General features: G+C 26.6%; 3 protein-coding genes across 5 annotated transcripts; 1 reads left to right on the top strand and 2 right to left on the bottom strand.

Annotated features, from left to right (window-relative positions):
• Positions 1 to 14,445: 14,445 nt before the first annotated feature.
• On the bottom strand, positions 14,446 to 19,528 carry LOC129969072 (uncharacterized). The gene is made up of 3 exons (XM_056083480.1): positions 19,259 to 19,528; positions 15,297 to 15,391; positions 14,446 to 14,645 (listed from the first exon to the last, which is right to left on the bottom strand). Exons 1-3 carry the CDS (start codon positions 19,401 to 19,403, stop codon positions 14,496 to 14,498), a joined length of 390 nt encoding a protein of 129 aa, XP_055939455.1. The 5' UTR covers positions 19,404 to 19,528; the 3' UTR covers positions 14,446 to 14,495.
• A 204-nt stretch (positions 19,529 to 19,732) lies between these two features.
• On the top strand, positions 19,733 to 31,270 carry LOC129968935 (small RNA 2'-O-methyltransferase-like). Of its 3 annotated transcripts, none has more exons than XM_056083295.1 (7): positions 19,733 to 19,891; positions 20,810 to 20,931; positions 21,276 to 21,415; positions 24,183 to 24,430; positions 24,611 to 24,793; positions 29,106 to 29,289; positions 30,653 to 31,270. In XM_056083295.1, the coding sequence occupies exons 3-7, from the start codon at positions 21,293 to 21,295 to the stop codon at positions 30,707 to 30,709; spliced, it is 795 nt and encodes a 264-aa protein (XP_055939270.1). In that variant the 5' UTR covers positions 19,733 to 19,891; positions 20,810 to 20,931; positions 21,276 to 21,292; the 3' UTR covers positions 30,710 to 31,270. The 3 variants fall into 3 exon arrangements, with proteins under 3 accessions (XP_055939270.1, XP_055939272.1, XP_055939271.1); XM_056083296.1 differs by having other exon boundaries at positions 19,757 to 19,922; XM_056083297.1 differs by lacking the exon at positions 20,810 to 20,931 and having other exon boundaries at positions 19,755 to 19,891.
• On the bottom strand, positions 30,824 to 60,367 carry LOC129968934 (aspartate--tRNA ligase, mitochondrial-like). Its single transcript, XM_056083293.1, has 17 exons — positions 60,114 to 60,367; positions 58,456 to 58,619; positions 53,324 to 53,422; positions 49,458 to 49,556; positions 48,217 to 48,340; positions 47,763 to 47,809; positions 46,817 to 46,888; positions 45,488 to 45,592; positions 44,987 to 45,166; positions 43,735 to 43,842; positions 43,024 to 43,077; positions 41,850 to 42,002; positions 40,536 to 40,668; positions 39,452 to 39,531; positions 33,780 to 33,890; positions 33,518 to 33,593; positions 30,824 to 31,123 (listed from the first exon to the last, which is right to left on the bottom strand). The coding sequence occupies exons 1-17, from the start codon at positions 60,184 to 60,186 to the stop codon at positions 30,927 to 30,929; spliced, it is 1,875 nt and encodes a 624-aa protein (XP_055939268.1). The 5' UTR covers positions 60,187 to 60,367; the 3' UTR covers positions 30,824 to 30,926.
• Between the last annotated feature and the right edge of the window lie 11,722 nt (positions 60,368 to 72,089).

Raw genomic sequence — 72,089 nt, forward strand, 5'->3', positions numbered from 1 at the left:
CTCCATTATTCATAGAGTTACTATGAATCATTCCAAATCATATATTTCAAAACAATATTATAAATTTAAAATATTTCTATATTTTATCGGAATTTTAAGAGTCAAGTTCCCGCACATGCGCAGAATCTATTAATATTCTTAGCATTGTGCTTTTAAAACCAGATTTACACAATACTTAAAACTTATTGCCGAGTATTAATGAGAATCTTTGACCATTCAGAAGCTCTCGAGGTACGAGTCTTGGTGGCGAGATCGGCAGGGTGTGTCATTGTATTTTGCTGGTCTTCTGTTCGAATCTCGAGATCGACAAATAATTTATAAATTTTCATTTTTTTTAAATAAATTTTATCTATATTTCTCTATTATTCATAGAGTTACTATGAATCATTCCAAATCATATATTTCAAAACAATATTATAAATTTAAAATATTTCTATATTTTATCGGAATTTTAAGAGTCAAGTTCCCGCACATGCGCAGAATCTATTAATATTCTTAGCATTGTGCTTTTAAAACCAGATTTACACAATACTTGAAACTTATTGCCGAGTCGTAATAAGAGTCTTTGACCATTCATAAGCTCTCGAGGTACGAGTCTTGTTGGCGAGATCGGTAGGGTGTGTCATTTTATTTTGCTGGTCTTCTGTTCGAATCTCGAGATCGACAAATAATTTATAATTTTTCTTTTTTTTAAATAAATTTTATCTATATTTCTCCATTATTCATAGAGTTACTATGAATCATTCCTAATTGTATATTTCAAAACAATATTATAAATTTAAAATATTTCTATATTTTATCGGAATTTTAAGAGTCAAGTTCCCGCACATGCGCAGAATCTATTAATATTCTTAGCATTGTTCTTTTAAAACCAGATTTACACAATACTTAAAACTTATTGCCGAGTCTTAATGAGAATCTTTGACCATTCAGAAGCTCTCGAGGTACGAGTCTTGGTGGCGAGATCGGCAGGGTGTGTCATTGTATTTTGCTGGTCTTCTGTTCGAATCTCGATATCGACAAATAATTTATAATTTTTCTTTTTTTTTATATAAATTTTATCTATATTTCTCCATTATTCATAGAGTTACTATGAATCATTCCAAATCATATATTTCAAAACAATATTATAAATTTAAAATATTTCTATATTTTATCGGAATTTTAAGAGTCAAGTTCCCGTACATGCGCAGAATCTATTATTATTCTTAGCATTGTGCTTTTAAAACCAGATTTACACAATACTTGAAACTTATTGCCGAGTCGTAATAAGACTCTTTGACCATTCAGAAGCTCTCGAGGTACGAGTCTTGTTGGCGAGATCGGTAGGGTGTGTCATTTTATTTTGCTGGTCTTCTGTTCGAATCTCGAGATCGACAAATAATTTATAATTTTTCTTTTTTTTAAATAAATTTTATCTATATTTCTCCATTATTCATAGAGTTACTATGAATCATTCCAAATCATATATTTAAAAACCATATTTTAAATTTAAAATATTTCTATAATTTATCGGAATTTTAAGAGTCAAGTTCCCGCACATGCGCAGAATCTATTATTATTCTTAGCATTGTGCTTTTAAAACCAGATTTACACAATACTTAAAACTTATTGCCGAGTCTTAATGAAAATCTTTGACCCTTCAGAAGCTCTCGAGGTACGAGTCTTTGTGGCGAGATCGGCAGGGTGTGTCATTGTATTTTGCTGGTCTTCTGTTCGAATCTCGAGATCAACAAATAATTTATAAATTTTCTTTTTTTTAAAATAAATTTTATCTATATTTCTCTATTATTCATAGAGTTACTATGAATCATTCCAAATCATATATTTCAAAACAATATTATAAATTTAAAATATTTCTATATTTTATCGGAATTTTAAGAGTCAAGTTCGCGCAAATGCTCAGAATCTATTAATATTCTTAGCATTCTGCTTTTAAAACCAGATTTACACAATACTTAAAACTTATTGCCGAGTCTTAATGAGAATCTTTTACCATTCAGAAGCTCTCGAGGTACGAGTCTTGGTGGCGAGATCGGCAGGGTGTGTCATTGTATTTTGCTGGTCTTCTGTTCGAATCTAGAGATCGACAAATAATTTATAAATTTTCATTTTTTTTAAAATAAATTTTATCTATATTTATCTATTATTCATAGAGTTACTATGAATCATTCCAAATCATATATTTCAAAACAATATTATAAATTTAAAATATTTCTACATTTTATCGGAATTTTAAGAGTCAAGTTCCCGCACATGCGCAGAATCTATTAATATTCTTAGCATTGTGCTTTTAAAACCAGATTTACACAATACTTAAAACTTATTGCCGAGTCTTAATGAGAATCTTTGACCCTTCAGAAGCTCTCGAGGTACGAGTCTTGGTGGCGAGATCGGCAGGGTGTGTCATTGTATTTTGCTGGTCTTCTGTTCGAATCTCGAGATCGACAAATAATTTATAATTTTTCTTTTTTTAAATAAATTTTATCTATATTTCTCCATTATTCATAGAGTTACTATGAATCATTCCAAATCATATATTTCAAAACAATATTATAAATTTAAAATATTTCTATAATTTATCGGAATTTTAAGAGTCAAGTTCCCGCACATGCGCAGAATCTATTAATATTCTTAGCATTGTGCTTTTAAAACCAGATTTACACAATACTTAAAACTTATTGCCGAGTCTTAATGAGAATTTTTGACCTTTCAGTAGCTCTCGAGGTACGAGTCTTGGTGGCGAGATCGGCAGGGTGTGTCATTGTATTTTGCTGGTCTTCTGTTCGAATCTCGAGATCGAAAAATAATTTATAAATTTTCTTTTTTTTTAAATAAATTTTATCTATATTTCTCCATTATTCATAGAGTTACTATGAATCATTCCAAATTGTATATTACAAAACAATATTATAAATTTAAAATATTTCTATATTTTATCGGAATTTTAAGAGTCAAGTTCGCGCACATGCGCAGAATCTATTAATATTCTTAGATTTGTGCTTTTAAAACCAGATTTACACAATACTTAAAACTTATTGCCGAATCTTAATGAGAATCTTTGACCATTCAGAAGCTCTCGCGGTAAGAGTCTTGGTGGCTAGATCGGCAGGGTGTGTCATTGTATTTTGCTGGTCTTCTGTTCGAATCTCGAGATCGACAAATAATTTATAAATTTTCATTTTTTTTAAATAAATTTTATCTATATTTCTCTATTATTCATAGAGTTACTATGAATCATTCCAAATCATATATTTCAAAACAATATTATAAATTTAAAATATTTCTATATTTTATCGGAATTTTAAGAGTCAAGTTCGCGCAAATGCTCAGAATCTATTAATATTCTTAGCATTGTGCTTTTAAAACCAGATTTACACAATACTTAAAACTTATTGCCGAGTCTTAATGAGAATCTTTGACCATTCAGAAGCTCTCGAGATACGAGTCTTGGTGGCGAGATCGGCAGGGTGTGTCATTGTATTTTGCTGGTCTTCTGTTCGAATCTCGATATCGACAAATAATTTATAATTTTTCTTTTTTTTTATATAAATTTTATCTATATTTCTCCATTATTCATAGAGTTACTATAAATCATTCCAAATCATATATTTCAAAACAATATTATAAATTTAAAATATTTCTATATTTTATCGGAATTTTAAGAGTCAAGTTCCCGTACATGCGCAGAATCTATTAATATTCTTAGCATTGTGCTTTTAAAACCAGATTTACACAATACTTGAAACTTATTGCCGAGTCGTAATAAGAGTCTTTGACCATTCATAAGCTCTCGAGGTACGAGTCTTGTTGGCGAGATCGGTAGGGTGTGTCATTTTATTTTGCTGGTCTTCTGTTCGAATCTCGAGATCGACAAATAATTTATAATTTTTCTTTTTTTTAAATAAATTTTATCTATATTTCTCCATTATTCATAGAGTTACTATGAATCATTCCAAATCATATATTTAAAAACCATATTTTAAATTTAAAATATTTCTATAATTTATCGGAATTTTAAGAGTCAAGTTCCCGCACATGCGCAGAATCTATTAATATTCTTAGATTTGTGCTTTTAAAACCAGATTTACACAATAGTTAAAACTTATTGCCGAGTCTTAATGAGAATCTTTGACCATTCAGAAGCTCTCGCGGTACGAGTCTTGGTGGCTAGATCGGCAGGGTGTGTCATTGTATTTTGCTGGTCTTCTGTTCGAATCTCGAGATAGACAAATAATTTATAATTTTTCTTTATTTTAAATAAATTTTATCTATATTTCTCCATTATTCATAGAGTTACTATGAATCATTCCAAATTGTATATTTCAAAACAATATTATAAATTTAAAATATTTCTATATTTTATCAGAATTTTAAGAGTCAAGTTCCCGCACATGCGCAGAATCTATTATTATTCTTAGCATTGTGCTTTTAAAACCAGATTTACACAATACTTAAAACTTATTGCCGAGTCTTAATGAAAATCTTTGACCCTTCAGAAGCTCTCGAGGTACGAGTCTTTGTGGCGAGATCGGCAGGGTGTGTCATTGTATTTAGCTGGTCTTCTGTTCGAATCTCGAGATCAACAAATAATTTATAAATTTTCTTTTTTTTTAAATAAATTTTATCTATATTTCTCTATTATTCATAGAGTTACTATGAATCATTCCAAATCATATATTTCAAAACAATATTATAAATTTAAAATATTTCTATATTTTATCGGAATTTTAAGAGTCAAGTTCGCGCAAATGCTCAGAATCTATTAATATTCTTAGCATTCTGCATTTAAAACCAGATTTACACAATACTTAAAACTTATTGCCGAGTCTTAATGAGAATCTTTTACCATTCAGAAGCTCTCGAGGTACGAGTCTTGGTGGCGAGATCGGCAGGGTGTGTCATTGTATTTTGCTGGTCTTCTGTTCGAATCTCGATATCGACAAATAATTCATAATTTTTCTTTTTTATATATAAATTTTATCTATATTTCTCCATTATTCATAGAGTTACTATGAATCATTCCAAATCATATATTTCAAAACAATATTATAAATTTAAAATATTTCTATATTTTATCGGAATTTTAAGAGTCAAGTTCCCGTACATGCGCAGAATCTATTAATATTCTTAGCATTGTGCTTTTAAAACCAGATTTACACAATACTTGAAACTTATTGCCGAGTCGTAATAAGAGTCTTTGATCATTCATAAGCTCTCGAGGTACGAGTCTTGTTGGCGAGATCGGTAGGGTGTGTCATTTTATTTTGCTGGTCTTCTGTTCGAATCTCGAGATCGACAAATAATTTATAATTTTTCTTTTTTTTAAATAAATTTTATCTATATTTCTCCATTATTCATAGAGTTACTATGAATCATTCCAAATTGTATATTTCAAAACAATATTATAAATTTAAAATATTTCTATATTTTATCGGAATTTTAAGAGTCAAGTTCCCGCACATGCGCAGAATCTATTAATATTCTTAGCATTGTTCTTTTAAAACCAGATTTACACAATACTTAAAACTTATTGCCGAGTCTTAATGAGAATCTTTGACCATTCAGAAGCTCTCGAGGTACGAGTCTTGGTGGCGAGATCGGCAGGGTGTGTCATTGTATTTTGCTGGTCTTCTGTTCGAATCTCGATATCGACAAATAATTTATAATTTTTCTTTTTTTTTTATATAAATTTTATCTATATTTCTCCATTATTCATAGAGTTACTATGAATCATTCCAAATCATATATTTCAAAACAATATTATAAATTTAAAATATTTCTATATTTTATCGGAATTTTAAGAGTCAAGTTCGCTCAAATGCTCAGAATCTATTAATATTCTTAGCATTGTGCTTTTAAAACCTTGTATTTGGCTGGTCTTCTGTTCGAATCTCGAGATCGACAAATAATTTATAATTTTTCTTTTTTTTAAATAAATTTTATCTTTATTTCTCCATTATTCATAGAGTTACTATGAATCATTCCAAATCATATATTTCAAAACAATATTATAAATTTAAAATATTTCTATATTTTATCGGAATTTTAAGAGTCAAGTTCGCGCAAATGCTCAGAATCTATTAATATTCTTAGCATTGTGCTTTTAAAACCAGATTTACACAATACTTAAGACGCCAAAACTCAGTTTAATTTTGAAGTAATCAAAAATTTAAATAAATCGTTTTGAGGTGCACATTCATGCCATCCAATGTTAAATTTGGTAATTATAGTCAATTGTTTGAAATTTTGTTGCTGTAGATTAAACAGCCTGGCCTACAGAGCGTCACCGCACACTCACCTTCATTATTGATAGAGACGAATTAGGTTGTTTTGCCAGATTCTGAAATAGTTCGGAAAAGAATCGTCATTTTATCCATCTAATTGTTGATTTCCCGGCACTAAATTTGTAAATTTTTATAATCTGTTATGCTTATTTGATTATGATAATTCTCTGACTAAAACTTGGTTAATGGTTAAAGTAATGTTTATAAAACATAAGCAAATTAGATTGCTTTGTAATATTCATAATAAACCCTGTAATTCAAAGAGCTTTTACATTTTGCATAGACTTTAGATAAATATATTTAAATAAAACGATTAAAATAGCTATTATAGAATATTTATATATTACACATTAAAACAAGCCAGTGCATATTGCACTGGCAGGATTGAAAGGAAGAAAAAAATGGGATGGAATATTAGCTTGCAGGAGCTCCGAGAGAAGAAAGTACTTAATGATAAAAACGCGTGTCTAAAAATTAAATAGAAGAGTTCAAATTCAAGATTTAATTGTTTTTGAATAAAATACATTGGTTTTTAACTCTAAATATACACATATAAATGCATACATGAGGATTCAAATACTTGAGTTGTACCTTTTTCAAATGCGCATTTATTTTTCATTTTGAAACATTACATAAAAGAAAAAGTTTCTACATATATTAAAAAAATATTTTCACTAACCATCTTTAAAAAAAATATCGTTATATCTTTCTTGCATTCTATATTGTTCGTGCGAGTAAACATCTGCAAGTGATACGAGCTTATTTGCCTCAAACTCGAAACACTTCTGAATTTCTGCTCATTGTTGCAATGATTATTCAAAACTTCAAACAAGTGAAAATACTGAATATTTCTTTAAAATAATTCTGGATTCCTAAGAAGTTTTTTTTGTACATATAAAAACATTTGAATTTAGTTTCTACATTCATTTTACACAGCTACCATTATTATGAGAGAGTACATTCATCCATTCATTTACCATTGGTATACCATTCAGGGGCAATCGACACAAAGTTAAATGCAACGTTTGACTCTGATTACGATGAAAGACACACAAGTGTGAAGCATCTCGAATTAGTACAATAAAACTGAATAGTTCCATCTTAGGAATAAGAGCCAAGAAAAAGAATTCATGGGAAATTATTATATTAAGTTCCTCTCTTAAAAACGATGGATGTTCTAATTTATTTATTTTTTTAGTGTACCGCTATTAAAGATAAATGATTTTTTCTCCTTCCTTTTCTGAATTGGAAGGATTTTATAGGATTTATTATTTTTTTTTTTCCTGTTTTCTCTTGTCAACAATATCTTATGCATCAATTCTTTTCGGATAATTATATACTGTAAAAGCATCATTCTTTTTCCAAAAAATAAAATTAAAAAAAACTAATAAAAAATTTATAAATTTTTATATTTAGTTATTTCAATTCCTTAAATATTATTTTGCATATGTTATCATTATCCAATATTAGCCACTTATAAATTACAATAGCTCTGTTCATTTACTCATTTTTATTGTAATTCAATTATTAAAAAAAGACCCAGAAGATTAAGAATTTTGTTACTTTTGAACCAAATGTAAAATAGTTAAAAATGTATTTCTCACTAAAATCTTATTAAATATTTTCTTGCTCATGTTGCAACAAATTTAGATGATTCATTGTCATAATCTGTATTTCGATCTATAATCTAGAAGGACATATAACCATACATTTTCTAGGATTAGATCTCAATGCAATTAAATCTGGAGGTTCATAAAAATGGATTGAAATATTTACAATCTTTGGATGGTCAGTAAAAAAAACCTGAGAATTTTCGTATACAAATATCCTAGATATTTTTTTTAACTTGAGAAAAAAATTAGGTTCAGTATCTGAATAAAAAAAGAAAATTAAAAGTGTGAAGAATTTAACTAAGATAAATAATACTTAATTGGATTTAATTAATTGTAAATTAATTATGAATTATTTGGAAGCTAAATTAGAAAGAATGTGCTTGCCCCCACCCCAATCTCTGTCAGCAAACCTATGCAATCCGACAAACTTCTCCTGAAAGGATTTCATTCAAAATTTGTTATAAATCTACAAATTTGGTCGTACGTTCATATACTAAACTTTATGCATCTAGCTCAAAGAGTTTTTGAGTTACTATGTTCACAGACAGACATAATATGAAAAATGTGTTTATATGAACGGGGGAATTTCTTAAAATACCAAGTTCGAGTTTTTTGATAACTACAGTGCTTTCCCTATACTTTGTGCAAGATAAAGTAAGAAAATTAATAACGTATAATTAATACACAAGAAACTCCACAACACTGTTTCGATGTCTTTAAGATATTGTATAACATTCAGATTCAGAGGGGAGGAGGTACCAGCTCAGGTGTCGTCCGTCATCTGGCAGCGGTTCAAAATTGCAGGCTCCGTCCCAAATAGTCCTATTGTTGCTTTAAAATGGGGTGTTAATATAATTAACTCAGAATGTCATCAAATAAACCTTTATATCTGCTTATTCGAAAATAATTCTTCGCGATATATATATTTAAAAAAAAATATAACTGCTTTATTTCGAAAATTCCTTTTCAACCCAAGGTCCATGGCGCCAGGTCATGTCTTTTAATCGCGCTTTAAAATGCAGTCGCATCAACAAAACTTTCACCTTTATGTATAAATTGTTTTTAATTTCATTAATGCCCCTTTTTAAGCAACAGACGGTTATTTTAGGACGAACATCATCAATTTGAAACTAGATCAGATGTCGACAGTGATGCCAGCAGAAAGACGCTTACAATAGGTAACAAGCTGCGATACTAATAATCGATTAGTATCTAAGAGTCTCTTTTGAAGTAATTCCAAATCATGTTGCAGATCATTTAACACGAGTGTTCGATTCATTTGTGCAAAGAAAGTAATAGGTAGCCGGAGTATACAAATTTTTTCACCCCAAGTCGTCATCAGTAATTTAGTAAATTGCGTCAAAAGCACAGTATTTTTTTAACCTCTTTATGAGGATTCATTTCACAAAAAAGATACAAATGCACGGATGCTTTGTCCTGGTGGCACCTGGAACCTTCTTTCTCCCTCCCTAAGCATTATGCTATTGGTTCTGTTTAATCACCCCGCTATGAGGTCGGTAGAATGAGTCAAGAAGATAAAAAAGTATAGTAATGCCACAGGCGTAGATCCAATCTCCAAATTATTCTAAATGAGAAGAAAGTCCTTCTCTCTCTCTCTTTTTAAAAAATCAAAATACTATATGTTAAATACTGTTTGAATTTCTATCTGGACGACATCTAAATGTTAAGGTTGTATTAACTTCAATGATAGAGCACCATTTTCAAGTATAGTACATACATATAAAATCTTCATATTTAGATTTTTTTTTTTTCAATTGGAGTAACTTAAACATTTTCGAGACGAATATTTAAACTTCTTTTGAATTTAAAATTCTTGTATGAAGAGGAAGCAGTTAAAAAAAAATATTTTTTTTATAAATAATTAGTTTTTTAAAAAGAATTACATAAAAGAAAATATTGAATTTTACAGACATGCTTTAACCCTTAACTGGGGACGTACGGTCTGTGAGACCGCTAGCGATGGATTTTCTGTCACCCCTATTCTATTTTTAGTTCAATTGAATGGATTGACCCTTTAGCTTCCAGTTTTATGACCTCGAATACACGTGCACTTTTTCAACGGATTTCAGCAGATGATTTTTAAAATAATTCAGTTATTTCTTCGAGCTCGGTCTCTTAAGACCGCATCTCCCTGTTAGTGTCCCAGTGATAAACAAGGCTTAGCGGATGGCGCTAAAACTTGGGCCCCGAGATATCATCCAGTTTACTGATCCTATTATGAAGCAGTGCTCCAGACACTTTTAAATGAAGCAGAAAGGGATTTTAGTGATAAGGAAAATTGTACAGAAGAGTTTTTCGATGAAAGTTCGCATTCAACTGATTTTGATATGTATGTTCAAACATAATTAATTTTTCTAGTGATAATGTATTTTAAAAAATTTATAAAATATATTAATATACCAAGAGATATATATACAGAATTTATAGGTTGATTTTTATACTGTATATTTAAAACCTGTATATTTAACTGTATATATTACTGTATAATATAAACCTGTATATATTACTAACCTGTATATTTAAAATTTCCTAGAAAACTGTGCTATGAAAGTCACACAAGCCGATAAAAAAAGGGCCAATTTTACCCATTGTCATTTTATTTTTTATTTTTCATATAATTGTTGAATTTTACATTATATTGTTTTCTCTATACCTTCATATGCTGTAAAAATAAATATGATTTAAAAAGTAAAATACTTTTTCAAGAATATTATTTATTGTAACATGTCATTTGAGAAGAAAATGTATGTTCCAACGCATTTGCTTTTTTTCAATGACAATATATTTCGGAAAATTTCTAAAGCATGTCTATATATCAAGAAAATTATCTGCAAAATATATTGGCAGTTTTTCATACTAATACATTCATTAGAAAATTTAATTTGAGTGAAATGAAATGCGGTCTCGTAGACCGCACCTCCCCAGTTAAGTCCTAAAATTTCACCTCCCCAGTTAAGGGTTAAGAAAGATTATTCGATATTAAAATTTTCGGAAAGATTAGTCATGTAATCTTTATAACCGAAAAGCGGAAAAAGACATCACAAGTGAGGTCCAGCATAGAACAGTATTGCTTCAGAGAATTAAGCATTCGGACTAAGTGTCAAAAGGAGGAGAGCTGTATGAAAAGACCTGGTTAATAAATAATTTTAATGAGAGTTACTTGATTCAATCCTTTTTCCAATGAAAATTTTTATTTTATCAATGGAATTACTGACAGATTAAAATTACTGATAATGCTAAACTAAATGGCAGAGCTTGCATCTCCAATACCTACAAAAATAAAATTCACTGATGATGACTAAATTACCTTTTAAGCTTTAGATCTCATCAAACTTGGAAATTCGAAATGCAATTTCATCACTAAAATGCTTACATAAATATATTATGTAAAGCAAATTAAATTCACGATCAACCTGCGATCAAAACCAAATAATAGAACTTAACAGCACCATCAAGGTCGCCACTTGAATCTGGAAAAAAAATTCCCTGTTCGCATATTCACGATACGAGAAAATGTGCGAACAGTACTCATGTGCTAGTTATAATAGAATACGGTTTTAAGGAGTGTAAAAATCAAATTAAAGAAGCAACAATTTATTAGTATTATTATTAAAGGAACCCAACATTATTCAAAATAATAGCATATTATATGAAGGCTTATATTTACATACAGAAAAAAAAAACAATTTATCTTTATTTATTATCTAGAATTTAGGAAGACACAAATTGTATATTAAGGGGGGAGTGATATATTACCTCTTTAATTGTAAGTCAGACAGAATTAAGGATTCAGGTGAAATAAAACACAAAAACATTTTTGTTATTCACGATACGAATTATTTCATAATCAATTAACTAAAAAAATTACAAAGTAAGATTTTTTATTATTATTATCTTTTATTCATTTTTGAAAATTCAAGTATTTGGACATCAATTTAAGCAGACTTTTCAATCATTAGTTTCATGGAGCTAATGGACCTAATCCATAACACATAAGGTAACATTTCTGATGGCTTAACATACATATTTTAGCTATTTTACTTTCAGTGAAACATAAGTGAAAATATTTCCGATATATTGTCGAATGTATTAAAAGACAAATGTAACGCAATAGGTTTAAATGCCCATAAAAATTCAGCTTTAAATTATTGTTCTTGAATTAAAAAGCTCGAAATCGGTTTATTTTCAGACATTAAATTTGACGTTTACAATTTTAACATGGTATTTTTTCCTGTGTTCCTTTAATACACTAAGTCCAACATCAATGAATACTGTTTTTAACTGGCATGCAGTCTTGTATGCTTTTTTGGCTTTACTAGTAAGTGCCTATTTTCATATCTCATTTAAGCTTTTCATCTTCTTACAAAGCGAGCAGTATGCAACAAATTGATTTCATGGAAGCCCTTGAATCCATTCAGCAAAATCAAGACTGATTTTTTTTTATTCGTCCAATTCGTATTACATACAAATCTTGAGCAGCTCATTGACTTAAAAAAAATATTCTCTAATTCTACTTTGAATAAGCACACAGTTTCTCAAATAATAAACAAACTATTAAATAAACTCAAGTATTTTTTCTTTCTTCTCAAAAATAAAATAATATTGCATCTGAAATCTTTTTAGAACTAAACATAGAAAGTTTAAATTGCATGTTTAAACCCTACATTCCATTCTTTAAGTGCATCTGAATGAGAAGTCGCATATTTATGGTTTCTCTCATATATGGCTGCAACTGTAAAGAAGAATCTGATATAATATGGTTAGTTGCACATGTGTCTTTGATGGAAACAGAAGCCAGGAAACAAGCTACACTATATTAGAGATTTCTCTAAACAAATTTCAGCACATGATTATCTAATTTCTGGTGGTAAAATAAATATGTAGATCAGATATTTACACTTGAATGTATAGGGACAGAATGTAGGTCATGATGCAGTTTTCTCACGAACATGAGAACAATTTACAGGTCACAAACAAGTCGATTATACGTCATTAGCATTACATCGTTGCACTGCATGATATACAGTGAGTACCAAATACACCATGTTATAAAGGGTGGTCCACTAACACCACCTGCCAACAAAAATTATACCACTGCATTCTGAATTTGTTTGAGGGAATCCATGACATGACACTATTTGTTTTGTAACTTCTGCTTTTCTCAATAACACTATACTGCTTTATATTAAATTTCTCCTAATACGCATAGCCATCTATAAGAGAAATTTCAAATTTCTTCAGTGCAAAATATTATCACTAAAATAATTACCTTATTTTAATTTGGGAATACTTTATACTATATTGCTGGTGTATAATGGTTAGATCAGCTAGCAATGAGAAAAGACAATTTTTACATGAAAGAAGGGTTGACAATTCCAAGGAGTGGTCAGGCAATCATCACAAATCTCAATTCCTTAAGATATAAAATGATGAGAAAAGAGATAAATCATCCCTCTTTCTTTTTAAAACTACCAACTGGAAGTGATTTTAGTGTTTGTTCATCTAAATTCTAAAGGTTATATTGGAGCAGATATCAAGAAAGCCCAATAATTCTTTATTCAATAAAAACTAATAATAAAATATATACATCGTGCAATAGGATAAAAACAAAAGAAAAAAGGATTAAAATCTAGGTTTGTTCAAAATAAATTTTTAAGTTGCTGAGAAATATTGAGAATATTTATTCTCAATACAAGCACAAGAATTTTTGCAATTTTATATTATGTAAAGTTCTTAATTAAAAGCTTAAAATACAAAAATCTTTAGGATTATAATAAGTATATTTTATAAAAAATACGTTCAATAAGGAAACTAAAAAAAAACAAAAAAAACATTAAAATATTTCAGTTCAAAAAAATTTTATTTAAAGAGTTTATGCAGATTCTTTCAGCACTAGATTTACAAATTTCAAGAAGGAGTTAGTACATTTAGATTAATTGGAATCACATAGTAATGATGTATCAAAAATGTTTACCAGATGTAGTAGATAAAGTTTCATAGACTTGGGATTATGATTTATTTTGACAATAATCCAGCAGGTTCTTAGATTTGCATCTCTAGAGAAGGTCTAGAGATGCAAATCTTGAATGTAAACTTTGTATGGCAGTTCAAATACCTTCTTTTGATCTTTTTAATCAATTAATATTTGTTTACTACTGACCGTGTAATTTTTGTTGTGTTAATAAATTGTATATACACTTCAGAGGAATCCTTTCATTTCTTGTGTGTACTAACACATGCACTTGTCATTCCTCACCTAGTATTGTTAAGTGATACTACTTCATTTAGACATACCCTAAAAGTTTATAAATTTAGTGCTGGTATGCTCAGTAAATATAATAAATAAATATAATAATAATAAAATATATGTAATAAATATAACATACCACCAAATATATATAAAATATTATAAAACAAAAAATATTTCAATATTAATGTATAGTAATTTCAGAAAAGTAAAAAACATCTTCATGAAATGATAAGGGGGGGGTGACATTTCTGTTTTTCAATGAAAAACCAACAACAACAAAATTTAAATTATTTATTTAAAATATAAAAAAAATCAGTTTTCTTGCTATGTTTCTGATCGTTTTTTAAACTCCTCTTCTACTTTAGTTATATCTGACAAAAGATTTTCTTCCAGAATTTTAAGATTATTCTTGTTTTTTTCTAATTCACTTAAATGCTTTTCCAAATGATTCATTTTTTCCATAAAACTGGCAACCTGTTAAAAAAAAAAGCAAAAAACATAGTTCACCATGAAAATTCATATATGTGATTAAAAAAAATAATAATGATTTTAGAAAGAAGCAAATAGACTCTTGACAATACAGTTCTGGTTTTAAATATATATATATATAGGATATCACAAAAAACTGTTTACAAACTTCAAGGTAAGGCATGAAGATAAAAGTAAATCACTTTTAGAATAGAGAATAAGGGCAGAAACTAATTAAGGATATGATACATAGGTTGCATTGTCAATGAATTAAGTAATAGAAATAAACACATCAAATAATATATGCACCATTGTTTTCTAGGATTACAATTTAAAATGATACAATAACACAATGACCTGAATAGCAACACTCCAAATTACATTCCATGGCAGATACATTAGAAATAGGAAGCAGTATCAAAAACAAAACTTTGGAATATTTAAAGAAATGTCCAAATGATTTGCTGGACAAACTTGTACATGCCTTGCTTGTTTTCATACATGGAATTCTAACTTCTACCATATAACGAATTATTTAAAAAAAAATACTGAAATGGAATCAGAATCCTTAATAAAACTTAAAATATAAAATTGATGGCAATAATATTAATATTTGGCATCAGCAATAGTCAATAAACTACAAAGTACAATAAATACCTTTATATATGCTTGATGAGGATCAAGGAATTCTGTTTGATCTTTCAAACCAGAATCATTAAGATCTTCAGGCAAATCATTGATGTCATGGGCATCTGACAGGGGGGAATAATAATATTAATTAAAATAGGTTACATAAATAAATGAATCTAAATCAGAAAGAAATATCAATAATGTTTTATACAAAATGCTCTTAATTAAATCATATTGTTTTTCATTACAGTATGACTTCAAAAAAATTAAAGAGCTGTTTTAATTTCAATACATACTAACATTCATTAGTGGATTCAACCCAATATGACACAATTTAATATTAACAAAGTCCAAATGAACAGAAAAATACAATCATATCAAATGAAATTTAATTACAATTCATATATAATATGTCAACTATATATAATTGTCACTAATGCATAAATCCTGAATATATATCCCCTGTATTTAGGAAGGATAAGAATGACTTCCTTGTAGAAACTTGGATTTCTAGTTCTTATTTCCTGCTGTGTCCTTATTTCTTTTTCACAGCTGAATCATAGAGTTCCCAGTCTTTTTAGCATGATAATATTTATAGGCTGGCATACTATTTGAAAATGCAATATGCATGAAACTATGTGCAAGAATAAAAATCATGCTAAATGCTTAATCTAATGAACTGTTAGTCCAGTGAACAAGGCAGATCACTGGGCCTAGATCTACTAAATTTGGTATGTAGTTAATTTGTGGATAGTAGGTGCTTACTAAGAAAGTTTTTAACATTTCAATGAGATTTTTAATTTAAAACTTGTTAAAAATGTTAATGTTTTCTTCAATAGTTTCAAGAATATACATGCACAAAAACCTTTTTATACTATTTTAAAATTTTAAATGAAAGCTTTTCAATGATGTGTGTTTTGAAAATTATTTTCATATAACTTTTCCTCTAATTTTATTACATTAATATTTTTAAATGTTTTAAAAACAGTACTTTTTATTGATTTAATTATTAAATTTATACTCATGCATGATGTGTCAATTTAAATAATATTTTTGTATATGTAATATTAGTCTATATAACTAAAAAAGAAAAAACAATAATATTAAACTTTATATTAACCCTTTGCAGTGCACCTACCTTTAAATTTTAAATTCACACAAAAAAAATTTGTACATAATCTATTTAAGCCTATAGGAGTACACTGGTTAAATTTCATGTAGATTGTACTTATCATTTTGATTTTGGGAACACTGAGCCTCTAAAGTTCTGGAAAGTGCACCTAAGTGGGCATAGCAGTAAAATGCAAAAATAAGTAAAATCTCTAGAATTTGAATAACAAAAGCACTATGTTATGTTGGTATTTCAGAAAAATCTAGTTCAAAATAAATAGCAGGAAACTTTGTACAGGTCTAAGTAAAGATTGCAAATGCTGCAAATAACAAAAAAGAAAGAAAACCCCCAAAACTTCACACTCATAGTAAGTGTTGCTCATTTCCAAAAATTCTGACCCTCCCAAACACTATTCTTAGAATGGAGCTCATTTATCACAAAAAAGAGGAGAACAGGAAATGAAGACACAGCTGTTCTCTTTATGGCATAATATCCTGTCACGTAACACGATTGGTGCAATGTTCCAGCTGATAGAACACCTAGTTTTATTCAATAATTATGCCTATGTTTTCTCAGTGAAAAATTTTAAAATACAAAGAACAAAATAAAATTTTAATTATTTTTCTAACAACTATTTTTTACAAGAAAAAAAATAATACAATTCTTTGAAATAAATAGGATTTTACATAGTATGCTATATCTGAAAATTGTGGATTAGCTTGCTTTAAATTGTTATCTATTTTTAAAAATGAAGGACAAAAGTGATTCTTAAACATACTTTTTTTATTATTTATGGTTGAATTTAATGATTTTAGAAGCAAGTGAAATTAGGTGTTCCATGTTCTAAAACATATTTTTTTTCCCCATTTATAGTTAAATGTAACGATTTTAGAAATGTGCAAAATTAGGTGTTCCATATATTGGAACACTGCACCACGAAGGGTTAAAGATGAAACCATTGGAGATGCAATTTTAACAGTGGTTTCATTATCATTCATCAGTATTTTAAGATTTATATCATTGGGCAGAGGAGTTGATGTCCATGAAAAGGTATAAAAACATCTAGTAAAGGTTATAAAGCAGCAATGGATGGGAAAAATGGGAAGTGTATGCTCTACATCTAATGTGAAGATGCAATGAGTGATTCAGATAAAGTAGCTAAATCAATAAAGGTTTGCTACCTTGATATAAAAGTAATTAGGTAATTTACTTGTACAAAAATGGAGAAATATGATGAGAAGATGGTTAGTGCAACATCATTAAAATCTAAAGAGATGCTGCAATGCTTATTGAGATCACTGAACATGTAGAAGATGGAAAAATGATCTATTCACATTACTGGAAGGGCAATGATAAGGAACAACTTGAAGTTGATTATATTAACTTCTCTATAAACTATTAGTACCACTTCCTGAAAACAACAGCAAATGTTCACACCCAAAATTGAAAAAGAATGAGGGGTGCAGCCAAGTGGCATAATAAGAAACATTGGGCCACAACATGTCAAATATCTTCAAAGTTTATGAGGAGTAAGTACACAATTCATGTATTGCTATATCATGCCAATATCACTAAACGCCATTATACACAATACAATCATCGTGGTGATATTCTCAATTGTTTGGTGATTGAATCTAGGTTCCAATACTTACTGTAATTTATTTGAAAAATTTCCCTAAAAAATTTATTAGCTAGTTTAAGAGTTTCTGGATCACTTATTATCAGGGTCATATAATTGCATTTTCTGTTAAATCATTAAGAATAAATTTAAGAGGAAAATAAAGATACCTAAATGAAGTTTACAGCATTATCTAGCTGTTATGTTTTAGTATAAAGATTCAACACTTTTTTAGAATTTAAGGGCTAAACATATAGAAGTCGCATAAGGAAATATCAAGATATATGAAGGTGATTTGTGGATTTTCTCAAGGCACTTTTGAGCAGGCTGTTGAGGGCTTAGGGTTTTTTAGCTTTGTTGAGGGCCTTCTGGGCCACATACTGCCTGGAGCTCAGCGATAAGTATATAAATTTGTGCCATCAGATAAAGAAGATAAAAGAAATTTAAAAAAAATTATATCTTATTGGAAAATATTCATAGATATATTATCTCCCAAAAATATTAAAAATTACCACATGCCAATCCAAACGAAAATCAGAAAAATCTTTTGATCTCTTCTGCTTCCCTTGGCTTTATTTCTTAAATCATTCCAGTTCAAAATTTAAGTGATAAAAACTCTACTTATTTATAACAGATTACTTGAATTTTCTGTTGTTATAAACAATATATTCAGATTAAAATAGTTAATTTTTAGAGATGGATATAAAATAATTTTGTTAGTACTATGGAATTAGTTTTTATTACTAAATAGGAATAAACAGGAATTAAATATTATTACTGCAAATACTATTAAAATGCAAAAATTTAGCAACCTTTGAAAGCTGAAATGTGAGCTTAATCAAAATTATTTTGTTTTTAAATTTTTTTAGCAGTGTTGTGTTTCTAATTTGCAAATATATGATTAAAAAAGATCAGACTAGTCAATAAATTTCCAAATAAAATAATTTGAAATTTAAAACACAGATAGCAAAGCAGAAAGATCCTAGAAACGTGTAACAAATTTCATAAAAGTCCTATACCATTAAAAACATTATTTCATTCTACTAAAATGGGGGGCACTTCCAATAATGTAGATGAGCCACCTAAGAGAAAAAAAATTCTAACCAAATCTATCAAAACTCGCCACATATAACAAGAAAATAAAGAAAAATATAAACATTAAAAGATTCGGTGACTTATAGTCTTAAAAAGATTACAACTTGGCGCCATATTCGCTGGCATGTACCCAATTAATAAACTACCTTACAGCTTTTATCGTACCTAAAATAAATAATTTATCTTTTGGATCTATTTTAAATACTACATCATCTGGTGTCGCTTGAGTTAGATCATCAATGATTTCATCTTTACTTGGAATAGGTGGTCTGGCAGGAAGAGTAGTTTTTCTTTTAAACATATTTATCATTAAAATTGTAAAAAAAAAAGCTATAGTTATATGTATTCAAAAACTCTTTTCACATTTACAACATAATCTACTCGCCATAAGAATTAAATTAGTTTGCCCATCATAATAACAACAACAATCAAACAATTCTTTTCATTTCATTTCAAAATGCTTCAATTCAGGCTTGCCCTCTATGCATATATATATTTTTTAATAAATCGTTTGTTAAAGTTAAGATTTAATAGGTGGATAAAGTAAAGTAATTAGCTTTTATCAATTCGCTCATATTTTTAAACTCTCTGAGAGATACATATTTTCAAGTAAAATAGTGAAAACGAATAGAATCATTATCTTGCGTAATCTACAGAGAAGTGAATTACTTGTTTCGCAAGTTCGCTTATTTGAACAATTTATTTTTCTAGTAGATCTAAATAAATCAGATCAAAATTATATTTATATACGGCCATGTGCTAACATTTATGTTCCATAAGTACCACTACTCAGTGAAGGTATTGTTAATTTTATTCAGACATATTTTAGGTTTGTAACATTGTTCAATTATATCATCTTTTCGGTATTTAATATTTTACATCTAATGGGTCAGTCGAAGGTTTAAATTATTTTCTTAAGTGGAAAGTTGGTATTATGTTTAGATAAAGCATTAGATATGTTAACAAGAATAAAACGTGCGTCCATAATGTTTGAATTTACAATTTTTATTCTGAGTAGCAAAAAATGAGCAAAATTGTGTGTATCCAATATACAGATTATCGTACAATTTCAATGCTTTATCAACTTTTAATGTAATCTCGTGAAAATGAATACCCTTTCCCTTTCAAATGATAATTATATGTGTAATGCAAGTTATGCATTTAATATTTTTAAAGGAAAGCAAGTTTCTTCCAAAACTTTTATTTTAATATTTGATAATAAATATAGAATATAATTATAATTCATGGTTACTAAACTTTTGTAAGTATAAAATTCTAAATAGTGATTTTTTTTAGTACCACATAATGTAATATTCATGCTCATGCATTTATGCTATTTGAAACCACATTGTTTCTATCAAGTTATACATTGAAAGCTCTTAATTGCAGTTGTTCTTTTGTTTATGTTTTAAAGAAAAGAAAATTCATGTTTCAAATTCAAATTGCTTGTCTTATTCAATTTGCTTCTAATGCTAATTTATGTTTGGAAATTGTTAAAACTCTCTATTAGAAAATAGCTGCAAGTAGTACTTAAATAGCATTTTTTTTATAATGTATGAATACTTACTGTATTATTATGAATATCAGCACAAGAGATTAATATTTATTAACAAAAAGTTATTTTTTGTTTCATTTTTGCTTTTTTTATGCATTTTAAAAGCTTGTATTCAATCCTAACATATTTTTGTTTCTATGTTTCGCCTTTTGTTTTTCAAGTGAGTATATCTTCAAAAATGAAAACTATTTGAAGAGTCAAAGGATCAAATAGGATTTCTAGTTCAAGTAAACTGCTTTTACATCATGATGACTTAATTTCAGATTTATAAATTTTTATTTTGGTAAGTGACATTTAATCTAATGCTTTTTTTAAAAAAAGCAAACAAAATTAAATATTTTTATTTATCATTTTTTAACTATGCATCACCTTTTCTTTGCAATCGTTTTATATGTTTTAATATTCATTTGATGCTTAATTCAGAATAGTGATTTAATAATTATTATAAAAAGAATCATTTATAAAAGTCAATATTTTTAAAGAATTTCTCTTTTCTTCTACAATCTTAAACTAATAAAAATTTTCTAACTCTGTAAGTAAAACATTAACAAAGAAAACAAACATACTTTTAAACAAAAATAGAAAAAAAAGTGCCTTCTTTCCCTTTATTGTATAATCATTTTATAGGTTATTAATTTAGAAGTATGTCTGAAAATAAGAAAGAAGAGGTTTTAGAAAGGAGTGGCCCAGTATTCAATCCTCCTGTGTACATTCAACGATACACAACAGTTCGAGACATTTTGTTCAAACTTCCTGGAATTGAAAAGGTTGTAACATCCATCCTATTTTGCTAATTTTAATTTTGCTTTATAAATGCAGAATGCATTTACTGAATTTTCATATATGGAAAACAAATGCCTCCATTTTAGCTTTTTTTAAAATAAAAAATAAAATTCTATAACTGGGAGTGATTGTGCTTCAGCTATATCCAGAATTCTATATTTATTGCATTCTAAAATTCCAGATTTACTACATTTTAAAATTCAAAATTTATAAATTTATTGTATTCTGAAGTCTTGAACTTCTTGATTTGTTAGATGAAAGTACATTACCTTTATCAAATTTTTCATTAAAATTTTATTGCAAGAACAATTTTGTTACAAATGATTTCTTGCAATATGGTCAAAACAGCAAAAAGTGCATGGTTACTTACGTTTGTGAGCTTAAGTGATAGTTTTTCATAGAATTCAATGGCATTACATTAGAGTAATTGTCTTTTTATAGAATTAAGAGAAAATATTATAATAAAAAAAATTTGGTAACTCTACACAGACCAAATGAAATATATATATATATAACCAATCTAAAGTAAGAAATATTTTGAAAATGAAACGAAATAGTTTCGGAATCGCAACTAAAAATTATTTTTTTTATTCAAACTAAAACCAAAAAAGGAGCAGGAAAAAACATCATAGTATTTAGAGAGCGCAAATGCAGCTACTTCTAAAACACAGATGAATCAAGACAAAAATAATAAAAATCAAGTTAATAGAAAAATCAAATTAAACCAAATAAAAAAATAATCCGGCCTGAAGACTTTTTCAAGGGTTACCCTAAAAAAAAGGGTTTTTTTTTTTCTGTGAAGGAATGCAGATTAGATTATTAGACTGTCTAGTCTGCATTCCTTCACAGAAAAATTCCCTTATTTTTAATCCTTGCCTGAGGGTGACCATTGAAAAAGTCTTCAGGCTGGATTATTTTTTTTATTTGGTTTAATTTGATTTTCCTATTAACTTGATTTTTATTACTTATATAATCAAAATTTATCTGTTTGTGAACATGATAACTTCTAATGCAACAAGCTTAAAATGATGAAATTTATCATACTTATATTTTAAATAATAAGAAGAATCAATAAACCAGAATTGCTTGGATCCAACCATTGGACTGATTTAGAAAACTTTCACATGAAAGTTCCGAGCTCTAGATATGTTATCGAGGGTGGTATGCCCAAGGTTTTTTCTTCTGAAGAAATAAACATTGTTCCACTCTAGATTGTATTTAAGGAAAATCTAAGTGAGAGTTCTTTCAACTCCTGAATCGATTTCAAAAATTTTGATTTCATATGGAAGCCTATGATTTTTAGATATGTCTTCAATGATCACTTACCCTCCTGCGTTCTCAGTTTTCAAGAGAAAAAAAAAAAAAAAAAACGCTGTCGCATTATATATGGTTTAGGAAGAAAATCTGTGACTGAGCTCACCATGTACTGATTTCAAAAATTTTATTTTTGTATGAAAGTTTATGACCTCAAAATATCTTATCAGTAGTCAACTGCCATTTTTCCTCATCTGATCAAAAGATATTTTAAAAAAATAAAGCAGCCCTTCAGCTTTGACAACTGAATCGATTTTATCATTTTCAATGCCAACTTTTTAACAATTTTGCTATTTTGAAATATGGCTAATTTATCAGATTGCTCTATCATTATTGTACAATTTTTACTTTAATTTTTGTAATATATGCTTTTATTGTTGTAAGATGTAAATCATCAAAATTGATTAGCATGACTAAATCAATCTCATTAACATTAACTGTCTTCAATGAGAGCATATCAATTATATTAATATAATTATGTTAACTTTGATAAGATACATGTTATCAAAACAAAAGAAAGTTTAAATTATAATTGCATAATAATAATAGAGTATTTTGATTGCTGTTTAAGTATACTTTGAAAGTAGCGAAATTACTTGGAGATGAAAATTGATGACTTCATTTCAGTTATTGAGATTGGAGCCTCTGCCAAAATATTATTTTGTGATATGTCCTGGAAATGAAGATAAAAAAGATATATGATCTTTGATTATATATCTTGGAGTAGTTTTGCCTAGAGACAGAATACATTTAAGATAAAGTACTGACCTTCATTTCCATATTTGTAGTCTTATATTTATCTTAATTTGTCCTCTACTATATATTTCTTTAAGTGATTCTGGAAAAATCGTATGCTATTGATTTCTTTCTTTTATAAATATTTTGAAGTGAATACAAAAATCAAGTGAGCTGTAGTTTGGATATTTTTTTCTGAATGTTGATTATTTAATTTATACTTTTTGTATGTTGTTTTGGGACGCAGTTTTTTGGGATTTTACTTTTTTATCTTTTGGTCAATCACTTCCTTGATGGTTGAGGGAAAGCTAGTCATCGAAGCTAACTAGCATTATTTAATAACCTAAATTGCAAATATATTAAATTATGAATCAAATCATTCAAAAGATTCTTCTACCATTTTTGTCTATTCAAGGATTTATGAATGCAGTAACTCATAAAAGAATAAATTATATAAATGAAATTTGGCATATAGTCTTGGCATCCTGTTTTTAAAACTTTCCAAGTTTTTTTTCTACTAAGCTAAAGGGAAGAGGTCCGAATACAATATAATTTAGCTTCACTGTGCTAAAAAATTAAAAAAAACTTGTTACATTGTTTAACTATATGAAAAAATTCAGGGGAAGAATACTATGCCTAGTTAGTTCAAACAAAGATTTTTCTTTTTCCATCCTTTAAAAATATGCTAATTATTTTTTGCAGGTTGTAGATTTTGGATGTGCTGAAGGTAAATTTATTAAGTACTTAAAGAAATTGCCATTTGCTACAGAAATTTCATGTGTAGATTTACACGAGCCATCATTAGAAAGTGCTGTGCATGCTTCAAGACCCAATGCATGGGATTTTATATTCAAACGTCATCAACCTTTAAAAATTAAAATATTCAAAGGAAGTGCCCTAGAAAATGATTCTCGACTACAAGGATATAATGCTGTCACATGCATAGAGTTGTAAGTTTTCAATTTTTTTACATGTATAAATAATAATTTTAAAACTTCATTTTCATTTTCCTGATATTAATTTTTTTCTGAAATTAAATAAATTTGTCAGTTTTGATTCTATTTTGTTTCTTTTTATATATTTTAGCACTTTAAGCAAAATAATTCTGATGTTTTTCCTTTTAATTTTAGAATTGAACACCTTGAACCAAAATATTTGGAACCTTTAACTGCTAATATTTTTGGATTCATTCGTCCAAAAATAGCCATTTTTACCACTCCAAACTGTGAATTCAATGTTCTTTTTCCTAATCTGGAGGGATTTCGGCACTGGGATCACAAATTTGAATGGGATAGAAAACAATTTGAGGAATGGTAAGATATAAAGTAAATTTTAAAAAAGCATTTATTCTCATGTAGTGTTTGTTAGTTATTTTATCCATATTAACTAGGCCATGTCTTCTGTTCTCCAAAATTGATTTAAAAAAATTGATTAATTTTCCAAAAGTTGTAAAAGATGACAAAAATCAACTATTTTTCTTTACATTTTAATATTTCTCTCTATATTTAATGTAGCATTAGCTATTAAATACTCCTTTTATTAATAGTTAAATTGGTTTATTAGTTCTAGCTACACATTTTCTCTAAAGTTAATTTTAAAAAATGCAAAATTAATTCAATATGTAATTTTTAATTCATCACCATAATCTTCAAAATTTATCTTGTCAATGAGTTACAACAATTTAATATATCTACATGTTTTAAGGTTATTTAGGACTATAAAAATATCAATTTTCTTTATTGTGTTTGTTTATGGTAATACATTGCAAAACGAATATTATGTCTTAATAAAGAATAAGTGGCAAGTAAATGTTGAATTCCATTTTTCAATTAAGAAGAAATGTCAGGATACAAATTAACCATTAATTTTGTAGAAATTGTATATTAAACACTTTAAGTTAGAAATAACTCTTGTTAATTGTCCTATATGTGATTTTCCATATTGATATTTCCTGTCTAAATAACTTAGCAGTTATTTTTAATGCAGGGAATTAAAATTCATTATTATTTCTTATTTATCAAAAAAAAAATTTTTATATGGGAATACAGAAAAGAAATTTATTTCAATTTCATAATTTTATGACTACTGATGTATGCATTAAGTTGTGTTGAGGCTTCAGGCAGTTGTCTGGTTAACTGACCTTTGAGACATTTGTTTTTGATATAAATTTGACTCTTCACTTTATTGCTTGAGTGAAATTGTAAACTATTCTGTAGTAAGTAAGTTCTGTAAACTGTAGTTTAATTAAGCTTTCAAGAAGATAATAAAATATTTTAATGGCTTTAAACACTGATTGAGGCTTTGTGAAGTATTTTCTGGTTTTAATATTTAATAATTGGAACATGGACAACTTCAAAACAATCTTTTTTTTTTTTTTTCATGTTAGTGTTATCCGAGTTCTTATTTTTACTGTTGACTTTTTAAGATCTGGTAATTAGCCAGGGTTGCAGTAGCTAACTTTTTTTCAGTGTATTTTGGCAATTTAATAGCATCTGAATTATTAAAAAGATACATTTGATTCTTACTGAGTGTCACATGGATGACATCAGGTTTATGTCCAAAATACCCAAATTCTTTCATAACTCAGATTTTCCAAATATGTTCTGATTTTTTTTTTTTTTTTTTGTTGTTGTTGTTGTTGTTAAATAATTTATAACTTGTTCCTTTCATTTAACAGATATGCATTATTTCTCTTTCCATTTGTAGAAAAAATCTTTCTTAAAAAAGGAAATTTTTCAAATTTTAGTGAAGCTAATGTATTTGCCCATGTCTGCACAACATACAGACTAACTATTCCCAAATGTGTTCTTCATTTATCATAATATTCATCTTTGCATCTTCTTGAATACTTCAACTCAAAAGTTAACAAATCAGTATTTTCAGTTCTTGTTTTTGATATCTAACAACTGTTTGATAGTATTTAATTTCTTGGCTTAGCAACATCAAAGCTTTTTTTTTTGCACCATGTAGAATCAAAATCTCAAATTTTATTTGATGAAGATGATTCTTTAGAGGTAAATTTTTCAGCATGTAAACAGAATTTAATGCCTCTTTGAGGATGCATTTCTTTTCCTAATAAATTATTCTTACTAAAATTCTAATAAATTTAATAAACATATTCATCATAAATATATTTATTCTGATAAACTGAATAAAAATTAAATTATGAGGAAGATGATTCTGGAAATTCCAAAGTTAAATCTTTAAAATAAGATTAAATCTATTTGAAATTAGTTCATTTAATGCATACCTCATTAATGTTATAATGATATGTTTGTTCAAGATACAATTAAGTAAAGTTTAAGTAAGGCTTTGTCCCAAAGTTTACTAAACAACTGCTGTCTTAATCATGGAGAGGAATCTTACTAAAGATATATTTAGTTTTCATTTTTAACAGTGCGTGTAATGTCATGAAAAAAGCCTAAAAATGCTTAATGTTCCCAAGAAGTAGAAAGTAAACTTTTTGAGGGTTGCTGATATGTATTAAGCTAATACTTAATAACTTTTCCCCACTCCCTCTTCAGCAATATGCTTTGTTGTTTATTAAAATATTGGGAAGTTTATCCCGAAGGAACAGTATAAAATATGCTCTATGTCATATTTCTTGTGACTCGGGAAAATGTTCGGATTTCAGCGGAATTCCAAGAGGATGAAGAATTTTTGTTATGCCTTTATAAATGCAACATTTAACCTTTTTATGTGTTAAAGAAAAATATGCAGATTGGTCTAACGAGCAACAAATAAGAATATAGCAGGATGAATTTGATGTGCCAAAGAGATATATGAAACATACTCTAAAAACACTTACAGTGAAACCACTTTAATCTGTTATACATTCGATCATTGTTCTTATGTTATCATTACATTTTGGAACAGTCTCTTGAACAACCTATGTAAATGAATTTTACTGTTCTATATTGAACTGCAGTTCATAATGACAATTATGTTAGTCAATTGCGTAAAATCTAGTCTGATGAAATTTTAATTTGAAGGCATAGGTTTTCAATTATCCTCATTTCTTTTAACTTTTTTTTAAATGCCCCTCTCTGTTTGAAAAGTTTTATTTGTTGCACCAATCTCGACAAATTTTAGTTTTTATATTTATAAAAAAAAAATACTGCTAGATACGGTACTTGAAATATTTTGAAAACTTTTATTCATTAGTTTTCAGATTCTATTATTTTTATAAAGATTTTTGGAGCTTTGCTTTTTTCTCTTTTTGTAACTCTTTCAGAATTTTTTTTTTCCCAATGAAATCTCTGTACATATAGAGGTTTGTTCTGATTGTCAGAGCAACATGCAGTATAAACCATTGAAGCAAGAAACATGGAATTTGGCAGAAAGTTTTCTTGAGTATTAAAGGCCTACTAAGAACAGATTTCTCAAAATTTTAATTAGAAGTTTAATTGAAAACTAAAAACAGAATTTTAACACATTTCTGCCATTATTATCACACACAAATTTTCACGGCATTTTATTATTTGATATTATGACAGAAGCTAAAACATATTTAAAGACTGATATCCAAATGCAGTGCAGAAAGTAAAATTACTTAAAAAAATGTTTAACACTATTGCATTTGAAGTTCATAGGTAAGAAAGTTTTTCAAAAAAAATATTAAAAAAAGTAAAATTAATTGAATATTGGGCAGCTTTACTGCATATATATATAAATTAGATAAAATTGCTGAATAATTTAGCAAAATATAAATTTACTTTAAAAAAATTTTTCTTTAATTATTTTCTTTAGTAAAATTTTTGAATGTGTTTATAAATAGTATGAGTTTTAAATTAACTAACAACTTTGAACTGAAAATATTTGAATCATTCAAATTGTAAGCTTTTTATTACTATCATTGATAAGGTAGAGGAAAAAGAAATTAATGATTAATGTTTTTTTTTTTAATTAGAACCTTCTGTGGTTAGGCAATAGCTCAATCTAATCAAAAATGTCACAGATTAAAACGTTCTTTTTTTAGAATGTGAAAATCAGTCAGTTATGGTATTTTTGAGATTAATAAGATATTTTCAGCTTCTTCATGTATGCTGAATGTTTTATATGACTGCTGAATGTTTGTGATATCTAAAATAAAGTTTAAATTTTGTAAGAAGAAAGTTTTATTTTACTTTTTAAAAATTTTCTTAGTTATACTGATCCGACCAATATTCAGTTTAATTTAATATTGAGATAGTTTTCTGAATATGAACAAAACCTACAAATTTTTAATCAGATTTTTACTATTGCTCTAGAAAGCTTGGGTCAAATTTCTAAAGCCAAAGGCCATTTCTGTATGAATAATGTTACTTTTCCTCATATAAGCTTCAATTATTAAGAATAAAAATGTTTTTTAATTTGACTATTTGGAAGATGTTTTGATAATGAGTGGAAATGGTGATAAACAGTTTCCTTTTGTGGTCTTTTTTCTTTGCACCTTAGTAATATCTGATAAGATTTTGAAAATTTTTCAGTTCAAAATTGTGTAAAATTCAGACACTGCGTCATTATTATTTTTTATTTTTTGAAATTATATCAGATAGGTTTTTTTTTTTTTTTCGGAATGAGATTGAAATTTATTGAAAACTTTGCGAGATTCATTTGTTTATAAATTGCATGGATATTTTCTAGGTGCAACAGTATATTAGATAACTTTCCTGATTATACTGTGAAGATTCAAGGAGTAGGTGATCCACCACCAGAATCCTCTCATCTGGGTCCTTTATCACAATTGGCTGTTTTTACATTGAAAACATCACCTTCGAAACAGCCATACACAATTAATTCAAATTCAGCAACAGAAACATATAATTTGGTAAGTATTTATAATTATACTTTGATGTTATATAGATATATAGTAGTAAACCTGACATATTTCCGAGGACTAACGGAGCTTCATGTTTAGCTATCTCATACATGAATCAGAAGTTGTAATAAGATTATGAAATATAGACAGTATTTTTATTGTATATCTAAGCTGCCCCCCTCCCCCAAATAAAACATAGTAAAGAAATGTAAATGAATTGTTGTTGCCTGTATTACAAATAAATACTGTTAATATAATAAATAAATTATGCTAATTTAAGTATAATTTTAAAAATCTGAATTAATTCTGCTGAGTCTGAATGTAATTTTTAAAATTTCAAATAATAAACTATTTAGAATCCTCTTTGGAACAAGAAAGACTATCTAATCTAATATTGTTTTCCAGAGAAAATAAATTAGATTGCAAATAAAATTGCTGAAATTAAAATGATGAAAATATTAATTGTTTTCTTTTATTTTGATATGAATGATTTATTTATTTATGAGAAGCCTACTACTACCATGAAAGCATAATTGTGTTCCTAATTACAAAATGTGCCCTATGATAAAAAAAAAAATCGGAAAGTGCAAAATTTATCATTCAATATATTTAGAAATATTAAATATAAAAAAAAGGAAATTTTCCTATTTCTCACAACATATGTTTTCATTGAAATTAAAATATTAGTAATAGTACCAAATAAATACATAAAAAAATGACAGCAAAAGAATTTTAAAAATAATTAAGAACCAATTTTTTCCCATATATTTTGTATCATTCTTTAAAAACAATTGGCAGTTTATAAGTAAATGAAGAAAATTATTTAAAATACCTATAATATTTTTTTTTCAGTAAGAGTGGCAACATGGAGGATAAATAGTTTTCATTAATTAAAAAAAATAATTTAATTGTTGCAGAATCTTTACAAAGAATTTTTTGCTTAATAATAATTGGGTACAAAATTTGAAAAAAAATATATATATATATATATTTCAAGTGTAAAGAAAAATAGTATTTTCAAATTTTAACTTGTGAGTTCATTAAATTAATACTTTTAAAAAGTTTTAAAACAGTTTTCTTTGTTACACTATTATTTATTTTGAATAATATTTATATCTGTTTATTTAACTTCCTTTGTAAGGATGAAATTTTATAATCAATTTTTCGCTTATTCTTAATACACTAACGTTTTGTATTCTCTATGAGAATTTTTAAGATTTACAGATCCTTATATGAGTTGCAATGTATTTAAAAAAAAAAAAAAAAGATTTCCAAGGTTCAGTAATAATTATTACGAATTTTGAAATATGTAGAACATTTTAGAAGCTGTTTAAATTACTTTATTAATGTTTAGATTTTTTTTTTTCTTTAGATTGATGAGCATCTTTATCCTGGACGTTCACAAGGTGATTGTGATGAAGTGAATTAAATTACTCTTATAAAAACATGGGAGCAATTTTCTGTACTTTTATAATATTTTATATGTAAGATAAGATATTTACATTATTTATTTTGTGTATATTGATAATTAAAGAGCTAGTCATTAGATTTAGATTCAACGACATGTTCTATAGAACATACACACTTTTGCCTTTATTATTAAAGATGAATGAAAATAATATATATTGGGTAAAAAAAATTTTTTCTTATTTTATAATTGAAGACTGTTCGGTTTTCTCATTATCTGGAAGAACAGGTTCAATATGATACAGCTTTTTATCCTCAGCCGATATAGGACATGGAGCTCCAGACATGAGATCTTTTCCATCCAGTGATTTGGGAAAAGCTATCACTTCTGTTATAGATCGACAGCCACACATTAAAGACAGCAATCTGTCTATTCCTACAAAAAAATATGTTAAATAGATTATCATTTTTAGATAAATTATGGCATTATATTAAATCATTTATATAAATAAAAGATGAAATAACTGATGCTCACTTCCTACTCTATCTATACCAATAATAAAGACATTCTTTTTATACCAAACATAGTTGTATTTTCTGGTTTCTTAACACAGGCCAATACTTCATTAATGTTTGCAAAATATACAGTATAACACATATCAAATACAAAAACATCCAAGAATTTAACAAATATTATATGATTTAATATAAATCATGCATACATTTTGTTTAATAGTTCTTTGATAAATGACTACATTAATTAGAAAAGGGAGAAACAGTCATTTATCAATATCCTTCCAGTTATGTGAGCAGATTATATCAACTAATGTTGTTATTCTCTGTTCAACTGGCAAAGTAAATTATTTCTCAATTTAGATTAGAGAAATCAATAACCTATGCAAATAAGAAATATTGAATTTTATGTTCTTATTTTCTTCAGTTGTACCTGGTGTAAAACAGACGGAAATGAAAATAAAGATGCACTAAAAAAAGACAGTACAATGAAAATTTTCATGAATCTTGACTTTCTAATTTGGCACATCTCCAAAATGAGCGATGAATTTCTTATATTTTGTATCTGTGAAACAATCAACGAATAAAAGTGTTTTGATTGCTGTCAAATTAAAGATAAATGCTTAAATAATGATCTAAAAAGGCTAATGGAAAAAGAATGTCAGATGTTGAAATTGCAGTTTCAATTTTTAAAATTTTTCAGAAATCATGACTTATAATTTATTGAAAATTGAGAAATATTATCAGATATACAAACTTTTTTTTAGAATGACAGTTGTTTGCTTTCCTTGACACAGAACAGATTTTTTTTTCACTCACTACAATCATAAAAATGATACTAAAAGCAAATATATGCAAAAAGTCATCTAAAAATAAAAAGGTTTGAATCCTAGAGTCACTATTGTAACTATTCATGTGTCAAATTTTTCTGGATAACCATAGATATACATGAATACTTCCTTTCATTAGAAAAGATAGGATTTTTTACTTGAAATTTCTCAAATCCTAAGTATAATTAAACTGAATGCCAATTGTATTCCTTATTCGAATCCATTATGTTATATATCATTTTGGGATGAAAATATTTTCATAATTATTTCTTTCATTACTATAATAAAATAATAGTCACAAATTCCTAACTAAATTCTTCTTTATATTTCAGTTCTCTTGAGCACAAATTAAAATGTAATAGCTATCAAATGAATACATGATGTAAATATTAAGCGAAATATTACATATATTTTTAATTTTAAAAATATTATAAAATATGAAATCCCTCTATTGTTTTGCAATTTTCCCTTTAACTGAAATCAGATTATCTATCAGTTGTTTGAAAACTATATTTTCTATAAGTTATAATATTGCACTATGAAAATTATTAATATTTAATTAAGCATTTTGAGTGACAACTTGGAAGCAAACAAATAAAAAGTATCTATAATATTTTTATTTACTAGGTATGGCAAAAATAAAAAGTAAAATTATCTCTTCTATATATAACAGCATAGCTTTTAAATAGTTAAAAAAAAAAGACTATAGCAAAATTGCTGTAAGTAAAATGTCAAGAAAATATTTTCAATAATTTGGATTTCTACAGCATGCTAGCTACTGTATGAATTTAAAATTTTCATTTATGATTGTAAGTAATCAAAGTTTATTATCGAAATGTTTCATTATGGAAAGGAAATCAACTGTTTGTGATATCAAATATGCAAATCTTCTGAAGCTATATCTAACTTCAGACTTTCAAATTTACTTAATCCTTAGGTAAGATTTGTAAATAAAAATGAAATAAGCATCATAAAATATTTATCTCTTTCAAAACCTCAAATTCATAAATTTATTGCTTGCATAGGTTATAACTGAGAATAGCTTATCATCACATTTTAAATGAATGCTAAATTTAAACATCACTAACTTCTTTCAATAATATGCATTAAAAATAGTAATATATACATTTTATAATTTTCATACAATAGACTTTCTCTAATGCAACACATATGGGACTGGATACCTGCTGGATTATAAGAAGTGTCTAGTTTATAAGGAATCATATAGACATCACTGAATTATATCACATTTTTCTGAGTGCAGGAAATGAGCCAAAAATATGTTAAGGAGAAAAAAACTATGAAAAGTGTCGAGTAGGAACATCTTAAATTGACAAAATTATACACTGAAAGATCGAAGGTTTCAAGTTTTATCAGGAAAAATTAGCTCATCAATAAATAAGATGTTCTAACAAATACTAGTGAAAATGTTCAGGGTCAGATTAAAAAGAGTATTATATTTAAAAATAAATATAAATCTTATTTACCTAGAGCTATGCCGCCATGTGGTGGACACCCACTACTTAAGGCATCTAACAAATGTTGCAGTTCACTTGAATCTTCCTACAAAAAAAGTGTTATCTAATTTTTAAATATACTTTGCTTGGGTATTCTGCAGTTTATCTGAATTTCATTTACTAGCAATAAAACATACATTCATTTCAAGAATTTAAATCATAGCTGATCAAACTGCTGAAAATAATTTAATAAATAATAATAAACTTCATTTATACAAAATTCAAGCATTACCTTCAGTACTTCTTCTAAGACATATTTTTGAAGATTTGCATCATGTATGCGAATAGAGCCTCCACCTATTTCCTGGCCATTCAAAACTAAATCGTAATGTTGACTTCTAGCCTATTCAGAGATGACAATACAAGCATACTTCACTGTTTGATAGGTTATAAGATGTTTCAAAAAACAAGTTTTCAGTAAAAATTAATGATAAACTTTTCAATACCCGATATAATGAATTTCTAAAAAGGCTCATATTTAAATCTATTGTCCTAAAATTACATTTTGATATGTTTTCTAATCAAATTAAATGCAATCTTGAGTTATCTTCAACTTTTAGCTATATATGTATATATATAATTAAAGTATACACACTTAAGCATATGCAAAACAATTTTTCATACACACATGTAAAAGTTGAGTTATAGGTTAAAGTAAACAATCCTTCAAACATATCTGTTAACTAATCAATGATTTTAGGAACTTGATTAAGTAGTTTAGAATGTAAATTAAAAATTATACTTTCAATTTTTGTTGATTAATTATCAATTTTTTTGCCAAAATTTACAGTCCAATTTGCAAAAGTCTATTTAATTATTTTTAAATATTAATCTAAAAACTGTTTGATTTTATCTAGAAAATGGATCTCATCTCTTTCAAGTGCTGTTTAAGCATGGATGGCTGCAGACTTTGCAGTTTAATATGCAACATGTTCAAAATCTGTAAAAATCTTAGAAAATTATTTTAACATAAAATTTTATTTTTTAACAGAATCTTAAAGGAGGGTATTCTTCTTATTATATCATAAGTTTCCTTTGGTGAATGCTGATTCACCGAGGATATTGGCTATATTGAATTCCAGTGAAATCATTTGGATATATTTTCAAGTTCATGACTCTACCCAACTGTTAGGTATTAAAGCTATGCCATTCTAATTGTCTTACATATGTTCTCTACATTGTGTATATGAACTTCTCTAATGAAAATTAATCGAAAGCTATCATAGCATTATTAAAAAAAGAATCTTCAGTTTTCAATGATGGAAGAAACCATGCAATTAAATATTAGAATAAAAAAGAAAATATTTTGTATTTCAGGGAAATAATCTAATGCATTTTTAGAAATCAGACAAAAAGTACTTTCCAAAAATTATTAAAATTTAGAAAAAAAAATTGCACATTTATTAATTTGATTTCATGAAAAAGACCTTCAAAAAACAAACAGTATAACATTTATTTTTGTGCAAACAGGTTTTGGGAAGTTATCACTTTATAATGACAATATGCAGCTTAATTTTTTATTAACTAAAATTATAGTTCAAATTTAAAAAAATCACCCCAAATTTCCATTTTCCAATATACATCTGTGCTAAATTTGGTAACTGTAGGTCATATGGTCAGGTATGCATAGTGCAAATACACAATTAAATGTAGTTATAGACTTCTCCAAGCTTGAAAAAAGCCCCATGGATAGAAATGAAAGCTAATATTCAAAGCAAACATATCTAAGTCAACAAACTTCATCAAATACTCTGCAATTGAATGTCAAAAACTATGTCAGCTTGACATGCTTACTTTCGCTCTACTATTTAAATTATTACTTGATAAATCTACAGAATATGAGTCAAACATATTAACAACGTTGACCAACTAGATTCTGTCTATTTACAAAGAAATAAGTCAACAGAATTTTAAAAAGTTTTAAGAACACAGTGCAAGAATTTTAATACTTCTGGCTTTCTACTTTCAAGCAGTATACATCAGAAACAATTATAGCTAGTACTCTGCATATTAAGCTTTTGAGAAAATGCACATCAGAAAAAAAACTACCGGACCTTTCCACTTATGAATCTAATTTGGCTATTCAATGACAACTAATACATTTTCATTTGGTTCCAAAGGAACCAACTATTGCAGAACATTTGTGAGAAACATAATAAACATCTATTCTTTTACTGTAAACAAAAATATTTGCTAAGTTACTATTTTCAAATATTCAAAAACTGAAGAGATGCAGGACGGCATGAAAAATAATCAAGAAAAAACGATGACTTTATGATTTAATCTGATACAGACATTAATGAAAATTATATAGAAAGTAAATTAGTAATTTGTACAAATATAATTTATTGTAACAATAAAATTTATTTCATATTAGAAGGTCTTATTTCTATCATCTATAAATTTTTCTTGGATATTTCAATTTTTCATTGGATAGTAATTAATAATTTATAAAATTATTGTTTATTAATAATAATTCATTAACAGCAGTTAAAAATAAATTTAATTTCAATACAAATTTATTAACACGACCAAAATCACTTACTACTTATTCTTTGACTTGGTCATCAATTATTTAAACAAATGCACTAAAAACAATCTAAAAAGTCTACACAAATTCCTTGAATATATAAATAAAATATATAAAAATAACCTTTGATAAAATCATAGATGAAATTGAAAATAATGAAATGGAATTCAGCAAGAGTCCATTTTTCAATGTCAAAATAGTTTAGCAATTTTAAGCAGTAATAAAAGCACTGCTCTGCAAAAATAATAAGAAAGTATTTTTTATCAAATTTTTAATGAATGATATCAAACTGCACAGGTTAACCAAATTGTTGTGCTAATCATTTGATGAAAGAAAGGGGCAAGATTCATTGTGAATTCTTTGATTAAATCGCATGTAATTTGATGTTGCTAGAATTCCAATGTATGGAAACCTATAAAAATAATTGTTTTTCTACATTTAGCCTACTAATCAAATGATCTGGTTATTGAAGGCTGGATGTAAATAAATCCGAAAAATCACATTACTTATTGCGACTAGTATCAGTCAGCAAAAAAAATTCTAAAATTCTGAATAACTGTTACAGTAGATTGATACTTTTGAATCCGAAAATCCAAAAAAATAACAGAGGGGTGGGGGAGAAAAGAAAGAACTTGTCATGGCAATAATAAGCAAAAATATCTATGTTATGATTTAAAATGGTGTAGATAACTTGTAATGATGTAAACAAATTATTATCAATCATTTTACTCATTCATAAATTTATTTCTTTACTTTTAAACTCTGTGAGGCAGCTATAAGATGTGACAAAAAGACGTGAAAAATAAATTTATCACTTTTGTTGGATTTCCATTGCTCTCTTAAGCTTTCTCTAATTTATGATATTTTATCATTCTATTAGAAAGTTGCATCTTTTATTCATTTATCTAATACTTCCCCACAATTTTGACTGACAAAATTTAGCTACATTTGAATATACACTAGTGGTCAAAAGTAATGCAAATTTGTGAAATTTCACATTTTTTCCAGAATAAGCTCCCCCAAATTAATATTTTTTTCATTTAAAGTAATATTTTTTATCTCAATATGTTAAATTAGTCAAAAGGCAGAACAGAATTAAGTTATTGAACAAAAAAATTATTTAATTTCAAAAAGAATAGAATACAATCAAAATGTACAGGTTATCAGTATTGGAATTCATTTTAGTTCCCTGGAATAAAATGAAGTAAAAAAAAAAAAATTTCAAGTTCTTTTGATCAGAAAAGATAATAAATAAGTTCAAGTTAACTGAAAAGCATTTAATTTTTGGTTGAGCAGTCTCTGGTTTCGATCACAACACCCACTCTGTTAGGCATGGAATCCACAAGGTTTTGCAACACTTTTTTCAGTATTACATGGTACCAAACTTTAATTATTGCTTCCTGAAGTTCGTGTTTGTTCTGGGATGATTCTCAGTTATTTCCTTTCCCATTATATTCCTAGTGCAATAATGAAATTTGGTGAAATCTTATATAAATTAGATGCCCAATTTTGAAAAAGCAAAGAAAAGAGAGAGAGAGAGAATGTTGACTGAGAATTTTCAAGATACAGATTCATCTGCAGCAAAACAAATAGAAAAAGTGACAAAGAGTATTCTTGACTGCTTTCAAATTAAAATCAATAAGAGTTCCTTTTTTTTTTTTTGTTAAATGAAACAGATTGGAAATTTAGATGATTCGTACAGTTAAGATTTAAAGGACTTAGAACTTCATGAAGAAATTATTATGATGTTGGATGTCAGAAAAAATACAAACACTGAAGAGCTTCTTCAGTTCATTGTCAACTATAGAGATAAAAATATATTTCCAAATCACCAAACTGCTCTGCAGATACTTTTGATGATGGCAAGATTAACTGCAAAAAAATCTTTTAGCAAAGTAAAATATATTTTCTCAGCTCAAAGATTTAACGGGATTAAAATGACTGTGACTTAGTTCTTTTGATTATAGAGAAAAAAAATGACTTCACTGAAATTATAAAATTTGTCACAATAATAAAAATGGAGGTGAATTTATTAAAATTTCCAACCTCTAAGGCAGCAAAACTTTTTGGAAGTAATGTCTTTTTTTTATATATATATAAATAATTTTTAATAAAATTATAATGGAGTGCAATTTGACATGCCATAGACAAATTGATAATGAGTTAATTTTAACTCATTATTGAATTAACACTTTCTTTTTGTGTAATAGCATATCTTCTAATTTCATCATGATTTTTAACCCTATCATAGGGTTAATTATATAATATATTATATAATTATATTATATTATTATATATTCTATTACTATATTATCATTGTTATATAATAATATAATATATATTATATAATATAATATATAATTATATATTATATAATATTATTAAACTTTACTTATCGTAAATTTTAACAGGTAAATTTAATGATATGCATTAAATAATTCTGCATATTTCATTACAATATATATTGATTTAGTTATCAAAGCTTTTGAATGACTTTTTTATGAGTTAACAAATGATTTATTTCAATATTCAGAGTTTCTGTACAATTTCTAAGAGCAAAGAAGTAAGGTTTTCATTATTATCTATATGAATATATTTCAATGCATTAAAAGATTTGCACATATTTTATTATTTTTTTCAAGTTTGATATAAATAGTATGTGCTTTTCATTTCTTTTATGTGTTAAACATTCTACACAAACCACTTATTTAAGTTATCAAAATTAGAATGGATAAAATTTTCTGTGTAAATTAAGTAAAATTAAAAATAAATAAATAAAAATAAAAAAAACTTTCAAACTAATTTTATAAAATTCATTTTTTCAGTATTTATGCGTGTGTGTGTGATATATTCTTATGATACATTTCATATTTAAGACAGTATGTATCTATTGATCATCGTGGAATTATTTGTAATGTGCAAATTGTATCAATTCAAAAATGCTTCATATATTATTATTTTAGAATAACTGCACTTTCATTCTCTACATTCCTAAGTAAAAAAGATCAGGGGAAAAAAAAATGAAAAAATCATGAGGCATAAGAGAGGGGTGCAGTTTTGATATTTGCCTTGGGTGATATGCCTTTTGTGTAGATACGCCACTGTTAGTTTCTTACCACATTTTTATATGTCCACTTTTTTGCCTTTTAGACAATTGAATTCTATATTAAGGAAGCTTGAACTCAATTAGTTTTAATTTACTTTAAGAAAATTAGAAAGTTTTCAAAGTTACTCTATAGAATGAAAATTTAAATAAATTGACTGGCGGTTAAATTAAGTAGCAAAATATTACAATAATACATTGCTATCAAGAATAAAGAATGCAAAACATGTCAAATAAACGTGAAAATAAATCAATACTGAAGCTCACTTACCTTAAGGGGAGTGGTATATACTAATTCAATATCATCAGGATGAGGTGCAGTAAATGGATGGTGAGCTGATTCTAATGTACCTGATTAAAAATATAAATACATTTAGTCACAAAAATATATATATAAAATAATAATACTAATGATATCTTTTGACCAAAAAAAAAATCTAGTTCACAACATAACTGCATTCAAAATAATTATTTCCATAACAGCAGAATTAAAACTTTATTCCAAAATGTAAATAATTTTATAAATGAGGTCAACTCATTTACAAAATTGTACATGTATTTTTCATTAAAAAAATGTGCCTGCAAGCTTAACATAGGAAAAATTGGGATATTTTAAAAAAATTTTTTGCAAAAACTAAAAATTAATCATTTGTTAGACACCCTTTGACCTCAATTACATCTTTCATTAGCTGCTCAATTGAACATAATTGTTGGATTGACTCTCATCCAAAAAATCACAGTATTCTAAAACCATTAAATTTTTTCTGCATGCTTTTTCAATTTTTTTTTTTTTTTTTTTTTTTTTTGCCACTAACATTTTTATGAATAGTTTTCTTTGCACATTTGGGCCAAAATGTTCTGCTCTCCATAATTCAATGAAACCTTGCTTAACGAGCATAGTGGAGCATTCTTGAATCTTACTAATAGAAATCTATGTAAAATAGAGAAATATGTTCCACTTCAATATATATATGTAATGAAATTTTAAAATTAATTTAATCCTAATTAATTTCCAAAGTTTTATTTTAATTCAGCCCATATTAACTTCATTATAAAATATTCTCTCCTTGCCTGATTGAATTCCTTTTTATTTAATTAATGCAAAAGAAGATCTGGAAAATTGCTGACAACTACAAGTTCCCACACTCCAAGTGAAAGGATAAAAATGTATTGATCTAACACATTCTTTTAAAAGATCCTTATAATTCCCTTACCCCAATCGACATATTTATCAAACAGCTTAGCTACCCATCCAATTTATGGCAAAATTCATTATATTATTTAGTGAAAATGTAATTTTCTTATGCAATTATATTTATAAAAATAATTATCCTTTAACAACATATAAAACTTACCATTATCATCTTGTAGGAAAAGGGGAAAGTCTGTAACCCATACAAAGGATAAAACATCAGATTGCATAATATCTGCACCTTTCAATAACAGATATTCAGCACTTTTGACTCTTGCTTTTCCTAAAAAGGTCAGCTAAAAAAGAAAAAGAAAATGAAAAATGCAAAATAATGGGAAATGTTTTATATGCAAAAAATATGGTTATCAAATTTAAAATTCAATATATTTTTCATAGTTTAATCTCTGTGCTTACTAAAATAATTATGACTCATCTGAGCAATGAGGTTATATGGCAAATTTGAATGACTAGTACTCTGCAAATAATAATGTAAGCATAATGAAACATACATAAAAGTGAAAGTGTCACATACTCAAAATCCTCAAATAGAGGTTACATTCTGTCAATGGCAATGGAACTATTAACCAATTATTGTTCCTTTCAGTATACTGAGACGACCATTTTTCAATGATTCTATGTCATTAAGGAGAGAAACACGGAATTTCTGGAATTCATCATTCTTTGATCTTGATTTTTGCCCTATTAGATATTTTTTCGTTCAATTCTTTTTATCATTTGTATATTAATATTTTGTCATTTGTGACTGTATTATTTTAATTCAGCTTGTGAATAATCCCAGTTTATTTTATTGTTAAATGCAAACGTCCCCTCCTTTTAGCTTTCCTCTCACTCCAATTTCGACAAATTAAACTCATCCTAAAATATGCTCCAAGACTGACAAAAAATATTTTCAATAATTAAAATTAATGTCATTTTTTAATTCTTACTGTGGAGAGCAATTATATGCAATTAAGTTTAAAAAGAATTATCAACAGAAATATATTTAATTTTCATTGCAATTTATTTCAGTCAGAGCAAACAAATATATCTTGTATTTCAAAATTAACATTAGGGTTTAAAATGCTTATTATACTTCATAAATGATTTCTTTTTAATTTCCTAAAGTTGTTCTCTTAGATCTTAAAGATGCTTTTTTATTTTATGTATTAATTAGAAATGGCATTATCAGACTTTATAAGCACCAAACTTAATAAACTTTACTTAGCTTTAATATCCTAACAAACAAATCGAAACAACTAGTACTTTTAAAAGGAGTAAAAGTACCTTATTGCTAAAATAGATTTTTTTTTCTTAGAATTACAACATACAGTTGCAAATAAAAATGAAAATTTTAAAAGTAATGGTAAAAATAGAAGGATAATATATTCTGTAGTGCATACTATTCTTAGCAATTCCTTTCTCTCCATATAAAGAAATATTTTTCTTACTTTTGAAATATCATTAATTAAATGCTTACAATATGCTTTCTTTTTCCAGCTGCTAGAAGTATCAAATCACCAGGTACACAAGACAGTTTGCTACTGATTCTTTGTTGAACTTCAATACTTAAGTGTTTTGAGATAGCTGAAGACCAAGAAAGATCTTCTTTCACAGATATATCTGAAAATGGCTAAAATTTTATTATTTCACTGATTGGAATGAATAGAAGATTATATAGTAAATCAACCAATAAAAATATAGATAAAAATTTCATCTTTCACTAACTGGCATGAAATATATTTATCCTTTAAAAATAAATAGAATATTTAAATAAGACTGAAAATAACACAGAAAAAAAGACATTTTTATTTTTATTTAAAACCAACCACTTTTGGCAACTAGCTCATTTACTCATCATAATAATTGTATAATTGAATTAAGTCAAGAAAATTTAGTTATTTGTTAAATAAATAGTTTTAACTGCTGAAGAAGAATAAGGAATGAATTAAAGACAAAAAAAAAAAAATGCATAAAACTGAACTAAATTTTGATACACAAGTAATAAGAAAATGCACAGAATGTTAAGCAACTAATGTAATTACATCTTTGTCCAGTACAATGACTTTCTACTATATAGGAAAAATAGCTAATATTTCTTAATTTGGTCACATATAATTTTAATTTAAACTGCAACTATCATACATTAAAATCTATAAATAAAAATCTCAGAAAAAAATTATCTGGCTATAAGTGGAAAATATGGTCAACATCATAGTTAAAAAGTAAATCAATTAAAATAACATAGCAAATCTATCTAAAGAGTAAATTTATTTCACATAATGAAAAAAGAGTAAAATAGATAGAAGAATTTGGAGAAGCAATGAAAATGCACTGTAATTTAAAGAGATTAATCAAAATAAATTTCTATATTTTTTAACAGAAAAGAAATATGCTCTAAAAGAGTTGATGAAACAAGTAAATTGGGTAAACTTTTATTACAATAATATATTTTTGAAAGTTATTGTCAAAAAAAAAGGGGGGGGGCAATACCAAATTAAACAACTATGTATGAGTTTCTTTCCTACACATACTTTCATTATTAATAAATAGACAAGAGAAAGAAGATCAAATGAAATATAAGAACAATAATAAGTACAACAGATTCATAAAATTTTTTACATGCATTAATTCAATAAATTGAATATTCTTACCAATGAATCAGCAAGCATGTGGATTTCCTTCTTTTCACGACTTTTAATAAATTTCTGTAAAAAGTAATGAATTCCATTATATTATCCAAATTGCAAGGAAAGAAGGTTCATTATATTCAGAAATATTACTAAAATTTTAATTCATTAATTAATTTCATCGGAATTAACTTTCACAAAGAAATTCTATAAGAAAATGAATAAAAATATAACTATCCAAATAATTATGTGGCTATACTTAAACAAAACTTTCAAATTTGCTTGTAAATTAACAAAATTTATATTGATAATTACAATAAGAAAATTTTAAAACACATTCATTCCTAAATTCACAAAACATGAATCCAAAAAATTTCTGATATGAATGAATATATAAAAATTAAAATTTTGAAAGAAACTGTATTATGTATTTGTACTTCTAGTAGTTAAAAAAAAAAACTGTTATATAAAATAATTTACAAAAATACAAATATTTTCATGCAAAATTTTAATAAATTAATAATATGTTGAAGAATTGCAACTAGCTACTAAATGACTGTCACTAAAGTAAAAGGAACGTAGTGCTATATTATTATTCAGATTTATAGTATTTAGATAACAGAATTTATTTATTTTTAATTTTCTAAATCACTACTTTACAAAAAATAAAAATATATTTGGTCGACTAAGATGATACTGTTAAAAAATATAAAATAAATCAAAATATCTACATACAGTTCCATTGGGTACCACTAAACAAGAAGCCATGAACTCTGGATCATGTTTAGATTCTGAAGCTATTTTCAATTCAGAATTCTTCAATTCATCTGTTACATCTTTCAACTGAAAAAAAAAAAAAAATAAATAAATGCATCTTATTTGAATAAATATTCATATCATAATGATAGTCCCATTTACTCAAATTATTTGGATGTATTCTCATATATTAATACAAAATGGCAATTTAGTACTTTGTAGCATAATGAAAAAAAAATGACTTAATTTTAACTATGGTACATCCAAAGTTGGAAATCACTCTAATTTATCTAATTCATTTCATTTTTCAATTTTTGTATTTACATACTTGCAAATAGACTATCAATCCCTCAATGAAAAATGTGACAAATTTCATCCATTTAGCTCATTGTATTTTTGTGTTCCATTACAATCAGATGGACTCTCGGATCAAATTCTTGCCAATGGTTTTCATTCAAAATTTGATAGAAATCTATAATTTTGGTGTAAATACCTCATACATATATATTTTTTAATTTTGCATCAGAAGTAATTCTAAAAGCAGTTGATTTAAAAAACTGCAGGAGATATAAATTGTGGAAATTCATCCAAGTCTTGAGCTTAAATCTTTATACAGTTGCTATATTTTATTTTTGTGTTCAATATGCACAAAAAAAGTTTTTAAAAATTAGTTAAATAGAATATTAAGAATATATTCATGATATTTTTTCGTCTGTTTCTTTACAACCGATTTTCCAGTTTGAGAAGACATTTTTTTTTTTGGTAGCACTTATTTTGCAATTGATCAGATTACATTTTTAAACTTTATACATCCAAATAATACTATTGTCAACAATACTATTGCGATGGACATAACAATCAACTATGTTGTGGCAAAGCATATATTATCATGTGCACTTATAAATTCGTTCAAGAACTTACCAATGAATGTTTTATTCAGACTTCAGAACAATGATCATGTATAAAATTACTTGCTACAGAATACTGAACTTTTGAAAAGGGTGATTGATAACTTTTGAAATGATAACTTATGCTAATAATAATAATAAAAAGAAGATATATTCAACCTGTCAATTTTAAAGTCTTTAAAAGACCAAGAAAAATTATTTTTCAGAGAGAAACAATGACTGCACACATAAAAAAAGGGAGGGGGTGTAACGGAATCCTTTATAAGAAAATGGAACAATTACATATAAACATTTATGTTGCTCTTTTTAACTAGCAATATTACCTTCATATCATAGCGAAGATCTGGTTTATCAGTTCCATAATAATGCATAGCTTCTTCATACTTTATGCTCTTAAAAGGTATTTGAACCTCACCTTTTTCAACTGGCCAACTGTATTTTATAAGCTGTTCTATTAAATTTTGAATATCTTTTGCAGATGTATAAGATAACTCTATGTCTACCTGAAAAAATTATTAATGAAATAAAATCCATAAGCATAGTTATCTACATAAGTTTTTAAATGCAGTTCAATAAATAAAATTTGTAAGTTATGCAGTAGTAATTCAATATGAGTAAGGTCATTAAATATTCACGTGTTAAATAATAAAAATTGTTCAGCATTTAATATGAATCAAAAGAAATAAGAATAAAAAGTAAGATACATGAAAATTCTGAAGAAATTCCAGAAATTTAGAAATTATAAGAAAATTATATATTAATGTTTCATGAATTCATTAATGGATATATCAATACAATATGTAAAGTAGTGGACTAAAACTTACTTGAGTAAACTCAGGTTGCCTATCAGCTTTTGTGCCTTCATTTCTGTAACAGCGGGCAATTTGGAAATACCTATCAAACAATCCAATCATCAGCAACTGTTTAAACTAAAAATTAAAGAAAAATTTTATTTGAAGAAAATAAATGTAACTCTCTTAATATAACAGCAATACATTTAAAAAATAATTATGCATGGAAATTGATAGCATGAAAAAAGTATATATTTTTAGTCAATAAATCAAAACCTATATTTATAAAATAGAATGTTTGCTTGTTTGATACCCTTTGATCCACACCCCTTGATGGAATCAAACAAATTTTTGCACATATGTTCATTAGTACCTATAAAGATTAACTACATTATTGATTATTTTTAAGACCTTTAAAAAAGAATTAAATGGGTTAGAAGAATTTAAAATTTTTCTTCTATAACTTTAGAAAATATTATTGCATAAAAAATATTTGTACACTGTCTCATAATTTTTAAATTAGCCTTTCAGTGGAATAAATGTCATTTTTTATCACAATTTTAACTAATTTCAAAATTTTTATGCATTGACACTATTTAAGGTAAGATTGAAAGTTCTAAAACATCTTACAGAATCGAATATAAGAATGCAGAGAGTGAAAAAAGTAAAATTATATACATTTTATTCTTTTATTTTATATATAAACATTATCAGAGCCTCATATATTATAAAATAAACTAAGTTCTAAAAAATAACACTCAGCCATTTCTGAAAGCCAGTTGTTGAAAAAAAAAAAACCCTTATTAATTTTAAAATAATTTATAGCATAGACAGCACGTAACTGTATAGCCAAAAAGGCAAAATTAAATTTTGGATTTCTACATTAAACTGAGATTTTTTTTTAAAAAGATGCCACTTTAAAAGCTACCACTGTTTGCAGAAGCACAATTTCCTTCAAAGACAATCTTTAAAAACTGTTAATAATAATATTCAATTAAAATAAATCTATATGCACCAATTTTATTCTAAAAGGGGTATTCTCAATTAGTTTAAAGACCTATCAAAAGCAAGAGTTCTTTGCATCATAAAATTCAATGAAATATTGCAACTATAAGCTGCAACAGTCTGAAATTACCATAAAAGAAATGTTGTAAATTATTCTTGGTTTTTTGGAACATTTATTTATTTATTTGGCTTTTTAGAATAAATGTCTTTTATACTTTGATCAAGAATTCAAAAAGGTAAAAAGCATCATTAAATGAAAATCTTCCCATTTACATTTTATATAAATGAACTCACTATTATGTAATCGATTTCCTGGATATAAACTGAAGTCTTACATTATAGTCTAAAAAGAATTACCTGTTGTGGACTCTGGACTAAAGAATAGAATTTCCCTGGAAATTTAGTAGGCACAATGAATTCTTTTGCTCCCTAAATTAAAAATATTATGAATAATAAATAAATTAAATTAACAAGGTTTGTTGTAATCATGTTAATAAAATAAAATAGCACAGAAAAATAAATCTTATTTTACTTTTCAAATACAAAAAAAAAAAAAAAAAAAAAAAAAAACATCTTTAATAGATGATGATTTAATAATTTAAGGTGTATAAAAAAAAACCAAAATTTTATAAATTGCAAAATGTTAAAAACAAAGTAATTAAAAATCAATTAACTAAAAAATGAATACAAGTCAATTTTCTATAAGATAAATTAGTTAGTTTGGTATTTTTTGCCGCAAGGGCCATTTTTGGCCATGCTGCGCCATTCTATAAGATGAAACATACATGCATAATTTGCTCAATACACAATAACGGCATTATGGAGTTAAATTCTTTTAGAAAAAAATGTCATAATGATTTAAAGATTTCAAACTACAAATAAACAATATGATTTCTAATGCAACAATTATTTGATTATTATTACTATATCCATTAAAATTATTTATTATTATATACTTTTTGTTACAACCGTTAAATATTGAATCTGCATTCTGATTTTCAGATGCAATTCTTCTTGATGCTCTAAACTTTCTTTTGAAACCATGTCAGCTTTGTATATTAGTTAACTTCTAAGACTTAAAATTGTTCAATTTACAGTATTATGATATTTATACAAATCATATAGCTATGCTTTATATATACAGACTAGAAAATAATGCAAATGCTTATTGGTAAAATTTGTAACTGTTTTCATTAATTAATTGAAACATAAATTGATGCTAGAAAGTATTATAAGTTTTTTCTTACAAACTTTTAAAACTTTCCAGAGTACTGATTTAAACAAAGGAATTAAGAGTTCTTACCCCTGGTGTTCTCTTGAAGAGAGTAGGTGTTTCAATATCAACAAAACCTATAAAAATAAACTTAATAATTACAATTTTTTAAAACAGCTTTTATCAAAGCAAAAAGACAGATTTTTTTTAAAAAAATTTAAATTATTTTCTATTGTTTAGTCTTTAATTTATAATTCATCATTAAATGAAATCTTGTAATAAAACAAGTGCCAGGTGGTGCCATTTGCATAAAATTGGAATTTAATTAAATTAATCATTTAATTGATATTAAGTTCCAAAAAGGTTAAAATAACACATTGTTATTGAAAGAATGAAAGATTTTAAAACTCTCACATCAGAGAATGAATGAAAAATCAATTATAAAATATTACTTTTACCAAGATAAAATAAGTTTTTTAAAAAGTTGATAAAAATGGAATAATATTCACACAAAGGATTTTAAGCAAAACTATTCATTATTTACCATGTTGATTGTGAAGAAACTCTCTCATTTTCATTAGTACACTGGAACGTATTCTTAAATTTTCTTGAAGTTTAGAAGAACGTAAACTTAAATATCTGTATTTGTAGTTAGTTGTTTCATTGATCTATTAAAAACAGCATTTCATTTTAAGAATATAAAAAATAAATACCATACATTCTATTAAAAGAAAGAAATGAGAAAAAAATTTGGTTTAATTAAATAAAAGTATACATTTCAGAAATGAAATTATTTTTCAATTTTTTTTTTCAACTTTAATTCACAAATATTGTAAAGCTTAATAAATGTTTCATTATAAACAAATAATTATTTCTTATTAATTAAACACAAACAAAGAAAAGATAGTTTCATTTTAAGCATTAACATTTCAATGGAAAGAAAATTTAAGATTACTGAAGAAAATCATATTTTAAATCATTTTAATTATTTGTTTCCAAATTGCTAATATTTAATAAAATCTTCTACCACTGTCTAAAAATATTAAGAATAATCGATAGAAAAAAAATAGCATTTAGCAGTCATTTTATAAATTATAGTCAATTTTTATAATTTAATTTTTTTAGAATGTTAAAAATCTGAATTTATATTCAATCAGACATTCTGAAATATTCTAAAATATATATATTCTGAAATTTTAAATTAAAGCTGGATATGATAAAAAGATTTTGTTTATTATAAAATTTTGTACAAAGATTTTTACTATATTAAAAATATTTTATAACATGCACAGACATTTGTATACATAATAAAAACATGTATCAATTCACATGTATATTGCAAAAGCTAATTTTAAATATATTTTTACTTCCTCATATGTTATGCTTACACTATACAGCTATTCACAGATGATTTAATATGTTCAATCTTTGTCATGTTATGGGTGCTTCAAATTTTGTTCACAAATATTGGAAGATATTAATGAATGTTTTATGAGAATTAAATAAATAATTAATTTTTAAAAATTAAAGTTACAAAAATGTTTCCATTTATGATAACGTTAGGCAATTCAATCACAATTTGCTAATAAATCCAGTACCAAATATTACATACAAAAATTAGTATTCACACTTTTCTATTTTTTGATTAAAATTGCATTCATATAGATTGATATGTTATTTAAATGCAAAGGTCTTCTTTATAGCATTTAATATATATGAATAATGAAAACAGTAAACCAGTATAATAATAAAAACTATATGGATAAATATACAAGTTTCACATACCTTTTCCTGATCTTTAGAAGTGATTGGCAGTCTTGGAATGCTGGCATTAAGAAGTTTAATGTCTTTGGCTTCTACCTCAATTTCTCCTGTTGGCAGTCGCTAAATAGATTTAAAGAAATTTTGAATTTAAAGGAAATTGACAATATAGGACATAAGAATTACACAAGAATTGTTAAAATTTTATATGAATTTAATCTTAATTTATGGGATAAATAAATTATTTATCTCAAGGAACTAATTCAAGATATATTGATCAGCTATCTAATTCATACCAAGGGTTGATTGTGACAATAATGCGGAAATTTTAATCCTTTTCATGGAAAAAATCTATCAAATTTAAAATAAATTAAAATATTATTGGTAACATTTTTCCAATTTTTTTTTTTTTTTTTTTTTTTTTTTAGTTTCTCAACTATTATTAAGATAACTGCTTTTAGCTCATTTTTATAGTGGTGAAGGTGCACTAATAATAATATTGCATTATTTCCGTATTTATTTACTACTAATTTTCTATAAATTGCTATAAATATTGCTATTACAGCTACTTTTACTATCAACAGCTGAAAAATAATTCTCACAATTATTGATGTTGCTTTACTTTGTTAACAAATTTTATAAAATCAGCATGACAATTAGATTCAGACAATCACTTTTCATGCAACTTTCAAAAATATTAACTTAAAATATAAAAACAGACAAATATTGGATATGAGGAATTGCTATTAGAAAGAATAAAGATGAGGGAATACAAAGGAGGTAGACTACTAATCTGTTTTTCAATTATTTGTTCTAAAATTTTTTGCCAGTAATACATTGGAAGGATTTTTTTTTAAAAAAACTGTACCTTCAGTTTTGTTTAATGATATTAAATATTCCTGAACAGTATCTAAGCTATATTTTTATCACAATATGGCCATATGACTAATCTCTGAATGATTATTTGCTCTAAAGCAAAAATTAAGAAAAATTATGCATTTTAAAATTCAGAATTTCTAACTTCCAAAAAGTATAAAAAAATTAAATTAAATTTAAAAAATTAGGATTTTTAAATATATTTGGAGAACTATTTCCTTAGTCAGAGTATGATTTAGTAATGTGTGTTTTGCATTTAAAAGTGTATTTTTACATATTTCATACATTATAGAAAAAAAAATCTATTATCACTTCAAAAAAATTATCATGGAATAGAAAATCTACCAATTTTAAATAATCCAGAATATAAATAGGATATGTAGATACATGTTATAAATTCAATTTATCTGCATCTTGAAAATTAACTCTTTTTAAAACTCTTCAATTTTTTTAAAAGTTAAAGTAGTTCTAACTTTATTTAAAGTCAAGCAAACTCTTACATTTCATAAGCTCTAACTCCTTTCAGAGTCTATAATTTCAAGAGTATAAAACTTAAAATACGAATTTCAAGCTTATACATTCATAATGCCCATCAACTTTTTCATGCTCACCATTGAATATGTAATTATTCATGTTGCATTTTCTAAAATCTAATCAGAGTTTGTAATACCAAAGAATTACTTTAAACCAAAGAATTTCTGAATTTAAATAATTGATTTTAAGAATAAAAAGAATCATCATACTTGCATCAATGAATATGCAAAGATAACAATAAACCTATACCTATATTTTGGATTTCATAACAAATGCAAATTATTTAAGCAGTGTCTACATTCTATCACTACATTCCATTCCATCTCTAATAACATACATAAAGATTTGCTAACAAAAATATAATTGCTTTAAATTTAAAAACAATTAATTTGTATTTTATTACATAACATCCACAAAGTTACTAAACATTATGACTTCTTAAATATAATGATAAGAAAGATTATTTAAAATTGTGCAGAAGTAAGTCCTAAACATTTTTCCTTCATAAATGAAAGTTCAGTTGAACCATCAATATATTTTGAAGGTAAGTGCTATGAAGATTATTTCAATTTTTTATTCTTTGGAAGAGAAATTTCAGGTTGATGTCACGCTAGAAAATTAATAATTCTTATGTGTATGTAGATGATTTGGGGACTATAATAATAATGTTAATGTTTTGTGTGCCTTCTACAACAATAATTTCTTAGTTCAGACACAACAAAGAAAATGAAATTTTATCTGTACCTTGAAGATTTAAATCAGTAAGTATTGGATATATATATTAAAAGGTATCTGAAAAAGAAAAAAAAAGTTCATAGATTATAAAGAATTTTTGCAACATATTTAGCCATATGAATTATTCATAAATCTTTAATAAAAGGATTTAAAGAAAATGTTCTGAAAAGCTTATGCATTTTTGTCTAATAAGATAAATGAAAATTCACAATTTATCACAGCTTCTACACTATAATTGTTTTATTGTAGTTATGTTATGCAAGAAAAAATGGGCATGCCTGAATAAAAATAATTTTCTCAACCTATTTTCTCTTAATTTCTGAAAAACTATATTTCCTGAAAAAGTAGTATTGTGAGAATGCCTAGATATGTTCATCAAATCCGTAATTTAAAAAAAGTCACATGCCAGATGGGTGAACTTTAAAGAAAATCTCTGGAAAGGAGGCCTACTGGTAGGATTGAAAATAAAAACCAAAAGCAAAAGAGATGAGTGACATCACAATGTCCATTTATTTCAGCTGGAGGCAGTGAAAAAGAGCACCTTTTGGAAATAACAACGAAGAGCAACAATGGAATTCTGATAGAAGAAAAAATCTTTCTGCCTCCCCCAGCCCTTCTCCTAGTGATGCAGAATCTGTAGCAGGAAGAGCAGACTGTCCAATGTTTTTTTTTTTTTTTTTTTTTTTTTTTTTTTTGATAGAAGGATGGAGGCATAGAGTTTGAAACAAGAAAAGTGACCCAGCAGCCATTAAGGTTTGAAGCATTGCTTAAGCAGAATTTAAAGAATATTTGTGGTGAAAAAGCTTTCTTACAGAGATCAACTCCGCTTCATATAGAGTGATTAATAACAGGAATGGAAGAATGATGTCTTGATTATCTCATGGTAATATAGTGTTAAAGATACATTTACATTTACCAATTTAAATATTAGAGAAAGGATATAGACATTTCATGATTTTTGAGCACAGGGAGGTTGCACCTTTATTTTGTCCCTTTAATAATCTAGAATGATTTACAATTTAATAGAGGTGATAACCCCCACTTGCATGGGTTGTGAGCTTTAGAGTTAAGAAAGTTTAAAAAACTATATGATCAAACTAAATATGTAGCTTTCTTCTGCATGATAACACAATATCAGTGATATATTACATTTTGTTACAATATCACTAATAAAATGAGTATCTGAACAATATATTTGTTGCTAAACAACATTTAAGAAAGATAATGTCTATATTTCATATGAATGGAAATTCTGTACTTGAGAAAATCAAAAATTCAGAAATATGGCCATATATGGAATGCAATTACTCCCATACACATTAATATATGTTCCCCACCCACCATTTTTTAAAAACTATTCCAGGCCACAAAAATGTATTCAAGAAATTTAAAATATTAAAAGCTATCTCACATCTTGTGCACTCTGTGTCACTTTTCTTGTGCATGAGGTGCTGAAGAAAATGTTGCTTTTTCATGAAAACTAAGAAATGTTAGAAAAACACTATGTACAGAATTTAATACAGAGCTTATATTGGGAAACTGTTACTTCATAATATTTAAAAAAAAAAAAAAGAATATCTCCAAATTTGTTTTACAACTGTACACTAAAAAGCTATTTTAAATATCAAAGATAAAAAAATATAAAATTCTTTTAAGATTGTAACAACTAACCAAAATATATACCAAAATGATTATACAAAATGCATACATAGATAAAATTACAAAATCCATGAAAGTATATTTACTTTATTAAAATCTTTTGGAGGTCGTTTTTTGACTATTCCTTTCACTTGAATTACAGATTCCAAAGGCAATGATTTCACAAACTTTTTGGACAAATTCTCCTAAACAGAAAAGAAACATTTTATTAGACATTTAAATCAATTTAGAAATATATATATATAATATTAATAATTGCAATCGAGGCAATATGTGTTGATCAAAAAAAAAATTAACTGATATGTATGGCAATAAGAAAGCAAGAAAGAGATATTGTTTTTAGTTTTGATAACAAATATAAAAAAGAAGTGGAAGCAAAAGCTACAAGCATTTCAAATTTTTCAGTTAGCACAGCAAACCGGATGCAGCTCCCCCCCCCCATGACTTTGTCCACATAATGTCTAGGCAAGCTTATATATATAAATGGAAATGCAAGTGATTTCAATTAAATTCCTATTTCTTAACACAAATTTTTATCTTTCACTTTTTTATATAGCACATGGCAATTATAGGTATATGGCAATGACAACTTTCTGTGAAAATATGTCTTAAAATAATTTTATAAGAAATAAATATATAAGCAACAGACCACATATAAGACATGCTTTTTTTCACGTCTTTAATGGTTTAGCCAATGTTGTTATTTATTGTGATGATGATAGCATTATAATCAGGAATATCAGACGTTATAATTTCTCTCTTGAAGAGTTATCATTAACTTTTATGTATTTGTGTAATATTGCTTGTATCAGTATTACTAGAATTATAATTAATTTTCTTACTTTTCAGAAATAACTTAAATGTTTTACTGGTGCTGAACTTATCACTGAAAGTCACCATCTCATTGTCACTTGTGAAAAACTGAAAACATTAAAATAGCCACTATCTTAATATAGAATTTAAAAAAAAAAAAACACAAGCATATTCTTTTCATTCATGACAAATCTGAAGAAAATCAAATAGTGCATTTGATTATGATTGCATAATAAGTGAATTTATAAACAAATAAATGAAAAAGCAAGCAAATGATTGAAACAAGACTTCACATTACTCAGTGAAAAATTTCTCAAAGTATATAAATTTCAGAATTGCAGATATTTAAATTGAAAATAAAAGTTTTCTGAAATTGAACAGCATAGCTGAAAGGGGGGGGGGAATCCATGTTTAGGATCTTAGTAGTAAGAAAAAAGAAGCAATTAAGCAAGTTCAAGAAGCTTAATAAAACTAATTTCTGAACATTACTATAGACCAGAGATTTATGACTTTTAGCTTTTCTAATGCATAAATACAAACTTTTCAAGTCAGTAAATAAAAAACACATAGCAAAATAAATATTAAATTTTAATAAAAGGAAAAAGTTCCAAACAATATTCCATAACTGCGTGTGCTTCACATTTTTCTAATTATATTCTTTTTTTTAAAGTGGCAAAAATTTATTCTTATATCAAAAAATAAACTGATAAAAAAAATTCTTAAAAAATAAAATCAAGTAGTTATTGATATTGTTATGTGATAGTTGCATTAAATGCTAAGAAATTCAGATTTCTATCTCCTACTTTTTAGAAAGGCTTTTTTTTACAAGTTGACAGTTTCAAGTTTGAATTTTATTCAAGAATTAATAATACAATAAGCAAAACAATATGAGATTACCATCTTGTTTGAAAATGAAATTAATTTTATATTAACTGAATCATGATGCACTTTCTCCAAAAAATTCATTAGAAATTTCATTAAAAATATTTTTATAATAATATAAAAAAAATATTTTTCTTATTTTTTATGAAATATGTATTTTATTATTCATACAGAATATTATTTAAAATGACAACATACTATTTGGCAAAAGGAGACGACATATTCAAATTTCATTATTTTTTCACTTTAAATAATTAGATTTTAAAATCAAAATTATAGCTTTTCTAACATTTATAATAAGTAACTGAATTAAGAATTCTAAAAATAAACTATTTTAATATCACAAATTAAAAAAAACACACCATAAATTAAAAAAAAAACATTTTTAAAACTGTATATTTCATAAGTAAAATTAATGCTTGTAACTCAAGCATTATTTGAAGGGTATTTAAAAATGGTACTACCTAACAAATAAAAAAGACTGCCAATCTCCTGTTATAAATTATGGCTCTTGAATTGAACAGGGAAAGATATAGTGACACCAACATACAAAAAACTGGCAATAAAGAAATACTCTGTAGGTTTTTTCAATTCACATTCTTAAGCATTTTTTTAAATGAGGACAGATTTTAAAAAATCATTTTGATTTATAGATACCATTAAATTGTAATAAAGAATTAAATTTTATTAAATTTTCTTTTGATTACCATTGATTAAGACTTTTTTTTCTCATAATTTTTCAATTCAACAGAGTGGTAACATTTTTTACAGAGATAGGAATATCAAACTTTTTCTCACTTAAAAAAGGATTCATATGTACAAAAAGTTTGAGAAGTCCTGTAAGAAGAAATTTAATTTTTTTTTAAGGGTCATGCTATCCGGGAGAGAGGACTAGCTCCCGTATTAGAATGTTGAATCTATTTGTTGAGGCAAAAATATATTTTGTGGGAGAAACTTTTTAGCAATTTTTGAATATTGGCAATTTTTCTTTATTTCACCAGAATTATAATGAGATTTACTGTGCACAAATGGATAGCTAAATCCTGGACACTTTTATGCATAAAAGGCTTCAACAGTTTTGAAAATAGAAGATATTATTACTTTCATTCAATAATACTGCAGCAAATCCCAAGATTAAAAAGCTGAGCAGAAGATTAAGCAGCATATTTTTGCTAGGAAGCAAGACACATCTAAATCAAAAAACATTGTTACAAATGCAACAACACATTTCTTCAGTTACTGATACATTTTACAAAATGAAAAGATTGATAATGCATTCTACCAAAATCCATACATCCATAGGAATGAATTTACAGCACATAGAAAATTGTTAAAATTTATATGCACAATTCAAAATAGTTTTCAAAGCCTCATGATCTAAGAACAGAGTAGCAAATTAAAGAAATTAGATTTGTATCATAAAGGAGAAAAGTTTGATTAATTGCATCCAAAGAAAAATAAATTAACTGTATTAATGTCATTAGGACCTATTATCATTATGAGGGAGTTCATCAAATTTCTCAATAAAACATAACAAGTTTGCCTTTTTGTGGTTATGTCTATTATTTAATATCAGATATATTTATTACAATTTCATGCCCACAAAATTCGCTACTTAATAATGTTAATAATTTAACAAAACTTGCTACATAATTTAATACCATATGCCATTTGGAATGCTCATAAAACTTCTCTATCTACAAGCAAATATATAAATTATATGCTTTTCTCAAATATATATAGTACATTCTTTAATATTCTTACACGTAAAACTCCAGTGAGAAATGTAACAAGAAAGAATCTTATTTAAAAAAATTTGCTGAGATATACCATTAGTGTATGTTACCTTAATTGAACTCAAAGATCAATAATTTGATCATCAGATCTTATTCCCTTATTTTGTTAGAGTTTGAGTTAAATATAAAATAGTTTAATTAAAGATACAAAATTACATGATTTGATGCTAACTTGATCAGTGATTAAAAGAATTACTTATTTTGAAATGTAGTAAATATAACAATTTTCACAAAAAAAAAAAAATGAATTAGATTATAATTAAAAATCTAATAAAAATTTCAGAACATAATCATTACATTTCTACTCTCAAACAGCAGATAATACCCTTCCATCAGGTAGACTGCAATCTCCTACCGGGTAGATTCTAATAGATATTTATCAAGCTCCCTTTCCTTCATTAAATTTACAAAAGAGAATTCTTTTTAGACTTACAAGCTAGCTCTTTGCTTTTATAGCATCTAACATGATCCGAAGTTTTCTAGAAAAATCTGTAGATCATGGTTCCTAATAGATAAATCATCATAATATTTACCAAAACCTACTTTTATTCAATACAGATGGGAAACAATGACCTACCATCCATTAAAAATATTAGTAAATTTCTCTTGTTTACTATGAAACCAACAGTATAGCAAAATGATATTACAGATTCATATCAATGCTTATAAAGGATTCAACCACTGATAAAGAGTTTGGTCTATTATATTATTTAATACAAAAAAAATTGTACACTAAAAAATATTATAGCTGAATATCAAGCGGTATTTCATCTTATCTAGTGTGCACTGTAACTGTCTATAATTTTCTTCATTCTCTTGATGAAGAAAACATTATAAGCTGCTTCATTTATTTGGAAATAAAAATAGGACCAATTCAACCCAAGTGTTTTGTTCTCTTTTCCTTTTCTTTCACACATTTGTGTTCAGTCAACATGATAAGGCTGCTCTTTCCCTCAGCTGATGTTCTAACTGTTTCAATTTGTTCAGAGTTTCTAGTGCTAAGTTTTTATTTAATCCTCTTCATTAAAATTACATGTTACTTCTAATTTGAACCAATGAAATATTATATGTAACCACCTTCAATCAATTCAATAATTTAAAGAAAAATATGAAGCAAAAGTATTTTCAAGGAAACTTGTGTACAGTAGATTTCTGATTATCTGCGCCTGCCGCACAAAGTTTTTTGTACAAGTGTAAAGCAAAGAAAATAAAAATGTTCCCAAAACTGAACGAAACGTTAAATTTGCTAACATTGTGCTTATTTATGGCAAAAATATCCCAGGTCTTCTCGGAACCTTCCCCTCTGATGAGTAATACGTATTACATATGTATTAATTTTTCTGTGTATCCTTGACGCCTCTCGTAAGTAAAAAGCACTTTTCTGTTTTCATTAACAAAATGCATTTTAGGTTAGTTTTGAGTGATATACGAAAATATTAAGCGTTAGTTAAACATTTCCTGCTGTTTATTTTACGTTTTATTGTACATAAAACGATTTTTCAAAGTTGGAATGACTGTTTTCTCTTTTGCTATACCCGTTTTTAGCTTTTTTTGTATTATCCGCGATTTTTGTTATCCGCGGCGGCCGCGCCAACCAATTCCGCGGATAATTGGGAGTGTACTATATATCAGTTTTGTATAATTTAAAAATCACTCATCCATCCATATTTTGAGGCAAATAAAAATTATATTTAGTTTTTTAAACAATAAATAAACAATATACTCACAATTTCATTAAAAATGATTTGGGTAAAACCATATTTATCTCGTAGAATGATAAACTTATCACATCTTTCAAAAGTCGTCCATCCACATAATGTCACTTCTTCTCCAACATGACTTGCATTCAACTCACCGCATGTGTGAGTTCGATTTGTAAAATTATTTACACCTGGAACAAAAATAAAGAATTGAAAATGAATACTAATTTTCTTATTCTTTCACAACATTTTTATATCACTTCCATAAAATTGACTAGCAAAGTCAAAAAGAATTTCTTACTTTATTTTATTGCATTAAATTTTTTGGCTGAAATTCTTATACATTTATAAATGGATTAGAAGGAGGGTATTAAAGTAGGCAAATATAGGGAAAACAAGCGGTTCCCTTTTTAAGAGGAAATTGGTCTCAGATATACTTAATATTATGATTAATGTAAATTATCTTCACATTGATTTTTTAAAATAATTTTGATACATTTACTTTAATATGAAAGGAATAAATAAAAAAGGAGTACATTGAAAAAACTTTGCCAAAAACATCTATGCAATAATATTTGATATATATGATTAGAGATATCACAAGTTAGAGACTGAAAGATTATTATGAAATGGGAATACAATATTAAAGTAATATAAGTACATAATTAATTATGTACATTACATAAATTGTACATAATTAATTATGTACTTAATTATAAAGTAATATAAATACAAAAATAAAAAAATTTAAAATAATAATTTAACTCTTACAATATTAATTTCAGCGAATGACTACATAGATAAGGGTATAGTAAAATTCAAACCGACAACTTTCTATTCTAAGTACAAGTATAACTTCTGTCAGAAATTTTATTATACTTCTTAAGAATTAACTGAACCTGAAAACTGTATAATTTAAAATATACTAATAAGCATACAATTTCAATACTCTATAAAATTTTGCAGTTGAAAAAGTTGTATCAGAAGCATAAAATTCTAACAATTATTAATAGCATTGTTAAAATTATAGATATAATTACAAATTGTATTATTGCAGTAAAAAGTTAAAAAATCTGTTTAATTTAATAATAAAAACAATAAAGTTAACAATTTTTAAGTTACATATGAAAACTAATAATTAAACAAGTAAAAATTTAAAGCAAAATAAAAAAAAAAAATTACCATTTTTATGAACTATTACAAGGATTTGCATAAGTTTCAATTTTTCAGAAATGAGTAGTTAGTAGCAAAATATAGTGAGCACCGACTAACACTTAATGACTTTAAATTAAAATTATTCATACTGCAAAAAAAAAAAATATTCTAGTAATGAAAAATAATATTAAATTATGAATTATAATTCCATTATGTATTTTACAAAAGAATAAAGAATAATACAGATAAAAAAAAGTAATGAGTACTAGTATTGAATCAAGCATTATTTTATTCCTAAATTTTATTTAATGCTATACTTCTGTGAAAAGCATCGATATCATAATAAACTTTTCATTAAAACATTTCACCACATTGAAGCTAATTTATTTCAATGATCTTTTAAAGAACATTAAAAATAAATATTCATATTTTAGGAGGATCCGTTTTATGCAGCTCGATGTAACAGCAAAATAATATAGTAAATAAAATGTGATAAAGAAAACAGTTTCTAAATTTTAAATATAACTTACTCGAACTCATACGACGACATAAATTTACAAGGAATGGATTTTGTAAACAGGAGCGAAAAGGTGCTAAATTCATAATAGTTATATTTAAATTTAAGCAGTCAGAATATTTAAAAATATGGCATATAGCAATAACAGTTTCCAATGTTACTATACAAGCAATAAATAATTAAAATAAATAAAGGGATTTACACATGGATTAACAAAACACAAACATGTGCAAGTCAAAACATTCATTCATGTTTGATTGCTTGATTGAATCGTAGAGCAATCGAAAATCGGTGGATTTGAGGTATGTCGCTCGCATTGGTACGAACTACGAACTGTTGATCCGAATCTGTGAAATAAAGCACTGACTGGAAGGAATGCATTTTTGGAAGCTCCATGGAAAGAGTGCATTTTTTTTAACTCGAGCTCATTAATAGTGAACAATTATTTGTTATAATTTTACATAACCGTATTTAAATAAAAAATTAAGGAAAACAGAGGACGATTCCTTAAATACATAAGCAAACAGTAGAAAGCAAGTGTTAGGTTATTGAATGCATAGGTAGACGATCCAAAATTTCAATAACATTAAAATAGCACACGAATAAGAATATAAATGAAAATTTCTACCAAAAACGCACTCTCTATGAGAGCACTAAAAGAAAATACAAAGTGATGAAAACCGACCAATGGAATAAATGTTTTACGAATGACGCTATGAAATTCTGTAAACAGAATACCTATAAATATTGAATAAATTCTTTTTCAATTTTTAATATCTTAAAGATTGAGAAAATGTATAAAAATTCAATTCTTATAGGGGTTTGTTGCGATTGGAGAGTCTTATGTTGTTCTTTAATTAATTCAGCACAATACTGATAGTTAAAATTTTTTGAAATGAAAATATTTATGAATACGGATAGGAGAAAAGATTCTTCACATTCCGATTTCACGTTTTAATATAGCATTTTTCGGATACTGAAAGAGTTTGCAGTTTCCTTTCAATATAATAGGACATTGTTTGAGTCAATTTAGTGAATTTTGACTGAAACTATACTTAATAAATAAATAAATTCTGCGTCGTGTAATTCCGCATAGTATGCTACTAGTGTACGATATTAATCCCCTATTAGCACAAAATGTCTGGCAACATTGTTACGATCTCTACACGATATTGGCTACCATTCAGAATGAAAGAAAATGTGGATATAATATCTTGTGCTAAAAGGATCGTAACAAAATCCTTTGCCTAATAATTTATTGATGTTTAAAAATCATGCAAAAAAAGTACAAACTTTATATCACGGAGCCAGTTTCAATAAAAAGAAGCTATTTAGATTATTTTTCATTTCCCTAAATCCGCGTTATTCGAAGCAAATTTCTACAATCTAATCTTTCATAAAATCATTTTAGAAAAAAAAAAAAAAAAAAAAGTTTTTCTCAGTTCCCTTAAAAGAAAAACCTTGTTGAAAATGTTGTGATGCAAGTCAAGCTATTTTGTGAACATTCGAAAATTTGTGTACAATTTTATTAAACTCAAGAAACTTAAAAAAAAAAAAAAAAAAAAAAAAATTCAATATATCGATACAAACAGAAGATTTGGATTGATTGATGTTCTTTCTTAAATACATTCAACCCATATCAAGCATAAACTGTATCGATGATTTTAATTCAGAGAAATGCAATTTTTGAAAAGTACAAATAATCAGAAAACGAATCTACAATGCAAACGAAACCAAAAAACAAGGTGCAACAGCCTGTGAAAGTTTTGGTGCAAAGAGGAACAAAACAGTTCTATTCCTTAGAATCCTGGGAAACTGTAAATAATGCTGCAGTAATTTCAGTGTTGCAGTAATCTAAGCTTTGAAAATTAAATAGATAGTAATGAGTTTATTATTCAATTTTTTCTCGTGGAATTGCTGCGAATGTTAAAGTTTTGTGAACTTTAACTCTGTAAAATTCATTTAATAATATTCATTATTTTGAAAAGATTTAATCAATTTCAGTTAAAATAGCTGAATTTCGGAACAAATTTGATTAATATTTAGATTTATGTTTATAGAGTTCATAAGAAACTGCTTTTATTTTTGATTTACAAAATTTCATCTCAAAACCACTTTTGCAGAATTCCCTTACTCAGAGTGCGGAATTACTCGGGACAAGGCAAATGAACTTTTTAGAAAATTGATTATTAAAGAAAAAGCAAACTGTTTGGCAAAAAAAGAACTGCTCTTACTTCGCACTTAATGAATATTGAAAATCGGTCAATATTCATTAAGAATTCAATATTGAATACTGAAGAATTAAGATTCGATATTGAATACTAAATATACTAATACAAAACTTCCTTAGGTGTGTAGAATATCTCCACTTTTTCCTAAAGTTAATGTATCGGGGACTGAAGATGTAAGCTCGTAGAATCACTCTACATTGAAGTGTGAAATAAATTCAGATTAAACGGCGCAGTTATGTATAATTCAAATTTGCTAGCTAAAAATAACGGGATTGCATCGGAATCCTCAGGTTCAATTTCTCATGAAGCAATATTGAGGAATGAGATAATTTATAAATATCAACTAATAATAAACATGAATTCTAAGGATATAATATTTATATTTATGTAGCTTAAAAAATATGGAGGTTCAACTTTTGAGAAATTTTGCATTCTAGCTTTATAGAGATTAAGATCACTCCAATGTAGCCAACGTGGATACATAAATCTAAAGAAGAAAATAGAAAAACATATACGCAGATGCACACAGATATATTTATTAGAGATGAGGACAAACATTAAAAAACACTTTTAGTCATATATAAATATATATATGTGTAAAAATTTCATTTGATAATAAACATACATGAAATGTTATATAAATGCGTTGATTTCCAAGAACATTATATTAGCAGATTTGAAAAATATTCACTCAGAAAAATTAGAGTGTTTTAATATTAATTAGCAAAAGCAGGTATCGATTTTCTTACTTTTCTTTAATAAATTTTATTTACATTTACATTAACCATTTTTAGGGGCAATGATTTCTAACCAAACTATATATATATTTTTTCTTAGGCAGGTATCAGTTTTATTATAATCTATTAATGAAAAAAAAAAAAAAAACTGATTCTAACAAATGACAGTACGTTCTAATCATTGTTTCTTGTGAATTTATACACAAATAAACTTCGTTTTTGCGAAGAATTTTTTTAAATTTAATTTCTTTTTTTCGAAATACCAAACCATAATAATGATTTGTCCATTTTCATTTCTTTTTTTAAACTTACTCTTAATTATGTAGAAGTGATAACACATAAACAAATCAATAGGACTGATACTCTCAAAACTTTCTCACATACCTTGCAACAATTTTTGTACTGTCCCCCCCCCCCGACACACACACATAAAACTGTGTAAGTAATATTATAATATATGTGTATAACTGTGTGTGTAAGACCCGAATACCTTGCGTAGTATTAGAAAACGGTAGTTTCGAGATCTTTGGTGTAGATTTAACATTTTTACTGAATCCATCGTAAGAATATTATTTTGGAAGCCTTTTTTTCCGATCGATTGGCACCAAAATTTGACACAGAATTACAGTTTCAATCACAAGATCGCAAACTAAATTTCATTTATATAAGTCATTACTTTTGTATGCATATAAGTGCAAAGTCAGACAGACGATTAAACGTTCAACAGATATGATGCAAAATTTAATAAATATCCATATTCTAGATGCTTAATCTGTGAACCAAATTTTATCTATTATACTCTTTGCGTGTTCACTTGTATTTGAACATCCAGATTTTCTGCGATTGAATTCCGTTCCAATCTTTAAATAAATCTACAAATTTGGTCATAAATCCGTATTATAAATTTTATCCGTCTGGTTCAATTCATTTTCAGTTCTCGTATTCACAGGCAGGCAGACGGAGAGACAAACAAACATAAAGCCAAAATGTGTTTTTCGGACTTAGGAAGGTATAAAGCATAGATATTCGTCAGAGTCTTGAGTTCGAATTTTTGATGATTACGATATTTTCACGATGCTTCGTATATGAGAAAGTAGGGGGGGGGGGGGGAAGGGAAGAAAGAAAGGGAGGTGGGATGGAGTGCCTTTAATATTATTGTAAAGTATGTGAAAATCAATTCAGTAATTAAAATTATTTTTAAAAATTTAAAATAAATATAATTTTTTTCAATATATTTAAAAATTTATTAAAGAGAAAAATGTTATATACAGAGGAAATTGAAATCACTGAAAGTTTATCTTTTTAAGTGATATAAAAGTAATCTCTGCTCTGTAATATGCCCAGGAATTATTAAGGAAAAAAGTAAAAATTGGTTAATTTTTAATTAAAGATCCATTTTAAAATTTTGAAAAATTATTTTTAGTAATTACCTAATAATAACTAACGGTTCTTAATAATTAATAGTTCTAAGAAATGACTATGGTATGACTGATTTTTTTTTTTTTTTTTTCATTATGCATGTCACAAGATACAATTTGCACATAACATTTTATAACCATTATTATGTTAAAAAATATTTTTTTCCCTCTCATTTACAAAAATATAAAAAGTCACCCAGGGAGGGATCATGAAAATTTTCCAAAGACAGCTAAGACAGAAATTTCCTTGTATACAAGAAGCTGAGAATGAATACAGATACATATATATATTATAGAGAGAGAGGGATTAATAATAATAGGAGTAAATACTTTTAAAATAAATAAAGACTTGGCACACACAATTCATGTAATATCATAATAGTTTCCATTAAAGGAATTAATCACTTACTTCAATGAAATCTCTATATAAAAGATACTATTTTAATAAACCTGCTTCTAATACATTCATCTAATTAAAACTTGTCTAGGGCAATTCTTCCAAACAAACTATGTAAAAAAAATTCCAATGAAGTTTTCTCACACACACACATAAAAACAATATATCTACAAAAGAGACTACTCATATTGATAAATACAATTGAATTATATTCGTAGTATCAAAGTAATACTGATTTACTTAGTGCATGATACATTTTCATTTAAAGATTAAACAACAATTATTTTTCTAAATAACAAAAGTATAATTAAGATCAAAACAATCTATACATTTAATAAAGAAAACCAGTCACTCAGCCCTTTGCACAATACTAATCATAGCCAAATTTTATTCATATGAAAGTTCTTGAATACCTTCCATGATCCTAAGGTTAGAGAGATATTGCAGAATGAAATTTTGTTACAACTATCAACCTTAATAACTGGATAATTTTACCAAATTTATTTGCCAATTATTTTCCCACTTTTGTATGTGTAAAGAATCAGTTGGAATGCTTTGTTTATTTAATATAATATAAAGTCATTTGGTGTGATATGCATTTATTAACACTGATTGATAATAAAGGAATACTGTTAATATTAAGAACAAACAACAAGTCATGCACCGTCACTAAATTAAGGATAACATAAGTTTTCTAACATCAGTAACAAATGAATATCATGCAAACACAAACTACCTGCACACAACAAGGTCTAAAGCTAAAAAAGATCAGAGAAGAAGGAGAACCATCTACATCTAATCCCCTGTCAAATACTGTAAAAAGGCATATAAAACATAACATAAACAATATATTTGTTAACAGAAATAAAATTTATTTACAAAACCAATTTTTAAAATTTCCAGGTTCTTAAAGAGGAAAGATACCATTTTTATTTATTTATGTTTAGAAAAGTGGCTTCTTGCCAGCTGTTTATCAAAAACTCTGGCAAAACAGTTCTTTTACTCCAGTTATTACAAATTTCTAGCATACCAAATTTTAGCTGGAATCACTTTTCTAATATTGATTAGAGAGCATACAATGGCATAAATTACAATGAACACCAATTATAAGAGTAACAATAAGCCAGCACCAAATTCAACAACACACACATCAAACACTATCGAGGAAAAAATTCCCAACAACGAAGACATAGAGCCAATCATTACAGAAGCTTAATTAATTTTAACTTTTATACACAAATTTATTGTGAATATCATAAAGGCATCAGACTAAAGTTTTACATAATTAATCTAATTTTAGACTACATGAAAGGTATTAAAGCAAAATTTAAAAAAATACCCTAAATTTGTAAAAAAACTTTTAGAATATCACAGTTTATGATTCACCATTATTATTTAATTTTAAAAAGAAGCTGTGGTACGACTGGAGTTTAACCCCCTGCTTGGCGCATTTTTCAAAAATCGCAACAACGGTCTTGCGAAATGTTCAAAAACAAGGGAGCAGATGCCCAATCATAGTGCATAATAAAGATTGCCAGCTTTGGCGCGTTATCGCAACTTGGCGAAGAAGGGGGTTAAACTCCGGTTCAACTGAAACTTATGCAATTTTGGATTAAATAGTTTGGCACATTTGGATTTCTTTTTAACTAGTATTATACAAATAACAAAGCACCTCATACTCATCTATCAATAAAACAGCAGCTTTTATATACAAAGATTTGGTGCCAATATTTGGCTATTATTTATATAACATACTATCTAGTATGAGAACAATATTAACATGGACTTAAATCAATCACATACTTTTCTTGCCACTTTCCAGAACTTATGAAATTTATCTTTCCCACGATTCTTTACAACTTTTTCCATTTTTAGCACAGAAAGCTTAATGAGTGACACATAAAATTGTCTTTTCTACACTGTCTTCATTTTAAGAAGAGAAACAATATACTCAATGGACCATATTGGAGAATTGAGTATAATGTGCTCAATGATCCTAAATTGCAACTTTAAGACAATTTGTTGCCAAATATGTTCATCTTAATGTTTTTAATTTCTTATTATAATAGTCAGTTTGGGTAAAATTTTTTCTACCTTCAAGTTTCCTCCAAATATAGAATGTTCCAATCTTGACCATTCTGATTTAAGATTGATCTTTTTAAAAACATGAGAAGGTATGAAAGCGTTTACACTGCCCAACATTCAAGTTTCAAATATTAAGATGCAAACATAAACTGACTACTTACAAGCTTCAATATTAACAATAACAGAAGAAAAAAAAATATCACATAAACACTTATTTATAAATTATAAATAAAACATCCAAGTCATTTTCAATTACAGTTCTATAACTGTTTATGGAATGTTGAAAAGTCTTTTAATACCTGCACTTTTTCTAATCATTAAAACAATTGATATGCCCAGTAGCACACCAAGACATGAACTGGTTCATCTAGTTCTTTGACGATGTTTCCTCCATGCACATGACAATAACACAATGATATACATTATAAAAGTAAATGAATAAAAAAAAATTTGGCACTGAACAGAAAGAGATGTCAGAATTAGAAATTTATCCCATTTAGCAGTTCCTGTCATTTCAGACAGGTATATCCCAAGTGCCTGTAACAAATAAATAAACATTTCTGTATTATTCTAATGAGCAGTAAGAAATAGAATCATATGATGTTTAGGTATAGATTCAGGATTTATAAAGTTATCTTGATGTTAAATTAATGATAGGAAAATAGAATATTGTATTTTTGAAAATATTTTACTTCAGGACCTTAATATATTAGTTGGAACAAAATTCACTAACATATGCTTTTGCCTTGACAATTAATTATTTTATCGGCGAGTATCCCTTTTCATTAAATGAATCAGAAAGCTTTGGTCGATTGCTTGAATGCATAACAATTCAAATAATCCAACATGTAATATATGCAAAAAAGTTAATAACTATGATCTTATTTTACTTCACCGCTCGAGATATTCACCCAATCGATATTTTCTCTAAAACAAAAAGTTACAAGCTTTTGGAAACTTTCAAATTCAAGGAAATTACAAGCAAAATCTTTTTTTAAAAAAACAGATGTCCAAACAATGTCTTTTTTTCCCTCTATCCTTAAATTCTGTTTGACATATGTGACAGACGCCGGAATACCAAGAGAGGTGGCGCTACCTTGCCTAAAAATCCGAAAGCAGCAAACATTTGATTGATTGATTGAATGGCATTTGCAGGCATTGTTTGTCTGGACGATCTCTAGAAAGTGTCAGTTTCTAGAATTTTTAGTTGCAATGGTTGACATTCTCATATTCGTAAATGTTTTATTTAATAAATGTTAAAAAAATCAAATTTTGAAGGGAAAATATGGAGATTTTGCTTACTTCCAAAGATTTTACTTGTGAGTTTCATGAATCTGAAAAAAGGCTCTAACCTAATTTGTTCCAAAGAAAATATTGGATAGACGAATGCATTGAACAATGAAGAATTTTTTTGGTCTTAATTATTAACTTCTTTTCACATTTAATTTCAATTTATTTTTACATATTGGATTATTCGATCGATTACATTTATCTGAAAGATATGTTATTAATAATATTTTACTGACAGCCCTACAAGAATAAACAATATCTTTTTTTTTATCTATTTGGTGATGATTCTGATATCCCGAATTTCTTCAAATTCTTCACTGAGCATGATACACTTTTCATTGAATCTTGCTTGATATGGGGAACTATAACTACCGATTCAATCAAATGAAGTGTCAGCTATGTTTTACAACTGATCTTGCAATATAAATAATCTTTTGAATACAAAAAACAATATTATACAAGTTAGTTTTGTAATATTAAAACAGTGTAACATGTAAGATTTTTATTATTTTGATGAATATTGGGCACCAATAATATATATAATATAGTTACTAATACAGTTTTCCTAGTATTCAAAAAATTATTTCTCAATACTAAATATTCCCAAAGTTAATTCGAATTACTTTTCAGAATATGTTGTATATAAAAGAAATCGCTATATCGCTAATGCTTTGGCACATCACCAAAATATTTTTAACCTAACGTTCTATATTTTGATTTTTTTTTTTTTTTTTTTTTTTTTTTTTTTTTCCCTTATGAGTCCGAGACCTTTCAATTTGCTAATTCAATTTTATTCTGTTCTTTCACTTGTATCTCCAGATTCGAACATTGGCCAATTTGTTTACGAGCGTACGAGCGATATCTTATCAAGTGAAACAAAGAGGCTTTCAAATGCGATTTTTGGTATTTCGTTCAATGTGGATATGCATTTCGATACTTAATTTTAAATTGTCCTTTTAATTTAATAAATATTTCAATACTTCGAGTTAAGAATGTGACTTGAAGTCATAGCGGAACGATTTCTTTAGTAACTAAGATTTTCTTTAAGAAGAGATTATAGAAGTGAGGTTCAAATCAAATAAATTTTAAATTTATGGAAAATTAAATATTAATATTATTCCGAAGTCATTTATCTAAAATGTAAAACTATCAATTTCTTAAAGTTTATAGAAATTAAAATTTCAATATTAAAGAAAAAATAAAACAAAATTTTCTATAAAACAAAAGTTTCTGAACAAAATTTTTGATAGGTTTGTTTAACTCTCTCACTTCCACTGACGTGGTTTGTGACGATTTGAGAATTTTTAATTAACATCCATGATGGCCGGTTCCAGGTTCTTGCTTTCTTTTCAGGACAGGTCTATATGAAAATTGGCTACTGTGTTAACACCCTAGGAAGGTCTAGATTAACTCTGGATGTTGTGGCATTTCACAACCCACTCCTATGTACTTTAAGGAGGTGGGGATCGAGGAAGTATTCACTAAATAGGTTGTTTGCGTAATTTTATGTTTTCAAAGGATATGTTATTAGTGGAAAATAGGAAAAATTGTATGGCTATTAACTAAAAGAAATGCTTCCCATTTGAGTACTCTTTTAACTATGAATAATATATAAGGATAGAGACATGTTCTTTTTTTTTCGGATAAATGCCAGATAATCTCTTCAATATTAAGGCTATTATAATAATATAAAACCAAATTACTGAATTATCTTTACAGCAAATTCACAAGACAATTTTCTCACGAAATGTATAGCGAATCTTATTATTGTGGGAGAAAGTCATTTCGGACTTCCAACGTCTTATTCTATCATCAAAGGGCTGCCTGAAATTTTGATGTTAAGTATAAACTACCATTTAAAAATAAAGAAATTTCATGATAATATTTGATTAAAAATATTGAAAGATTGAAAGAATTAAAAATCTTTAGACTGCAGCGTTTTTTGTTTCTTCCATGGACTGAAGTAGGCCATGTAAATATTGAGTTCTTCGTTCCAATGCCATTCTAAAAATTTCCATCCCGAATTGTTATTTTTTACTTTACATAGCAGTTTTTCCAGTTTTCAGAGTAATTATTGTGTTTAATCATTTGTAATTTCCTCATTACGAGTAAAAGAAAGTATGAATTCACTAAAGAAGAAATAAAAGGAATTTTATTTATTCCTGATGAAAGTTATTGTAATCTGTTAAAAGAAGAAGATGGTTGAATAAAAAAAAAATATGTTATTTAATCCTTCATTCGTTTCTTCACAAAAAAAAAATCAAGAGATGAAAATATTGAGGATCAGGAGAGAAAGGGACGAGGAATCAATATATAATGTCTTCAGCTATTTTAATTCTCAACACATTCTTAGGCGGAATGTGTTGAGAATTGTTGCATTGATATTATGAAGCCACAAAAATTTCGTGACTCTTAAATATAATTTATCTTTCGGATCTAAAGCAGGAAATTATTGCTTTTCACGAATAGGCGTGAAAAAAATTCGTAAAAACACAAACAAATATGCAGAGTTTGTGAAATTTTAAGCATTTAATGATTAGGAGCCGACAAGTAAAAAATAAATGGCCATGGAAGCCAGCCATGGACATACTTGTTATATGGCGTATTATCTACGATTGACAAAAGATTGTTTTAGTAACATTTTAAAAGCTTTGTAAAAATTTGAAAATAAAAGATATTTCCCATGCAGATGTTCGTCCTAATTTTTATTTCAATGATCTAAAAACAAGTTACCTTGAATCGATGTTGTAACCATTAGCCGTTCAATAAAATTTTAAAGAATTATGATGATAAAGGTTTTAAAAAATGAAGCTTTCAATATTAAATCAATCCTGTGAACTTTCTGCGATATTTCGGAATCTATTATATATTTCTTAACATTTTTTTTCACTACCCTATTGTAGATTGTCACATTTCATAAAGTCATGAAATAAATGCATTAATAACACAAATTTAATATTTTTTTTTTTTTTTTTTTTTTTTTTTTGAATTTTCAAAAATGAATTTAGGGGAAAAAATGACCTATAACGTAGTAAAATTTTTAAAGGGGAGCAAAGCTGACATGATAAACTACCGGAATCCCAAAAACTCTATTCTTACCTCAAATAATATTCAAAATGTTCACAAAAAGTGTACAATTCAAACAGTCGATTTTCAAAGCGCACTTTTTGAGAGACCGTATATTAAATTTAATTGTATTAATAGATCAAATTTTTATAAAGCACGAGCTTTAACGGCTATTAAATTATCGCAATTAATCATATATTAAATTTATTTTCAGATGAGAAGATTTTAATTTTACATGAATTCTGCTTTCTTTAAAAAATTGTATGTATAAGAAATATATGCATAATATATGAAATTAGATTGCAGAACAGATTGACACTTGGAATGCTTAATTAACTTTTGCTGTTTACCAGCAGTTACTGTTTGCAAGTAAAACAAAATCCAAGGAAAACCATTTCTTACCATTCAGAAAATTAATTAACGCAAAATAAGGAGATTAATTAGCATTTATTATTTATATACTCAATGTTAAGCATTCATTCATAAATTTCTTTAATTAGATGGAAAATATTTTAAAAATATCCTCAAAATCATTCCCTCAGAGTTATTAAATAATCTCTTCTTTAAACTGCATTTATGAAAAAACATTGTTTTCCAGCCTCTAGTTCGAGATACTGTAGTGTGATAATGTGCTTGGCTCAATTTGTTTGTATTTATTTATTTTGATTACATCAGCCGGTGCATAATAGAAAGAATGTCCATCACTCAGTTATTCTTACAGCAATTTACAGTCATAAGCTTAATAAATCTTTCATCCGATAATAG

Source organism: Argiope bruennichi, chromosome 5 (assembly GCF_947563725.1).
Source record: "Argiope bruennichi chromosome 5, qqArgBrue1.1, whole genome shotgun sequence".
Classification (NCBI taxonomy): Eukaryota; Metazoa; Arthropoda; class Arachnida; order Araneae; family Araneidae; genus Argiope; species Argiope bruennichi.

Coding starts and splice junctions, on each gene's coding strand:
- LOC129969072 (XM_056083480.1), bottom strand. CDS start 19,403: ATGATAAATATGTTTAAAAGAAAAACTACTCTTCCTGCCAGACCACCT. Junction 15,392..19,258: donor AGATAAATTATTTATTTTAG/GTACGATAAAAG, acceptor CCCCCCTGTCAG/ATGCCCATGACATCAATGAT. Junction 14,646..15,296: donor CTCATCAAGCATATATAAAG/GTATTTATTGTA, acceptor TTTTTTTAACAG/GTTGCCAGTTTTATGGAAAA.
- LOC129968935 (XM_056083295.1), top strand. CDS start 21,293: ATGTCTGAAAATAAGAAAGAAGAGGTTTTAGAAAGGAGTGGCCCAGTA. Junction 21,416..24,182: donor AACTTCCTGGAATTGAAAAG/GTTGTAACATCC, acceptor TATTTTTTGCAG/GTTGTAGATTTTGGATGTGC. Junction 29,290..30,652: donor CAACAGAAACATATAATTTG/GTAAGTATTTAT, acceptor TTTTTTCTTTAG/ATTGATGAGCATCTTTATCC.
- LOC129968934 (XM_056083293.1), bottom strand. CDS start 60,186: ATGAATTTAGCACCTTTTCGCTCCTGTTTACAAAATCCATTCCTTGTA. Junction 49,557..53,323: donor CTCCAAAAGATTTTAATAAA/GTAAATATACTT, acceptor AAATCTATTTAG/CGACTGCCAACAGGAGAAAT. Junction 33,594..33,779: donor TCTTAGAAGAAGTACTGAAG/GTAATGCTTGAA, acceptor CTTTTTTTGTAG/GAAGATTCAAGTGAACTGCA.